The sequence below is a fragment of the Girardinichthys multiradiatus genome, chromosome 19 (assembly GCF_021462225.1).
Source record: "Girardinichthys multiradiatus isolate DD_20200921_A chromosome 19, DD_fGirMul_XY1, whole genome shotgun sequence".
Taxonomy (NCBI): domain Eukaryota; kingdom Metazoa; phylum Chordata; class Actinopteri; order Cyprinodontiformes; family Goodeidae; genus Girardinichthys; species Girardinichthys multiradiatus.
The window spans coordinates 4,644,581-4,716,669 of NC_061811.1; the positions used below are offsets into that span (position 1 = coordinate 4,644,581).

The window sequence follows — 72,089 nt, forward strand, 5'->3', positions numbered from 1 at the left end:
GTGTTGTCACAGTTTCCCCTCTTTCTCCGACTCTTCTTTGCTTCCCGCATGGTCAGATCTTTACAAGGATCTACTCTCCTACAGGGAACATACAGAACTGAGCATGAAGGAACCACTAAACACCAGTGTTATGTTTTGATAGACCTTCTGTTTTATAAATATAGCCCAAATATTATGTTTCAGAACCAGAAAAAACCTAAAAAAAACAAGCTATGAAACATTCAGTTCTCTCAAAAGATACTAAAAATGTAAAAAGAGTATCAATTTTGGTGAAAAAAGGTTTTTATTTGCAATTTCATAAAAAATTGGCATGTTAAAATTATTTATACTCTTTTAAATAATCAATGGGAAAATCTTTCCTGGCTACATCTGTTAAAACTTATTTCCACTGGTGTTCTCAGGATTTGTGTTTGCTGATGAGGTCCGAGTAGATTCCAATCAACCTGGACTCTGGATATTTCAGAAAAAAAACATAATGATAAAAATTTTAATTACATTAAACCTAAATCTGCCAAGGGTATGGATGAGTTTGAGCTTAGCTGTGTGTGTGTGACGGCAGGTCAGCTAATATTTTTGGCTTTCCATGTCTCTGATGACAGGATTTTGAGACCTTTTACTTATTTTTGGGTCTGCTCAATAAGATCATTGTCAGCAGTCCATAAACAGATGGCGATAGTTCATCAGTTTGTCAACAGCCTATTCACAGTGTTATTCACTGTTTTTGTGTCCTTGCAGCTGATTGATCAACTGTCCTAATGTCCTTTATGGAAAATCTTTTTTTAATAAGAGTTTTATGATCACATATTTGTTGTTAGTCTGTACAACCTGTTTGGTCACAAACATCTGCACTGAAAACAACTTTTAAAAAATTCACATCCCTACTAAATTTGAATCACTTAGCTCGGCTTATATGACAAGTAAAATACCATTAAATCAAGTCTATTAAAATCACAGTTTCTACAAATGTTATCTTTATAAGTCCAGATTCTGCATTAAGTATCCTGTTTTAAATCTGTCCAGTTCTAAATCTAGATTATTTAAAGCAAAGTTTGTAAACATCGTAAAAAACTGAAAATAGTGGGTTTGGTGCTTTGTGTGGCATTTTAACATTACCCAGATCAGAACCACAGGTCCAGTTAAACCTCAATTTAAAGTGGCCTACAGTCCAAAAAAAGTTGTGAAATGGCTTTTTATTTAATTAGGAATAACGAAGTATAAAATGTATGATAACAAAGATAGAGCATGCAATTTAAATTTAAGTCAACTCCAACTCCAACTCCAACTCCATTTACCAAACATTTCAGGTTGTTGAACTTTAATGGAAAAAAAAAAAGCTATTAAATGATGCATTTTTCTGCATTAAATTTCATTTTTCCATATTTATGTAGACATGGAAAACAATCCAGACTTCTCAAGACAGAGTGGGAACCCTACAAAATGTTTAATTAATAAATGCATAGTGTGCAACATTGTAGAATTCACGTATTAAACTTTAGTTTAATAAAACGTATTAAAATGTAGTACATTATCCATCACACCTCTGAGAAGGAAGTGTATTTTCCTCCATCCTGCATGTCAGTGGTTGTTAGGAGAAAGGAAACAGGCATACCTGGCAAATCCAAAGCTTCTGGCAGTGTCTGAAACTGTGTCTGTTTTCCACTCCCTGTTTTGAGCCGTAATACATTTGGCACTCTTACTAGCATGTCGCTGCAGCTTCAGCATAACAAATGTTGGATTTTCACTAAGGAATAGTATCATGGAGTTATGCCTACAGAGAGAGCAGCAGTTAGGAGGCAATATCACTCAAATTTAAGGATTAATGCCAGATTATGAATAGCTAACATATAAATATATCAATTTTATCTAAATCATGTACTGGTGTTTTTTTTAAGCATAAAAAACCTTTGGTATCTATTCTGCACTCTTGAAAGACAAGTTTCATTGTTTGAAGTGATATTCTGCCAAGTTCTAATCAGCAGTCAGTATGTTAGAGTCAACACATCTTAGAGTTTGTAGAAAGAGAAAAAAAAATCTTTTACAAGATTTAAACCAACACAACATTCTTCATAACTGTGAAGTGAAAAGGATTTATGATTTTCAAAAGGTTTTACCAATAGAAATCTGACAAGTGTACCTCCACTTTAGTCTTGCAGGACTTTACAGCAGACAGCACAAACCCAAAATGAAATGTGGTCTCATCCAAGCAGAGCACCTTCTTCCACGTTTGCTGTGTCCCACGCCACATGCAGACCTTCTTGAGAGTTTCTTTTAGTAGTGTTGTTTCATTATTTCTGCAGTGCAGATAGTCCTATCAACAGATTTTGCCCCTGAGCTGTGGATCTTCACAGCCCCTCCTCATGGGCCTCTTGGTTGCATCTCTCAATAATGTTCTCCTTGTCCAGCCTGTCAGTTTAGATGGACCTCCATGTCTTAAGAGGTCTGCTGCTGGTCATTCCTCTCTCCTTGTTTAGATGATGGATTGAACAGAGCTCTGTGAGATGTTCAAAGCTTGGGATATGGTTTATAACCTAACCCTGCTTTTAACTTTTCCAGAACATCCTCACTGACACCCTGCTGTGTTCCTTGGTCTTCATTATGCAGTTTGTTATATAATGTTATCTTACAAACCTCAGAGGTCTTCACGAAACAGCTGGATTTATACTGAGATTAAATTACAGATAGGCATTTACTTATTAAGTGATGTCTGATGGCAGTTAGCTGCACAGGATTTTCTTCAAAGGGGCTGAATAAAAAGCATGTCAGATTTTAATTTCTAAATGATTGCAGTAACCACACATCTGGCAAGAAAACTTTATTCTGAAAATCCATTGATGTTTGTGGTTGTAATGTGACCAAATGTGAAAAGGTTCCAGGGGAATGATTATTTTTGCAAGGCAATGTATCCCTGCTTCACAGTCTGTGGTCAGTGGCCAGGTAAGGTACCAGTCACTGTGACTACATCACAGAGCGTCATTTCAGGAAATTCAAACTATTCCTTTAAGATAATCTAACCTTAAATTTCTCCTGAAAGCTCTACTAAAAAGCATTCTCCCCAATTCAATATATTTATCATTTCTTTACTACGAAATCAATTTGTCAATAGTTCAATACATACATAACAAATGACATTGTGGGTATTACTGACAAGCTGGGATTAGGATGGATAATGCTACTTTAAAGATGTATCGATTAGCAGCGTTCTTTGTTGCAATGCATTGCAGAGGTGCACTCATTGAACACTGTGTGCCATGAACCATCAAGGTCTACACAGCTAACCCATCCTCCTTCTAACAATTGCACCATAAGAACCTTTCATCCTGCCCAGCACAAGCTCTTTAGGAGCCTGAAAAATATTTTTCTGAGTACCAAGATGAGAGCACAGGGCAATGCTGAAATGTCAGAGCATGTTAATTAACACAGGGAGCAATAACTGTGATCAAGGCTCCCTTGATAAAAAGAACCAATGTGCAACCCACTGTGCCTAGGCTCTGCTTCTCAGGATTGATTAGAAGAGAATCTCAGACTCTGTATGCATTTGAAGGGTGTCGGAATGAGGATATAAATTTGAGGTTGTGTAACTTTCACAAAGTCCCTTCCAAGGTGGGATTTATCTGCATTTGCTGCACATGATAGTCTTGTGTGTGTATGTTTCAAGGCCTAAATGAGGATTGAATTTGATGAACCAAAAAGCAGGTAAGCAGGTAAACCCAAAGTGAACAAAGGAACACAGCAGACAGGTCAGGGATAAATCTGTGGAGAAATTTAAAGCAGGGTTATGGTAAAACAAATATCCCAAGCTTTCAACCGGATGGCAAACTGCAAACCTACCAGGACTTGGCTGCACACCTAAATTGGAGAGGTCCACAGCTCAGGTGGGAAAAGCAGTTGACAAAACAACTATCAGTGATAAACTCCACAATTCTGGAAATTACAGAAGAGCAGCAGTTTGCCATGACTCACAAACGTGTGGAGGAATGTGTTCTGATCAGAAGAAATCAAAACCAAACTTTTTGATCTACATGCAAAATGCTTTGTGTGATGGAAAATTAGCAGTCTACATCACAGTGAATAGACCATCCCTATGGTGAAACATGGGGATGGGAGTATTGTCAATGACTCTTAACATACGCCATGTGCTAGAATGGTTGCGCCAAAGTTCAGACCTAAACACAAATGACAATCTGTGACAAGATTTGAAGATATGAACAGGCGCTCTCTATCCAATTTGACTGACATTGAGGTATTTGACCAAAGGAATGGGGAACGAATCTTAGCGTGCCAGCTAAGTGATGCTGAAAGCTGGTAGCGACTGTAGCCACCTTTAACTGAGAGGTCTGCTACACTTGGTGCTGGTTTATCACATAAAAAACATAAAATACAATACAAGTTTGTGGTTGTCATTTGACACATTGTTAAAAAGTTCAAGAGGACCAGATACTTTTACATAGCACTGTATGTCTGCTTGCTAATTGTAAAGCACATACAATAGTGCTGAGCTGCCGTTTTGTCTGTTCAAATTATAGAGACCAAATTAGTGGGTGAAGTAGAATGCTCTCCTACAAATATCCCGCACTGTGAAAAGTACATTCTTGTCAGAGGTGAGCTTGCTGTCGTGCTTTGGATCATTTTCCTGCTGCATAACTCAGTAGTGTTTATGAATCAATGACCTAATTTTCTGCTTTATGATTTTGTGATTTTTGAGAGGAGAAATCATGGTTCCACCAATCACAGTATGTTGCCGAGGTCCTGAATAAACACCATATTTAAATGTCAGCATGATGTTCTTTTACTGAAATGCTGAAAAAGCTTTATGCCAGATGTAAGAGGACACACAGCTTCAAAAAAGTTTGACTTTTTTCTCAAACATTTTGAGGATCATCAAGATGTTTTTTGTCAAATGTAAAATGGACCTTTGCGTTATTTTTGGTCAGCCATGGTGTTGGCCTTGGCCTTGTCCTATAAGCCCATTTCTTTCCCAGGCTCTCTTTCGTATTGTTAAAACCATGAACTCTGACCTTAACTGAGCCAAGTAAGGCCTGCCGAGCTTTAGATATTGTTCTGGGTTGTATCGTGACCTCCTGGATGAGTCAATGTGCTTTTGGTGTAATTTTCGTAGATCAGCCACGTCTAGGAAGGTTCACCACTGTTCCATGTTTTCTCCATTTGTCGATAATGGTGCTATACATGAGTCCCAAAGCCATAAAATTAGCTTTGTAGCTCTTTCCAGACAGAAAGTCTTGACTTTGTCTCTTATCATTTTTTAGATAGGGACCTAATGTGTTGTTTTTTGAGATTTTTTTTGCCTCCTTCATGTTGTCAGACAGGTTTCATTTAAGTGATTTCTTCATTTTGCTGGTCTGGCAGCAATCAGGCCAGGATGTCTTTACTAAAACTGAACTTGACTTTCTGGGTTAATCATTGTTAATTTGTGATTTAACAATGGATGGTGGATTACTTTTCACATATGGCCAGGATGTTCTTGTTAGGTTCTTTCCCTCAACAAGTTAAATCATCGTTTGAAAAAAGCTTTTTGTATTTATTGTGTCTAATATCAAAATTGTTAAATGAACTAAAATATGCAAGTGTGAGAAAAAAAGCGAAAACAAGACATTTGTAAGGTTCCCAAAATGTTCTTACAGTACTGTATGTCACAAGCATAGTATGAAAGTGGCACATAGTTTCCCTCATATAGTCCAACAATACACTGTGCTTTTCTGCGTTTCCCCCCTCTCAGCACACAGCAAACCATGGAAGCTGCTTTTGGCTGTGAAACTTATTAAAATAACAGCTCTGCATCTGTTTATGGTGCTCCAGGTTTAAATCCACTCTTCCGGCCCACGGATTGAAGGACTCCTTTGAAAATGAGGCCTCTGATGGCTTTGGGATTTTATCCTACAAGTGTTCTGTGTGTACTCAATTCCACATACACACTCATGGATTCAAACGTGCACAAACCTGCAAATATAGATGTCCCAACATGGTTCTCTCTCTCATTACTCAGCATAAGGCTTCCATGCTTGACCTGCTTTTTAACTTTCTGATCTGGTTAGCGGCAGATCATTTAGGGAGGAGAGGAGCAGGGAATGCACGCCTGCTTCTGCTAAAGGGCCTACAGGTAGTGTGCTGCAATCATTCACAGTCCAACTGAAGACAAAGTTGACACAGCTGCCTCTTAGAATTACCTCTACTGTTTCTGTAGAGAGAGATGGAAACAGACAGAGAGAGTAATAACGCAGGGGGGGAAAATCCTGTGCGGACAAGAGAGAAAAAATGTGCTAGAAAAAAAAGTAGTCCCCACTTCGCTGATTCTGAGCTCTCTAAGCACTTAAGTTCCAGAGTTCTGGATTGGAGTTGTCAAAGAGACTGCCAAGTTAGCATAGTGGCACCTTACCCAGGAGGAAAGAGTGAGAGTGGAGGATGTGAGGGGTGACAGCATTGCAGTCGGGTGAGGGGGCTCAGTGATAAATCCATTTACACCCTCCCCTGTTTTATTTGCTCCCATGGCCTCTGCTCGCGTCTCCCTATTCAGGCTTGTTTACCTGGCAAGCCGAGTGTGACTAAAGAAAATTCCCACAGCCTGGGGTGGATTTGGAGCTGAGGTGAAGAGGGAATGGGGGTAGGGGGGTGTTGGGGGAGTGTGGATGGGTGCAGGAGAAGGGAATAAAGGTAAGATGTGATGAGACAGAGGACAGGGTGGGGGCAGGTAGTGTTGTTGAGGGGAAGGCACAGCATCCCCCGCCCACCCCCCCACGGCTTAATTATCATGTGCAGCCTTGTGGAGATGAAATAACGGAGACTCTCACACACCCACACAGGGGGTCTTAGTGGACTCCTCCACCATGCAAACACACACACACACACACACACACACAAAAGTACAAATAGGAGGAGAGAGACAACATGGTCTGCTTTTAATCTTAGCTAATCGGTTAGGAAAATAAACAAGCTGGCATGGCAGACATCTATCTCTGGCTGGGGCTGAAGCTGCTAGATAAGGAGAAACAGACCTCTCAAACATGTGTTCCTCTCTTTAAAACACAGCCTGCTTCTTGTTGGCAGGCTTGGGCTATAATATAGCCCTTTGGAGGAAATGCTTCCAAGGTGAAAAGGTGAAATTATGGGGTGAATTTCTTCAAGACGCATCAATCATTCTTAACTCGGATCTATTTGTCAGGGTTGGAGCAACCAATCTTAAAAGGCTGTTTGAAAATCTCCAGCACTAAGAGCTCTGAAAGACATTACAGCATTTTCAGATTGTCTGCAACTGATCTGTGTAAGTTGCCACATCACTTTACATGAATGTTTAATTAAGAGAGAGAAGCCTGAAGAAAAGATGAGTCTTATGTTATTTTATTTTATTTTATTCAGTGACTGATCAAAAACAGTTCTCTAACTTCAAATAGCTCAAGTCTTTGGGGAGTGGAACATCCATCCTAACTATTCTGCATCAGTGCCATATGGAAACACATAAAGGCGCTATAAGTGCTTGGTCACTGGGAACAACTAAAGATGTGCAACAACAGTGTAATGAGGTGTTAGGGTTAATAGAATATTAGCACAGTGTCTGAGAGAAAATGGGCAATTAACCCTGTATGAATGTGAAGATTCAACTGCTTTACAAATTGTAAGTTAAACTCCAATTTAATAAATTGTGAGGACACGTGCATAAAACAGTCTATAGCTCAGTAATTATCAACAGAGGGTTCTTGGTCCATATCCCATATGAGAGTGCACCCCAGCCTTATTGCAAAAAGAATAAATATTAAAATCTTTAATTCTCTGCTTATAATCAGAGAAGTGAGCAGAGATAACTGAATGGGCTGCTGGACATGAGAAAGCGTTCTAAAGCTGCTAGGACACCTTTTCTTATCTTGACACATACTCCGATCAGGCATAACATTATAACCATCTGCCTAATAGTGTGGTGATCCTTCTTTTGTTGCCAAAATAGCTGGACCCAGCGATGCATGGACTATACTAGAAGCCTGAAGGAGTTCCCATATTTCCTGCTTCCAACACATGAACTCTGGGGAAAAAGTGTTCACTTGTTGCCTAGTGTGACCCATCCTCTACCAGGTGCCATGATAATGACATAGTCAGGATGATTTGCTTTAAATATCAGTAGTCATAATGTTGTGCTTGATCGGTGTACAATAAATGTATATTGTGATGAATAGTGTGGAATATACAGTGTTCTCCTTCTGTAACGACAGAGCAAGTTAATTTGTACCATGGTCACCGTCTTGTTTTTATATTGTTTTTTTTAACCCACTTGTTTATCCCCTGGCCATCTTGGGCTTAAAGGTCCAATGCTCCATACACTGTCTGAATGGCCACCAGAATATTAATTAGCTCAAATAATATTAAAAGCCAAGCCAGTTAAATGTCCATTACAATGAAATACTTACTCAGTACTTAAGTAGACTTTTGACCAAAACCTTTTTACTTAGTGAGTAATTTCTGGAGCAATAACTACTTTTTACGTCTGCTGAAAGTCTTTAAACACCTCTGGGTTTTATTCTTAGTCAGTTTAGAAATGTTTTGGCCTTACAATAAATGCATTGGCAAACATTTAGGAGAGATGTTGAATTTAAAAAAAAGATCTGAATTAGTATTTGTATCAATCAGTTACAGTAAAATAGAAACATCCTGGTTTATGAAAGGGAGTATCAATATAAGTAAATACAGGTTTTTCTTAAATGTTCATGTAATGTTCTACCTTCAATAGTTTACATTTTCCTGCCATTTAAAATTGGATCTAGATCAATAAAAAATTCTACTTTGCATGTAAGTATAGCATAAAATGGCAGCAGATACACACATACTCACACACACTCGGTGTGATCTGAGGCTAATTTGCAGGGATCACTGCCCTGACCCTGACCAGATAAGGTGCCAGTGGACAAAACTTCCTTCATTTCCTTCTGTTGTTGCAGTTTGGGAGAAGAGGCACCCACAGATCAGCTTAAGAACTGAAGGGCTAAAAGGTGAAAATCACGCTCGGCTGAACTTGGGGCGTGATCAAAAAGAATGCGACCCAGGTTTGGAGAAGCAGTGGAGCTTATCAGGCCAAATGTGAGGATTTGGAGGAGAGGATCTCAGGAACCTTGTAGCTTCAGGTATAACCAGGTTTCCCACAGAAGAAAGTAAAGTCAACTTTTTCTTTTTGTCATTGTTACTTAACCTCATCTGAAGCATTTCCTCCTGAAAGTGATATAAATCAAATTATCTGACTGCCAGTGGCAGTTTACACTGTTCAGTGTTGCAATGTCAGGAAATAAAAATTTAATTATGTCTGCCTGTGTGAGTGTGTTTTTAATGAGTTGTGTAGTGTAGATAGAATGTATGCATGTTTACATGTGAGTGTGTGCATGCCCCTCTGTAGTGTGTATTGTATCCCCGCTAATGCATCATTCATGATTTTAATTGCTAGTAATTAACTTGGGCCCAATTAGCAAGAGAGATAATCAATAATTGTTGTTCAACACCCAGGTGCAGTAGCTTTAGCGTGAGGAGAAGTGTTTGTGGACTGAAGATAACAGCCTGCTTACAGCAGAGCAATTTGTGGGTTAAAGTATTAAGTTTTACCTGCTTCTATATCCTTTTCATGTGTTTGATTACGAACAAAAAACTCCGGTCTTTTACTTACAAAACCCCTGCTTACTCCAAATTACTGCACAATTATCTCCTGAAATGTGTCATCTGTAGTCATTTTAATTTTAGTTGACTTAAATTATCCTAAAATGTATGATTTTAAAGGAAAATAATTTCTTTACACATACAGTCCCATACAAAATGTTTGCCCCATCCACATCTTATTTGTTTGTACTTTCTGTCCCACTTTGATGTTTGATGTTTCAGATCAAACAAACATTGATATTAGACAATGATGACCTCAGTAAATACAAAAAGCAGTTTTCAAATGACGATTTAATTTATTAATGGAAAAAAAGATATCCAAACCAACATGAACCTACAGGAAAAAGTTTTTGCTCCTCCTTGAAATTCACTGGCGACAGCCTGGCCTGAATACTGCCAGACCTGTGGAATCAAGAAATCTGTTGAGCCACAGTGAGAGCCATTATCCACATATGGAAAACACATGGAACAGTGGTGAACCTCTGCAGGAGTGGCCTGCCTACCACAAGTACTCCAGGAGCACATTAACGATTTATCCAGAAGGTCACTAGACAACCCAGAACAACATCTGAAGCTCTGCAGGCCTCACTTGGCTCAGTTAAGGTCAGTGTTTATGATTCCACAATAAGAAAAAGAGACTGGACAAAAATGGCCTCATGAGTTCCATCCCCATAACTGACCAAAACAACACAAAGGCCCATCTTACATCTTACAAGACAAACATAGTACTTTTTCAAATGTTTGGGTCCAGTTACATCAGATGTAAAACTAACACAGCATTTCAGAAAAATGTCATCATACAAACAGACAGATGTGGTGGTAATGTCAGGAACTGAACAATATGTCGTACCTGATGAAAGCATAAATGTTTCTCTCTAGAGAACTGCAGGACAGTGATCCACAAGAACATGTCCTTCTCTGAATTGAAAAATGAAAAAGTCTGGATTGAGATGCTGTGGCATGACCTCGAAAGGCCATTCATGCTATTCAATCTAAACAACGAAGGTAAATACATCGCAATCACCTTGTTACTGCTAAGTATTTCTGATGAATTATTCAAATATGTCAAAAAACTCTAAATTTACACTGAAGCAACAGCCTGTCAGAAACAGGAAGCTAAACATTTTAGTGCAAAAAAAAAGTTAATAATTTTTATTATATTGCATGTTTTTTTTTTATTTAGTTTTTGAAAATATTTTTTGCTGAGCTTTATTGACAGGATTCAGACAGGAAAGGAGCAAAGAGAGATGCGGGGAAAAGATGCAGCAAAGGACCTGATGTCTGGAGTGGAAACCCAGACGGCTGCATTGTGGACTAGCAGTCTCTTTAAATGGCGCTCCTGCTTTACAGCGACACTACAACCCGCCTCAAGTTTTACTTCATTTTATATTAGTTCACACAGCTGCTGACCAGGGTATAGGTGGGAGGTGCTGTCACATTTTTCACCGTAAACTAATTTCTTAAAATTATCAAGAAGTTTTCTCAATTTCACTTCACATCTGCCTTCTGTATAAATTACAATATATCATATCCAGTCCGGTAATTCATATGCCAGAAATTGGTCAAACTAAACCATGTCAGCCAGTAAATGATGCAGAAATAAGAAAAGAGGAAAATCCCTGGAGATGAATTAAAAGGGAAATAAAGAGGATCAAATTACAGGAAATTAAGAAGAGAATATGCTGAATATGCTTTACTCCAGGATGCACGAGGGAAGTTTAAATAAAGGAAAATCATTGATGTCTTTCCCTGTGTTAGGTCCAGTAACCACAATGTGCTCCAGAGCTTCACTTAGCTGTGATCAATATTGACATTGTCATTAATCATTTCTCCTGTAATGAAGCAGGGGAAGGCTGTCCTGTGAGAGACATTAGACCTGCGAGACCTACATGTTCCTTACATCCTCAGTCCACTAAGCACCCACAATAAAACTTGTTTGGTACTTTTCTCTCTTTTTGAATTTCAATCAACTCAAAGCAAGTAATTATAGCTTTGGCTTGATGACACATTCCGTTTTGTTATTTTCATCTTGTGTAAACACAAGTTGCAGGCAGAGAAGCAAAGCTGTCAAAAACAAGATGGTTGGTCTTGAATATTTTCAACCACAAAACAGAGCTTATGAGAATGTGTGTTAGCGAGAACCCTATTGCTCACTCTGACTGTGAAGGGGTCAGTAGGGTGTGCAACTCATTCCTCACTGGGCCTCACTAATAGCCATGCAAACACACATTTAGCAGTGACACAAAAATCCAAGGGCACGAAACCGTTCATCACTGAATCTTAAAAGCAAAAGCTTCATGCTTCCGCACACCAGCAGCAGAAAGCTTGAGCTGAAAGGACACAATGAGAGAAGTGGCTCAAAAGGCTGACAGATCTATTTGGAGCTAGTGCAATAGATACATTGGGTGCACGTCACAGAATGGAATTATGCACAAAATGAAGCCGCAGTGTGGGGTTTGGAGAAGGCCCTCCCTTGCTTGGTGTCTGAGTAAACACTGCTGTTGCTCGGCTGGAGCGGCCGCAGCTGTGGCAGCCCATGGCCACCGCTGCCACTGAAGTCTAAGTTTACTCTGATACGTGACAGGTTGATGACAGGCAGCCTGAGTACAGAACGCAGAGGGACCCTAAGACTGTATAACTGCTTACAGAGTTAAGTAGACTTAACTTTGTGACATTTGTGATTGAAAGAATATTTTGTTTATTAGAATATTTTATGTGATTTAACTAAGTTTGAAATTGATGCTTTACAAGTTAAATAGTATTTAAAGGACACTTTAGTACTTTTAAAAAGTTACTTTAGAAACCAAAAAATATCGTGGTGTAATTATATGTTTATATATCATAACTGAGAAGTTGTGCTGTAGAAAAAGTGTCTGACATATGTAATAATATTCTCTAAAGGGAAGAGCTAAATAAGATTTTTAATCAATGATTTAATCAGAAGCTTAAATGCAGCCCCAACACTAAATACCACAGGCATTTGAAGGGACCCGCCTTGATCATGTTTTGAAAATAAGAACGTTTTGTTGGGAAGCCTTGACTACTGGAATTAATCTCAGAGTAACTGAATTTACAACCTCCTGAAACTAAACATCCGTCATGTTCTGCTACACTTACTGAGAAAACTGGAAAAAATCCTAGAGTCCAATATCTGGAACCCGACTGAGCTTCTGCACCAAAACAGACCTGATTATATAAAGATACACACTGCATCTAACAAGAGCCAGGAGGATCCATCGTCCATGCTTTAACAGCAGACATCCTCAGATCAAAGGTCCAGTGGCAGAACCTGGAGGTATCAGAGGGATCTACATACAGTGCCTTGCAAGTATGAACATTTTCACATTTGGTCATCTTACTACAAACTTCAATGTATTTTCAAACAGTTTTGCAGGTCTTTTGCAGAATAACTCTACCAGCTTTGCACATTTCGAAGCTGAAATGTCCTCGTTCTTCTATTGCCAGATTTTAAAACAGCTCAGGCTCAGTCAGATTTGATGGAGAGAATTGATTTTCAAGTTTTGCCATTAAACCTCCATTGGATTTAGGCAGCAACTTTGTCTAGGCGACTATGATTCAGCTATGATTTGATCTCAAACACTCCAACGTAGCTCTGGCTGAATTTTAAGGTTGTTTTAATGCTTTTATTGTCTTTAGTCTCAAACAATTGTCTCTGACCATTTTCCCGCTGAACTCTGATCAGCTTCCCCCTCACTGCTGAAGATTAGCATCCCCACAGCATGGATGAGGTGCAGCATTATCAGGGTGTATTCAGAATGTAGTAGATCAGTATATGGTTTGAATAAAAACCAGATGCTCTAATAATATACATCTGTTTGTCCCAGAGAGGCAGTATCTACCCTCACTTTATCTAATCTTAACAGTGACTATGATTTCCTAACAATCCAGGATTTTTGCATTCTTGTGGTGCTGAAAAAAGGAGCTGATTTAAAAAAGTGACAACTACACAACAAGTCTCAGGGATCAAATGCTCTGTTTACTGCCTGCCTGTGTTGCCTCTGGGTAAGAAGAAAAACAACCCCCCTCCTTATTAACACAGCCCACTTGGTAGTGTGACTCTCTGACAGTTGCTCAGCCACTTCTGACAGATGTGACACTTCCTTGCATTTGATGTTTGTCGGGTTCGAGGACATGGTGAGTTTTTCAAGTATGTATTGTATGGTATAAAAGACGTAGGAGTAGCCTATGTGTCTTCTTCAGATTGTTCTCCTAGCTTTGTCAGTTATATTTCCAGAAGATTACAGGCAAGCAAAAATGACAGCAGCTTGATTTCATACAAATGCAGGAAATACATAATGCATAGCATTGTCTGAATGAACTCTTTCACATGCTAATGCAAACCTTTCTGCAGATGTCTCAAAGGTGTGTGCCAGAGAGTGCAGAGCAAAAGAGAAAAGGTGAAAATTAAAAATAACGAATAAGCAAAGAATGAAACCCCCTAACCCCCTTTTAAAAAGGAATTTAATGTGATAGATCAACTCAAAGTAGTCCATAACTGTATTGAGGTCCTTTTACTCTATGCTATTCTTAAATAACGTCCAGTGCAACCATTTGCCTTCAGCAGCGATTAGTAAACAGAGTCCACCTGTGTGTAATTTAACCTCTGTATAAATGCAGCCATTCTCTTTCTGACCTCAGATGTTAGAGAACATTAGAGAACAATCATGAAGTCCAAGGAACACAGCACACAGGTCCACAAGACAGTTTTGCTTAAAGCAAGGTTAGGTTATAAAACAATAACAAGGAGAATTTGGTTTCATTTGTCACATTTAGTTTTCTGTATTTATTTGATATTTTAGTTTAGTTTTACTTAGTGTGTGGTTATCCTGCATAGTTATTTTTCTGTGATTTGTTGCCATGTTGACTTATTCTATCTTTATTAGTCTATATCAGCGGCAGTTTATTCAGTTTGGACTGATGTCACTAATCACCTCCACGGCAATTAAGCCTCCAGTTTTCAGTCACTCTTTGTCAGATCCTTGCACTGTTCTGTCATGTCAGTATTGTGACCCAAACTGACAGATCAGGCAAGGACAGCATTTATCAGAGTAACAGCAAAGGTAACTCTAAAGGAGCTGAGGTGATCCACAGCTGTAGTGGGAGAAACTGTTGACAGGACAGCAACATTTGTCGTGTACTCCACATATATGACCTTTATCACCTTGAATACACCATCCCCACAATTACAGATGTTTGTGCCACCACCATGCTGTTTTAGATAAGCAGGGACAAGAAAGCTGGTCAGAGTTGTTGGCAAGACTGATGGAGCTAAATACAGGAAAATGCTTGAAGAAAATCAGCTAGAGGATGCAAAAACAGGGTGATAAAGCGGCAATGACCCTAAGCATACAGCTAGAGCTACAAAGGAGTGGTTTCAATCATGGGTGTCCAAACCTTTTGGAAAGTGGGCCAAAATCTGCAAATTAAATTTAAAAAATGAAAATAAAATGTATGAAAAATCTAAACTCATTGTGAGGTTATGTAGAGCAAGTGGTAAGAAATGTGGTAAGCAGACAGCATCAGCAGACCATTTTGGGGGTTTTTTGGTCCATTTTATTAACATTTTATTAAGTTCCCTGATTTTACTAATTTTATAGAGAACTGAAACACATCAGAATCTCATCAGACTACACCATTAGAAAAGAAGTTATATCAAACAATAAAGTCTAAAAAACAAACAAACAAACAGGAATAACAATATTAATCTAATTTATAATTTATCTACAAACATCAATGGTTTACAAAATACAACAATCTATGCCAGGCAGCTCAAAAGATTCATTTAAAAAAAACACAAAAAAAAAAACCTTCATTTGGTTCTACTCAGTGATGCAATCAACGACATCATAGCCTATACAAACAGGAAGTGTTGGGCCGGCCCCTCCCATAAAACCTGTCCTGGATGTAGGATCACACAACGGGATAAAAACTGTGCTGAGGTTGTACAAAATTTACAGAGATCATTTACCAGAAATGCACATTTAACTGCAGGAAAATTCAAAAATCACTAATGGTTCAATAGGGGTTACTTTAAACATCCTTAAATGTAAACTGTTACATAATGCTACCACAAATAAACCCAAAATGTGCAGCAAAGTTACAACAACAATGTTAAAATAAAGGACTTTGAATAACCATAAAACAAGATGCAGTGAACTATGAATATACTTATCACACTTTATCACACTTATTTTATTGTAATGTTTTATTTTACTTTACCTGTTGAATATAAAAAAGGACGTTGAATACAGAACACGTTATAAAACTAACAAAGCAGTAAGATTTTAGTTTTGGGTTAAAGGGTTTTTTAATCATTTTAGAACTGAAACATTAAAAAAGTTTATGTACATCTAGAAAGGCAGCAATGTCCAAAACATTTGGATCTATTGTTTTTATTTTTGTCAAAAAATGTTTTATTCTAGTTTCAGGAGCAAGAATGGCATTTGGGTCTCTCTTTATCTGACAACGCTGTTGTATTTAGCCATGTTTACCGAACAGAGTGCACCAGACTCTGCTTTTGAGTGAAATTCCTTAGATGTTTGTGATGGAATTTACTTTGAAGTTAAATGTAAGGCAGCAAATGAGGGTTAAAAACAAATATAAGTACCTTGGAATATTTATATTATATTATTTGGAATATTAAACATTTTCCATTTAAACTTTTGCAAAAGGTCTTATGTCAGTGGAAGTCCCATCCTAAAAAAGTGTTTTGCCCCTTTTCCGCTGGCTCGTTTTAGCCGGCGTGGCTCTGCACCACTCTGTTTTGCTCTACTCGGTACGGTAACTGTTGCGTTTCCACTGACCCGCCGATGGCTGAAGCTATGGTGGCGGAAGCCCCGCCTCCGGTCATGAGTGTAGTGCGCTGTGCTGCTATTAACGTTACTGTGTTACATTGTCACATTAAAGTAATCTGCAAGAAATGATAAAAAATGTATAGAAAATATAAACATAAATAAACTCGTCGTCTTCCGCTTTATACGGGACCGGGTCGCTGCATCAGCAGACTAAGCAGGGACACCCAGACGTCCCTCTCCCTAGATACCTCCTCCAGCTCCTCCGGGGGGAGCCCAAGGCGTTCCCAGGCCAGCCGAGAGACATAGTCCTTCCAGTATGTCCTGGGCCGTCCCCTGGGCCTCCTCCCAGTGGGACGTGCCTGGAACACCTCCCGAGGAAGGCGTCCAGGAGGCATCTGGTATAGATGCCTGAGCCACCTCAACTGGCTCCTCTCGATGTGGAGGAGCAGCGGCTCTACTCCGAACCCCTCCCAGATGGCCAAGCTCCTCACCCTATCTCTAAGGGAGTGCCAGGCCACCCTACGGAGGAATCTCATTTCAGCCGCTTGTATCCGGGATCTCGTTCTTTCGGTCATGACCCAAGGTTCATGGCCATAGGTGAGGGTAGGAACGTAGACCGACCGGTAAATTAAGAGCTTCGCTTTTCGGCTAAGATCTCTCTTCACTACAACGGAGCAACACAGAGCCCCCATTACTGTGGCAGCCGCACCGCTTCATCTGTCGATCTCCCGCTCGATTCAAGCCACCCTTTTCCGGTTGAGAACCATGGCCTCGGACTTGGAGGTGCTGATCCTCATCCCAGCCGCTTCACACTTGGCTGCGAACCGCCAGAGCGCATGCTGTAGGTCCTGGCTAGAGGGCCACGTCATCTGCAAAAAGAAGAGAGAAAATCCACTGGTCCCCAAACCAGACCCCTTCCGGCCCTTGGCTGCGCATAGAAATCCTGTCCATAAAAGTTAAGAACAGGACCGGTGACAAAGGGCAGCCCTGCCGGAGTCCAACATGCATCGGGAACAGGTCCAACTTAGTGCCGGCAATGCGGACCAAACTCCTGCTCCACTCGTACAGGGACCGGATGGCCCCTAATAAAGGGCCCCCGATTCCATACTCCTGGAGCACCCCCCACAGGGCATCCCAAGGGATACAGTCGAATGCCACCTCCAGGTCCACAAAACACATGTGGACCGGTTGGGTAAACTCCGTGAACCCTTGAGTACCCTGTAGAGGGTATAGAGCTGGTCCAGTGTTCCACGGCCGGGACGAAAACCACACTGCTCCTCCTGAAGCCGAGGTATCGGCCAGACTCTCCTCTCCAACACCCTGGCGTAGGCCTTACTAGGGAGGCTGAGGAGTGTGATCCCCTGTAGTTGGAACACACCCTCCGGTCCCCCTTCTTAGGAAGGGGGACCACCACCCCAGTCTGCCAGTCCAGAGGTACTGTCCCCGACAAAGCCCAGCCAGAACCTATAAAATAAGGCTCAGGGGTTCTGATGTGAGGGGCGTGTGGCTGAAACAGAGAGGAGAGATGCTGCTGTCTGGACTTGTAAAGCTCTAAAGTCTGTATAAAGTTAAAATTTTGGGCTTTGAAAAAGTTGTTTCTCATCCATGGCAATAACGAGGACAAGGACTTAAAAGTGCAAAACCGCGGACTTATGACCTTTGAAGTTAGTTTTAGGTTGGATATTGCATATTCGGACTCATCCTCCCGTGTGGTTCGATGCAGGCAGTCTGTTTACGGGCAGCTGCTCTCTGCCTGCTACCTCCTCCTGCAGATGCTGGTTCGCTGAAGGACCTTAAATAAATTTCCGAACCAAACACGTTGTTTCATGGTAGTATTGTTTTGTGAGTTTTAGGGGAAATGTACAGCTGAACAGTTGATTTTATGTATGATCAGCTGATTTAGGATGTTTTTAAATACAGCGCTCTTCCTGCATGTAATTCAGAAAGCTGATTTGTCCTTTCTCTTTTCTGTCAGCATTCAGGTATGGTTTACATGTATGACCTGCTTCAGCCACAGTGGTTCTAAATATTATTGTAGTTGTTCTTGAGTTTTATTAACTTTTCCCTGCGCTGTCTCAAAGAAAACCTTTTCAATTCTCCTCCTCCCACGGCTAATCAGTGAACAGCAGTCTGTTCACGTCACATATAGTCCCTACTCAGCCCCGGTCGTACCAGCTCAGAAGCAGGGACCAAAAAAGTAGGTACCGGTACAGAAATAATTGTAATGGAGACGCTCGGCAAAGCGAGCCGAGTGGAGTCGAGTAGGGCCAAATCAAGCCAGTGGAAAAGGGGCATGTCCACGACTTGCTCCTGTACCATTCTTGAATTGTGGGACTGGATGGCACAAAATCATTCCGAGGGGAACAAACGTCCGTGCCTCTGACACTCCTGGTTTAGATCAAATCAAATTTATGTGTTAAATACGGCTAGTATCATACCTAAATTCAAAAGGAAATCTGTTGTAAAACTTGGCAAGTGATGTTCACAGACACTCCCCATATACTCTGAATAAGATTGAGCTTTTCTGCATAGAAATATGAGCAACAAATTTAGTTTTTAAAAGTGCAAAGTATTAAAACACAGCGGCTGAATGCATATTAAAGCCACACTTTTCAGATATCTGTTTATAAAAAATATTTGAGAAGCATGTATCATTTACACAGCTTGCTGACTTTCAATTTGAAAAAAATCCAACACATTGAAGATTGTGACAAATTGTGGAAATGTTTTGGGAATGCTTCTGTAAGGCAATGTCACTAACCTCTAAGATACTAAAATATACAAGAGGTGCCTACTTTAAGGCGGTTCCTACTTGGCCTCATAACTCAAAGGCAGCTCCTCCATGATCACAGGAACTTTCCAGAAAAATCCAAGTTATTTATGGCCATGCAATGCAAAATCCAGACAGAAGTCCCTTAAGAAATGTATGGCAGAGTCATCAGGATCTGTGATTAACATGTCTGAAAGTATAATCACTGTTAAAGGAAGTGCTCTCACCAGCAGTAAAGATCAGCACTAAATCCTGGACCAGTTAATTGTATGGTGGTACTGTAAAGGCCTACAGGCACTAAATGCTTTAGTGAGATAAATGAAATGCTCATTTTGCGTTTTACACAAAGTTTCCGCATAATTATGGCTCCTTGTTTAGTGCATCCAAAGCACTGTCCGCTAATGAGTTCAGACAGTAATACTGATTTTATCGGTAAATACCTGCAACACCCAGCATATCAAAGAAAGCTGCACAAAGACAGCATAGCTTTTTTTAGGAAACTTAAAGATATCACCCAGTATATTCCCAAGATGACTAAAGCCTATATGATTATACAGATGTAGACATTGTTTGATGGCAGTGAATTGTATTCATCTGTGGTAGAAGATGGTATTCATCTGGTAAATTGTGGGTTTTTGTTTTCATCCTCTCCAACTTATTCAGGGCTTGAACTGAATTATTGTGTCCACTCTCAGCAGAACTATTCAGTCTCCTGCTTGAGAGTGCAAGTAACACAAAGCAGGCTTCCTCAGTCAGGCTCTGTGTTTATCACATCTTCCAGAGCGGACCTGCAGATCTGAGGGCAACCATTGTTTTATAGATTTTATGCATTTAACTTGCTGCCCAGTGACACACAAAACAAATGTCTTGCCAGAAGTGCTTCTCAGAGATGTCTGACACCACTATAGCTCTCAAGTTTCTTTAGTGTTGGTGCGCATTGGTTGTTCTTCTGACTGTTGACTCCAGCACTTTGCTATGTCTAAATAAACAGTGGTTAAGCTAAAGTTGCCGCTCTCATCTATCTTGTCACTGATTCCAACTCTTATCTGATGTTAAGCACACAGCCTGGCCTGTGTAACTAATTCCCACCATTTACATACATTCCTTTTTGTTAAATAAATGCACAAAAGCCCTGAAATGTTGATCTCCCTAAATCATCTTGGCTAAATTCACAGAAATACATTCAACATTTTTGGTGTAAATCACATGAGAGAAAAGTGGCTGTCATCTTTATTAATTGATAGAATTAAATTCGACATATTTTTAGTAAAATAACTAAGACATGGTTTGTATTTCATTTATTATGCTTAGCTTTGCTGTCTGGCTTTGGCCATAGATTCATTTGGACTGGGAATTATATAAGATCAACTTTAAATGGTTCATAGATTGTTTGCAAGATGCACACACAAAACAAAACCTGACTCATTATATCTTTAACCTTATTGTTGGGTTTTACCTGTTTGGACATCTGTTGGGTATTTAACAATACATGGGGTTGAAAGTTGTTACGTAGTTTGGCCAGATGTTTTGTTGTCCAGTGTAATGATCAGGAAACACTAGTTCTGTCTTTTCACACACATTTAACTGCTTTCAACAATTATTTTATCGCACACCTAATGCCTCATGAATCTTCTGCAGTGCATCAGATTTCTTTCCTGAATGTGCGTTTACGCTGGCCAAAGTATCTTTTTCATTTGAATAATCCTATTTTGCAAAAGTTCAAATTAAGAAAAACTTTCTAAAATAATCAATATTTATCAGTTGCTGTGAGTAAAGTTGCTGGTGTTAACAATCTATATTTTTACCCTTGAAATGGACACTATATATGAAGGGATGAAGGGGTGAGCTGACATGTAGCAGGAAAAAACAGTGCAGTAGTTGTGTTCTCTGCTTTCACCTAAAATATAACAGTTTGGGTTGTTGCGCTGCATCATTATGAATGATCCAGTTGCTGATTTTTTCATTCTGTTCCATTCTGCTCCTGCTTTTCTGGACTGTTACAGTGTGTTAACATTCCTCATTGCTATTCGCAGCAGCAGGTTTGTCATCGCGTCCCTTTTGTCCCCTTTCTGTTAATTTGCGCAGGGCGCCTCTGAGTGTGTAATTGCGCATGCAGAAGCTGAGTTTAAAGTTGTTCTGCGAGCAGATGCTTTATGTTTGTGGTCCGGACGGACCCAGTGAGGCAAAGACTACATTTTGCTTCGCCTTTAAACAAAATATTGGATAACAGGCTATTGCGCAGGAGAGCAGAGCTGTGTCCAAAGTAGTGTGCGCCCTCCACCATTGTTGCGCACATGGGGCAGCTGGTCTAGGCTGACAACAACACAGGAGCCGCACAGCTTGTTAACTGTGTTGCTCAACATAACTCGCAACAAATTGGCCAATCAATATTATTAGTGTTTGAAGAGATCAAGGTTTATCATTAACAGCTACAAAATTTAAACCTAAATGTAACATAATGCAACATAAAAAATTGTTTGTTGTAGGAGTTGGCTATCTGTATGTTGTAGCTTTACTAATTTTAAAACATAACGTCATAACTGTCCTGCACAAAGAATTTAAATCAAACATTTATGTACATACAAATTTGTTATTTTCCAATGATTTTGCTGAATTCAATTTGTTTGTTTTAACGATATAGAACGCATTTGATTGTTTAAATTGTTCTTTGGTGACACGCAATCATTTTTCACTGTATAAACGCTCCCCTGGTATATGTTCACATTCAAAGAACATAATCCAACTGATCCAGCTCCGATTACTCTGCAATGACACAATGTTACTGTCAATAATGCAATGAGTTATGTTTAGTGACCAGGTTAAACCATACTCTGTCTTTTCACCTGCTAATCAGAATCAGAAAGAACTTTATTGCCAAGTAAGGTTTCATACGTATGAGGAATTTGCTTTGATGGTAAGACATAGACACACATACAGCTGACATAAATAAATTTGGAAATATGAAGAATTGATTTTAGCATTTAGTTTGCAAATGAAAGATTTAATCTTCCTTGTCTTTATTTCTTTCCTATTAATTATATAATCAACATCATAGCACAATGGGTCCTTTACATGAACAGACAATGAACAGTCTGTGCGCACTTGACCAGTTAATTTGTACTTTGCCATGGTTAGATTTGTGCGCGTTCAGCGGCAGATGATCTTACTCACAGCGATGGTGTGCTGGAATGATCCAGACGTTAAAAAAAAGTGTTGCAAAGAGTTTTATCATAGGAGGTTGTTTGTGATTGGCTCCAAATCAGAACTTATATAATCCTACATAGAATGCTCTATTCTCATCTATTTTTATATTATTTTTATTTATGATAATCCAAATCTGTTGACAAATGTACAGGATTCTCTCTCTCCACCATCTGTCATTCTATCTATGCCTCCTTCTTGCCACAATGACAGCATACATTTTTGTGTCCAAGTTAGTACCTGCATTTCAAACATGCTGAACCCAAAAACAGCACCACCACCGTTTCAGGGTTGATAAATCACGTTGCAGGCGGTAAGGGATTACAAAAGGACTACATTTGCACACATTTGCAAGTTTTATTAAAAGATTCTAAGGTTGTTGTCTTGTATCTGATCAGCTTTAACAAATTTTGGGGGGTTAAAACTCAGCCCAGTTTCTGGGTCAAACTGATAACTCATTCCTGTCATATTAAATAAAACCAGGCCCAAGCCAATCCATAGTTTGATCCATAGCTAGGTTATCAAAATAAACCACACTGGGTTGTTTTCAACACAGCTGTTTTTAGAGTGCGCTGGTAAATGCACTGAAGACAAATATTTCTATTGGAAATTCTCAAATCATTCAGCAAATCATTTATTTTGGCTCAAAGTGGGAAAGCAGAGAAAGGCAAAATGACTGCGGGCAAAAATTGGAGAGCATAATGCCTGATCTCAGAGGAATCCTCCACTAGCCACAACTAGAGGTTTTAACACACATTTCAGTGACCTTTTAAGAGCGTTATGGGCGCCTGGTCCACACCGGCCCTTGCCTCTGATAAGATAGCCTATCCTTTTAAAGGGGAATTGATTGAAAGAATTGATCCTCTCTGGGATGCAGAAAACTGCTCTGATAATTACCTCACGTAAATCTTTGCAACCGCATATGAAATATGTGTATCTTCTGCTTCTTTCAGCCGATCTTCATCTGTTGCCTCAGGGCATACATAAGGCTTCTCTTTTAAATGTTAAAGAACTTTGGATGGTTGTGTTCCAGTAATAATCTTAATAATAAAATACAAAATTAGGCTGAAAATGTTAAAAGGAATAAAATTAGACAACAGATGTTTACATCTAAAACCCAACATTGAACATGGTTTTATTTTTGCTGCCATACATGTAAAAATAAAGAAAAGTTATCCTGTCTGAGAATATGACCAAATAAATTCCCAAACACACACAGAAAGATTTAGATACATTACTTATCTTTCTATGGATAAATCCATTAGGTCATCTAAGGGCATGTGCTATGACAGACTTTAAAAGCCACTGTAAAAACCACTACCTAGCAAGCTGACATCACATCCATCTCTGATTGAATATTACTTAAATGATCCCTCTCTCTCTTAGTTGCACAGACAGAGAGCACAGGGCAACCATAGAGCTATAAAAAGCAGCTGTGAGAGTGGGAGGGTGCGGGATTAGGGCCTGAGCCTTACTCAGATGGGGCATTTCCATGACAGTGAGCTGCACCACGGCTTAACAGCCCGCCCCTGTTTATGCTTTTTGGAGAAGAAGCCGGATTCCCTCCCATGACAGATGGCCTTTCAGCCACAAAGTGCAGTGTTTAGACTCAGCCTGCATTGGGGCAAGACGGCAAATCTCTGATGACACAGCATTCTGCAAACAACTCCCAATTGCACAGGGGAGGCCGCAGAGAACTGGGTGACCCACAGTGCATGTAACCAAATAACTAGAGAAGCTCATCAGCTTCTGCTAAATCTGCCAGTAAAGGGAAGGCAAAACAAGGGACACCAAAGATAATGACAGGGCTTAGAAACCAAAGAAGTGGTTGACTTGAGGATACATGACATGGCTCAGTTTAGTTTCAGCAGAGTCCAGTCTGGAGCATTTGCCAACTACAGACGGAATCCCCCAACTAAAACAATACAACCTGAAAAAAGGACAGATTTGGCTCAGCGTTTAATTAAGAGGATTGTTAAATTTGGTCAGTTGAAGTGTAAAGAGATTTCTTTATAGGCAGGCAGGGCAAAGCAGCAGATTTTGCATCAGAGGGTAAACAGTGAGTGAAAAGGACCAGCTGCTGGAGGGAATTAGCCCAGTCGCATCTGATCCAAGACAAACCTTGTGCTGCTTACTCTTAGAGAAAAATCATGCCTGACCCAGTCTGACCCCTGCATACAAAGCCAGAGAGGCCCTGGAGGCAGCGAATTAATTGCAACCCACTAAGCCTAATACACCATATCTTAAACAGAAACGAGCTGTTGGGTCAGACGTATTTCAGAACAGACTAGAAAGAATCCAAAACAGGAATTTTACTTAAAAACTATACTGTCATTAAAAACAAACACTGCTGTAGCAATATCCAGCTATGTTAAAATCACCCAGGAGGATTATTACTTGACATTTTTATCACATATAAAGAACAATCAGGAAGTTTCTGTATCATACTCAGGATGACGATTTACAACCTATTCAATTCAATTCAATTCAATTCAATTCAATTCAATTCAGTTTTATTTATATAGCACCAATTCACAACACATGTTGTCTCAAGGCACTTCATAACAGTCAGGTTCATACATTCCTATTAATCCTAACAATTGAACAGTGCAGTCGGAGTTAGCTTTTTATTCAAATTGGATAAAAGGTTTTTTTATCTAAGGAAACCCAGCTGATTGCATCCAGTCAGAGACTTGCAGCATTCCCTCCTCCTGGATGAGCATGTAGAGACAGTGGACAGTCACTGGCGTTGACTTTGCAGCAATCCCTCATACTGAGCATGCATGTAGCGACAGTGGAGAGGAAAAACTCCCTTTTAACAGGAAGAAACCTCCAGCAGAACCAGAACCAGGCTCAGTGTGAGCAGCCATCTGCCACGACCGACTGGAGGTTTGAGAGAACAGAGCAGAGACACAAAAAGAACACAGAAGCACTGATCCAGGAGTCCTTTCTATGGGAAGGAAAAGTAAATGTTAATGGATGTAGCTCCTTTAGTTGTTTCATCTAGAAAGAAAGAACAGAACCTCTGAGCCAGTTTTCAAGGTTAGAGTCTGAAAGAGAGCACATATAATTAGTTACAGTAAAAGCTCAGTCAATTTCCATGTCTAGGAGAGAGAAAGGGTAAAACACTAAAAGACAGGGCCATGTGGATCATCAGTAGAAGGTGAGCATTAAGTTGTTGCCAGCAGAAGCTCTGACGATTCCCCTCACCAGAAAGGTGTCACAGGCAGACACAGAGTCAGGCCAGGTGTAGCTTCTAGGAAGAGAAAAGAGAGAACAAGGTTAAAAGCTGAAATAACAGCAAATAATGCAAAATTGGAGAGTAGTGTGAGAATGTAGCGAAGAGGGTGAAAGTGGTCGTTATGTCCTCCAGCAGCCTAAGCCTATAGCAGCATAGCTACACAGATATTTTCAGTTCAGATTATTTAGTTAAACGGCGCTTATTTACAACAATGTCGTCTCAAGGCACCCCACAAAGGGTCCCACTGATGGTCATTGTTATACTAAAAACCACAATGATTGGGATACCTCCCTCTGTCAGACTGATTATAACCATTGGAAAAGAGAAGGGGTCATACAGGTAGCAGAAATGGAGGGTGTGTTTGGGTTGTTGCGCTGCATCATTACCTATGCCAATATTATCAATGAAAGGTGTAATAAATAAATTAAGAATTTCATTTGTTTTTAATGTACTCACTATTATCTTCTCTTTAATTAATAAAAAAGCAATCAAATGTAAAAGCTAACACAAAAAGATGAGTAAAGCTAACTGTGTTCTGCAATCACTGATACAAATAATTTTCCATATTCTTATTTTTTTTTTTCTCTATACATTTCCAAACATACTAGGGTTAGGGTCCGGTCCGAGGCCATGGTACTCGACCGGAAAAGGGTGGCTTGTCCTCTTCAGGTTGGAGGGGAGTTCCTGCCTCAAGTGGAAGAGTTTAAGTATCTCGGGGTCTTGTTCACGAGTGGGGGAAAAATGGAACAGGAGATGGACAGACGGATCGGTGCGGCTGCCACAGTAATGGGGGCGCTGTGCCGGTCCGTTGTGGTGAAGAGAGAGCTGAGCCGAAAAGCAAAGCTCTCGATTTACCAGTCGGTATACGTTCCTACCCTCACCTATGGCCATGAACTTTGGGACATGACCAAAAGAACGAGATCCCGGATACAAGCGGCTGAAATGAGCTTCCTCTGTAGGGTGGCCGGGCACTCCCTTAAAGATAGGGGGAGGAGCTCGGCCATCCGGGAGGGGCTCGGAGTAGAGCCGCTACTCCTCCACATCGAGAGGAGCCAATTGAGGTGGCTCGGGCATCTATACTGGATGCCTCCTGGACGCCTTCCTCAGGAGGTGTTCCAGGCACGTCCCACCGGGAGGAGGCCCGGGGGACGGCCCAGGACTCGCTGGAGGGACTCTCGGCTGGCCTGGGAACGCCTTGGGCTCCACCCGGAGAAGCTGGAGGAGATGTCTGGGGAGAGGGACGTCTGGGCGTCTCTGCTGAGTCTGCTGCCCCCACGACCCGGTCCCGAATAAGCGGAAGACGACGAGTACGAGACTATCCAATGAGCTAAACTCTGTACCTGGTATAAAATGCAAGGAGGAATCTCAGTTGATCAGAGTGGATTATCCTAACAGCTGTGCATGTTGCATTTAGTACAAAAAGTTGTCAAAATATCAAAGTGATTAGAAAATGTTCTATTCTCAAAAATGAGCTCAGTCTTATTCAAAGATTTCTAAACATCAGCATCAGCTGTTTTTATGCAGTTGTATTGTTGCATAATCTATCCATCCAGACATTGGCTATGCCTGCTTATACTACTTTATTAACTGAAAAAAAAAACCCGGCCAGATTTCCAGTCAGTTCTATAATTTTCGGGCTGCACGGTGGCGCATTTGGTAGCACTGTTGCCTTGCAGCAAGAAGGTCCTGGGTTCAATTCCCAGCCTGGGGCCTTTCTGCATGGAGTTTGCATGTCCTCCCTGTGCATGCGTGGGTTCTCATCAGGTACTCTGGCTTCCTCCCACAGTCCAAAGATATGCCTGTTAGGTTAATTGGTAACTCTAAATTGCCCTTAGGTGTATGAATGAGTGTGTTGTTTGTGTGCTGCCCTGCGACGGACTGGCGACCTGTCCAGGGTGTACCCCAACTCTCGCCCATAGACTGCTGGAGATAGGCACCAGCTCCCCCATGACCCACTATGGAATAAGCGGTAGAAAATGACTGACTGACTCTATAATTTACACTTTTTTAATTTTGATAAAATGAAATTATTTCAGAAATTTAAAAGGATTATTTGTTTACTGCTGAGTGAAGTAAAAAAGAAATCAGTTGTTTTTGTTTGTTTTTCTTGATTGAAGCATACTGAAACTGTGACTTTAAAAACCAAACACGTAGTTGAACTGGAATATTTGTGTACCATTACACCCTGAAACAACTGGAGTGGTGCACAGCATTACTCTAAAAAGACAAACATAACATGACACATGCATTTATTTTGACTAGATCTAAAGTCTGTGAGGCCATTTTAAGTTTTGCAGAAAAATTGTCAAATCCCAGATGCTCATGTAATCTATGCTGGGATTTTTTTTTTTAAACAGACAGACTCCGGAGGAAGCAACGATTAGGTTATACATACAGGCTTTAACACTCACTGACATGCAGGTGGAAGTACATGGTTAGCTAAATAGCTTAAGGGAAACAACCAGCTCTAAGCAATAGAGGAAAACTGCCCAGAGCTCCTCTCTTCTCTCCATCACCCACAGTCCAGGAAAATAGCTGAAAACACCATCCACTCACATCTACTTCTGTTGAAATTCATTTAGAGTGCAGGCGTTATTTACTATGTTTACCCTGCCTGCTCGCTTTTCAAGCCCACACTGTTGGAGCAACTTAAATTGGCCTCTCGCACCATATAGATTTCCCATCACGGTCCAGCATCTAAAGAAGACACAGGGAGGAGAGAAGCAAAAGTGGAATAGCATCTCGTTCCCTGGTCTGATCGCTCACCCCATTGTCCTCCTCAAATGAAATACATTCTCAGATTAATAGGCCCAATAACACATAGTGATGGCTCATTGTAGTGTGGAAAAGAGTACCTCATTATTCCAGTTACTCAGCTCCTAGTATTTGCTCTCTATCAGGGAGAATTATTACGCCAAATTAATTGTAAAGCAACAAATTAAGCAGGCACCGACATCACCAGAACTCAAAACCCAAGCAGGGAGAGTAGAAGCCAGGCAGATTTAAAGCAACAAGTCAGAGTGTTCTGTAAAATCAATCAAGCGCCTTTCAGAAATAGCTTGTCTCCTGCAGAAAGCGTTGTTGCCAGTTTCTTTTCCTATTTTATTGTCAATCCTTATTTAATCAAGACAAAATCTACCCTCTTAAAAACCAGCTTCCAAGTACACATTTCTTTGCTGACATCATGTGAGGTATAACGCAACTGATCATTGTTCTTTTGAGTTCATTCAGATGTATTTTTATTGTTTCCAATTCCACATTCAAAGGCATCTATTAGCATTTGTCCAGTAATCCAGGAAGGTTTTTTGTGAAGTGCTTATCGAGGCTTGTGTTGATGATACATGTGGTGATGTTCAGAGCCTTGTAAACCGGTTGTATCACGTGATTAAGGAGCTGCATCGCTGGTTTTCATGTGATTCAAATATAATGGACAGAAAAACGCTGCTGATCCTCTCATCACAATTTGTTGTCTTGTAATTGTATTGCGTGTGCGTTAGCAGTCTATTTGTTTGAGCTGGAACGAGCAAGAAAGAGGAGAATATTGGAACGGCCAGAAAAATGTTTATTCCTGCTTGTATAAACTTGCTGTTGCTTTTCTGGCTACCTCCGCTTCATCTGTGCCCTGTGAAAGGGTATTTCCTAAAGCAGGTGAAATCATCTAAAAGAGAAAGTGCCTGAAGCTCTCCACAGTGGAAAAATGTTATTCCTAGTCACATTAGCATGGTTAGAAAGTAGCACAAGCACATTCACATCTCAATATTTTCCCCTAGTTGTTTCCACTTTCCTTTTTGATACAGTCATTGTATCATAACGACAGCATAAGACAAAATTCAGACTATATGACATCACAGACATCATTGATTTATTTTTTCAATTTACAGCTTCATACACAAAATTCATGTCATTATAATCACTCTGCCTTTTTTATATTTATTGTCCACTTGATGGCCCAATAGAGCGAATTAAGCATCATAACACTTCAGCTCATGAGTGGACCAATTGGATGGAAAGCTTCAGTGCTTCACGAAGCTTCAATCTCGCCATCACTAGTGTTTACTTGTATTCTGTATGGTTGCAGTGAAATGCCGATGCCATGTTTGAGGACATTGTATGGATTTCAACAGACATTGGCAACAATTATTTGTTTTCCATTAAGTTTATTTTCAAATCCAAAAATCTTTTCCTGTGGAACCTCTGCACCACTTCCACAGAAAATGTTTGCAATGCAGACAAGGCCCATAATCAGCATAGTCCTTCCGCTTTGCCCCACCATGCATGGGGCAGCAGTACAGCCCTTACCATCACCATCATTCCAGTCAACACCAGAGGGATGAAAGAAATCACATCACTCTGCATTTAGAAGGAGAAGTTGTTCTGGTCAGCTAATGTAGTATGAGTTTAGACAGCATGCAGTGCCCTTGAACTGGAAAATATTGTTATATATTATATTATATTATATTATATTATATTATATTATATTAACATGACTCTTACAGTTTTCATTTGAAAAGTCCTTTCTTTACTAGACATAAAAATGTTTTGATTAGAGTTGGTAAGTTTTCAGTCCATTTATAAACGTATAAATAAAAAAGTTCTATTGTATTTTACTCCAAATATTTCTACTTTTCTCAGGGTTTAAACATGTGCCAATAAAACATCACATGAAACATCCAAATGTGAAACATCTGCATGCTCATGTACGATTTTATGGTTTCCAAAACAATTATGTCTGCAATGTTAAACTGAGGACCTGACATGTTGACATGATGAAACAGCTGACAATATGATAAACATGTCCAAGAAGGACTTCAACTGAGGTTTAAATCAACTCATTATGGGCATTTCAGAGATTTATTTAGAAAAGCAAGAAAAGGCTGGTATTATAAAAATTTTACATATTTTACTTTATATTCACATATTTAAAAAGAACTGGTAAAAATCAAATCAAACTCCATTTGTTTCTGTATTAAAGTAATACAAGCAGAGTATTACATTTAAACATTTTACAAGTGGTAAAATAAAACAAAAATTACATCAAACAGATTAATAAGAATAAGAATAAGGAAATAATATTCATTACTTTTCTTCCCTTGTCTTTTTTCAGGCATACTAAAATCAAAGTCAATCAAAACCTTTATTCATAAATCGCTTTAACATAAGGCTCTCAAGATGAAATCCTAACTACATAATTGACTTTATTAGTTTTAGACTGCATCTGGCATCAAAGTAGACTATATTGATGGAGTAGGAATCTGTGTTTGTTTGACCTTGAATCAACAGAAAGTTCTAAAGACTCTAACTTTCCATTTAGCGTCACCGTCCACAGCAGTGTCAGTGGCTTGATGGTCACTGATGTTATAATCTTATTGGCAATATTGCATTTGAAGGCTTGTTTTTCTATAGTTAGTTCATGACTATTAGATTATTTAATTTGCCACTGTGCATGGACTGTACTGGACACCATTTAATTACATTTTACACACATTCTGCTTGTCTTGCTGTTTTTGTGTGGCCACTGCTCTTACTATTCTTGTTTACTTCACAATAAAAGAAAACAAAAGAAGGTACATTTTCGGTCAAACAGGCTGAATGGTTCCTGTAACTCCAATGCAACTTGAATGCCTGAGCAACAGTGTGAATAAATCCATGCCAACCTATTAGCTAAATCCTGGTGCCTTTTGTGATGTCATCTACTCAAACACATCCAGGAGGATAAGCTGTTTTTCTTCTGTGTCTTTGTATCTTTACAACCCATACATCATTACCCAACTGTATTTTTGTTGTCTTTGAATTTGGGAATAAAAAAAGAATACACCACAATATCTTTAACAAAGTTGTTCTAAACATCTTTCTGAAAATCGTGGACAAAGACAATAATCTAATGGTCTAGGCAGGATCAAAAACAAGAATGTCATGTTTAGGGACATCTGATGTCAAAGGATCAATGGCCCCTGACAAGGAATTTTAAAACATACTATCTGTCTGACTGCTGGTGGCAATAAACTGAAGATTAACCTTTACATCCCTGCTATTTCTGAGAAGTACCCTGAAGGGCATGCTTTGCTGTTTGCTAATCAAAAAAAAAACTTGCTTTTTCAATACCATAAGAACAGGGAATGGCTTAGTGTCTTTGCAGTAGGGCCTTGAAGTTATTGACTTCTTTCCCCTTCCAATATGAGCATCATAAATGTAAAAGATGAAGACGCTACAGCCAAGCATTATATATCACTTGCACAGCTCCAGATATGCGTACAAGACACAGCTGGTTTATTAAAAATAAACACCATATATTATTTCTATGCTGCAGCACAGATGTAATAATTCCTGTTGCTGTGAATAGAAGTACAGAATTGTAATCACATGACAAGAGAGCAACCAGGGTGTTGTTTGGGATAGCCTGCTCCGCTTGCTGCATAACTGGGTTCTTTGTGAGCCACACAGACACAAGAGCTCCTTTTCTTCTCCACAAGCATGATCCTCTTTCACCCTGATACCTTTCAGCCGGGAGCCAAGGTTTTGAATAGCTGTGACCTCTGTGGCCTCCTCTGGCCTCCAACCCTCCAGCTGTTCATCCTTCCAGTCCAGCACATTGTCCACAACCTCTGGTTTGCAGAAGCAAGAAGACCAGCACCCCTCTGGGTGTAAGAATTGACCCCCGCAGGGCAAAGCTGCAACACAGCAGGCATAATGCTGGAGTTCCCACATGAGCGTTGGAGCATGACAAGAAGGAGAGAATAGAAAGGCAGGCAAAGTTAACTAATGCATGCATGGGTGAGGTTTTGGAGGAATGGAAGGGAAATATAAATGAAGAGTCAGGGTGGGAGATGGACGTCCGTCACACAGTGTTGGAAATCTGAGAAGAGATAAATGAGGGAGAATTGAAAAGAGAGAAGAAAGGTAGTTTAGGTGAAGCTACGACATGGTAATAAGATGATGTTGGACAGATACAGACATACATCAAGGTGGGACAGAAGAGCTTGCTTCCCCTTCTGCATGGCTGGCTCCAATGACAGGACAGAATTCCCTCAGCTCCCACCGCTAACTGGATGATAGCTGCAATCTCTCCATTTTTCAAACCCTCCTCACTTTCCTCTCTATATCTGTCCTGCAATCATTCATTTCCATGTTTTTTTTTTCTCCATGCTTTTTTCCCTGATGTCATAAGACAGCATTGTAGCCATCCAAACCAACGTTAGCCTATATAGTTTTGTTTGTTTACCTGTGATAAATCACTGCTCCAGGCCTTTTTCTCATTAGAGTAGCCAGAGAAAGACAATGGCAACTTGAGAATGGTTTAAAAATGTCTATAATTTGATGATGGGGTGTGTGTTTGTGTGTGGGAGGGCATGAGGAGGGGTATATGCACTTGTGCAGGGAGAACGGATGGAAATCGCCTCTGTACAGGATGAAAGCCTCTGAGGACTTCCATTGACTATGAAATGTGATGATCCCCCTTCACCCTCAGACACCGGGAGAGTTCAGCTCAACATGGCCCTGGGCACTAAACCTTGGATTCTGCTGTGTGAAGACTTCAGAGTGTGTGCTCGTAATCAGGCGTGCTTCTCTCTCTTTCTCTTTGTCATATAAAATACCTGCCTCATTCTTCATTTCTTTAAATTGAACCCACAAATTTTTAAACTTGCATTCTGTCTGTCACAAACTCCATAAGAGGATGGATGACTCATGGATGTTCTGAGGGTTTATTTACATATATTTTACTGTAGCTCATAACTGACTGATTCAGACTATGCATGTATTTGAATAGGAATATTTGTGTGAATTTTGCTTTGCATGTTGCCATAAAGTCTGAAGGAAGTGTTTATGCAAGTGTGTGTTTCTGTATCACAACACAAGCGCCTGGTTGGTTGGTGAGCTGTTGGCACGGTTCTGGTACCCTACTGGGACCAACCCTGCCCGAGCAGCCTGGTGGAGGGGACAAGCTGTGGCATGTATACACACACTATGTGCATATCCAGGAACACACATAGAGCAGCTGCTCCTTCTGCAGCTGCTGCAGTCACCCAACCCACAGCTCCCTGTTCCACAGGATGGTGGGTGGAGAAGGCAAGATTGGTTAAAGAAAAAAAACAAAAAACTGAAACCAAAATGGAGGGCAAAGAAAGAGAGATGGAAAAGTGGGAAGAGTGTTAGAAATAAGGGAAGGAAAGAAAGCTGAAAAAATAAACATAGGATATGAGGAAAAGATGAGCAAGAGGGTAATGGAAATCAGTTGCTTGAGAGGTTCAAGTGGAAGAAGATATTTAAGATCCACACAGACTTAAAGCAACACACACACAACAACAAGCAGTACCACACAGATTAGCAGATAAAAATAATCATCTCCACTGTAATCCCACTATGCTTTACACTTGTTCTTAAATACAGTTTTTATCAATAAAAACTCCAAACGTTGCGGTAAAAATATTTTGTAAAACGTCTTTGTAAAGATTTTACTGACCTGAATTAATGTTTTTATGCTACACAGATTTGCTATTGAATGACATTCAGATTGAAAGAGAGACTATTGGCTGATGTGGTTTTCTCTCTTTGTCGTGACCTGCTCTACATGCTGTTCTCAGAAACCTGTTTATGTAGGGGAAAGTAGCATAGAGAGCAGCTGACACACTAGCCATTAAATGTTCAAAGGAAATCACTGAGTTCAGAAAGCAGATCAACTTTTTCTGAAAGCTCTGTATAAACAAGGTTTACTGGAACCACATTTAAATGTTTAATCAGCCAAATCAATGGTCGTATCAAAACAGAGAGGAAACTTGCTAGTGCTAACCTGGCACTTTACCCTGCTTTTTTATTAGTACTTTCTCTGCTCAACCCAGGCTGGGTTGGGTCGGCTCTACATGGTTTGGTTCATTTTCCATTACAATTAAGTATCATCATCGTGGGCAGAATCAACAGCAAGGCAACTCCAAAGTTTGAAATGTAGCATGATGTGACTTTTAGTGACACAAACACACCAACTGCCTTGACTGCTGCTCAGTCTATGACTGTTGTCAAACTCTGATTGAAGAGAGCCAGGAAAGGCTGTGGGGGGCCAAGACAAAGCACTCTGCATAAGTACAGAAGAGAGAGAGAAGCCATGGAGCAGTATGAGCTAAGGACGTGTGAGGGTTAGCTAGCACTACCTAATGCTACCTTGCTGAAGTGGTCAAATACACAATAAGCCCAGCACACAATTATTTAATGGATGAAGACTTTGGTTATTAAAATGTGCTGTGACTAGTGATGCAGTGTCGCGCTATTAGCACAACGCGGCATGGTTGGAACCACATCCCTTTAGGTACTTAAAGTAGTAACGGTTTCACATAACCCCAAGCTGCTGGCTTTCGGCTTGCCAGCAACCCAGGACCCAGAGACCCACCAGACCAGCCTAGACCACAGGCACCATGCAGGCACCGGCAAGTGCTACGAACCCCCACTGTCCACCCAAGCCTAACCCATATCCCTCAAATGCCTCCCAACCTCAGACCTTATCCTGCCCCACTCATGCCCTCACAGTCAGAGATATTTTCTCAGATTGTGGAACAAGTTAATGATTTTGAATGTTAAAATATTTCCACTTTTGATCCTCTGCTACCAAAGATTTTGGTTTAAATGAGATTTCACAGTTTTAAAATTGATGAAGAGGAGCCTGCCATGGGGTAGGGGGCCGCATCAAACTGTCAAATTACCAAAGTAATTAGTAAATTAACAGCAGGGACCCTGAGGGCCTTTCACTACAGTCTGATATGGACCTCCTTCAGAACAAGCAGACCTTGAAGGCTGTCCCAAGCAGACCAATAAACTAGCTAATCAACCCACTCTATCATCTGTGCCTCACATTTCTTTTTCAACACATCTCAAATGCATAACATTTGTGCATTTAAAATGAATGCAGTATGTGCTGTAGGGCTTTGGACTGTTTGAGTTCTTAATTCACAATCACACAAGAGAGGGCATGTCTTTACTATCTGAGGCATTATTGTTTATCCCACAAAGCTGCACCTAACAGTAAACATGCATTCTGCAGTGAGCAGTAGTTCATGCATGTATGCCATAAAACATAGGTCTTGGAAATTAAATTCCTAAATTTGCAGCCAGGCGACGAAGAAGAAGAGAGGGAGTTGAAAAGTGTCTGCCCCACATTGCTTCTTAGCCACTGGCAGTTGCACAGCAGAGGAGAAATGTGCTTACATCATCACATGCTGTCCCGGCATCCTGCAGAGGGCACTGCTAACAGATGAAATGCAGAGCAAAGGAGGCAACCAACCGACCCAGGAGGAGCTCGGAGAGGCACTCCCACGCAGCTTGGATATCTGACATTCTTGGCAGCCTCTCAGAGAGGTCAGTAGTAAAATATTCGAGCAGAGCTAACCTTCAAGAAGGACCGTGTTCTAGCAAGCTGAGACCAGAGGCTTAATTTATCACTAATTAAAGTCTACATGGGGTACAAGGATAAATCTTTCTCAGTGAGTCTCAGACTCAAGTGTCCTAACTAACAGTCCTCGGATTTGGACAAGATATGTTCCATGTAAGGCAGTGGGTGATGTGAAGGCAAGAGGAGCACTTTGTTGAATATTTTGTTTCTTTTAAGTGATATAGAAGAGAAGTCAGAGCCATTCTGCACAAGTTATCGCAATGTGACCCAGATATGTGTATTTATTTGTCACAAATGGTAAGCATAAGCAGCAGATATTTCTTCAACTCAAGTTCTCAGAGGCAGAAGTTTGACTGTTACAGCTGTATTTCTGCAAAAGATGGAATGCAGAATGTAGCAATTAAAATGCAGTTATTTCCAAAAAAGCTTAAACCTTGAGGTTTAGACCTTGAGATTTGTATTTGATCCCAACAACAAGTTTTAAGAATAAAAAGTAAAAGAAGTGGTTGTAAATACTTTTAGTGGTCATCATGAATGGTAATGTAAAGAGTAGTTTGACAAAACCAAAATTACAGTTGTCAACATAAAATGGTGAAGAGACTGGATTTTATCATCTTCACTTCATGGTCAGGAAAAAGGCTCAGATAATGTCAAGAAATCTCTTTATTCAAGTGAGCAGACTAAAGGAAACAGAAGAAAATAGATGGGCCCTCAAACAGCACTGTTACTGTTGGCATATCTTTGTTATGGTCTTCATTGATTGATACATGGACATTTTCATGAAAGCGTTAATGCAATGTCTATGATTAACTTTTTTCTAAATATCACAGCGATAAAGCACAACTTAAGATATAAGGTCAAAGACAAGCTCATGTAATCCATGTGATGAGAAGAAAAATATTTAACTGGCAATTTTATTCCAAACTTTTAACTTGCTTACAGGAATTTTAGGGACTGTTGCATTTCTCTGACAGAAATTATGTTGTAGAGAAATACAAACACAGATCATTTAAGGGCACATCTGTAAAGATGCATACAAAGTTTAAAAATGTAAGATTCAGCTGAACCCACAGTTTTTTGTATATAATTTATGTGTCTGGACTGAGATAACCATTGAAAAGTGTGTCTGGTGAACCAATCCTGTTTGGCAAAGCCAGTCTTGCGGAAGGTGAAAATGCTGAAGTAACATAACAGAAACAGTGGTAAACAGGTCAAAATTATTACAGAATGTTGGATTTACCACAAGCTTCAATGTTGGTCCATTCCTGTGTGTTGAAGTGCTTAGAAACTAATAATAATCTCCTTAAGGCCAATGACTTACAGATGCTGGTATTCTTTGTTTTTATTGCCTACCTACGGGGTTGTACAGTTATTTGGAACAAATAAAAAATCACAATTAAAAGCCTGAACTCCATTTTAGGAAACGGAGTTTCCAGTTTCAATTGATTTGTTTTAAAGTAGGACCATATACATTAATAAAGATATAAACCAGTTAAATGTAAATGTAGCCAAGTTGTCCAGCAGGTTAGTTTTCATCTGCGGTCCCTGTGTCTGATGCAAACAGGCATCCAGCAGGTATATAAAATATTAATATCTACAAAATAATTAAATGTAAAACATTTATACTCTCCCAGATTTTTTTCGTTTTTGCTTTTTTGTCACATTCAAATGTTTCAGATCATCAACCAAATTAGTTTTACTATCAGACAAAGATAGCCTGAGGAAATACAAAATGCAGTTTCCCATTATTAATGGAAAAATCTTACAAAACCAGCCGCCTCCTATGTGAACAAGTAAATCCCCTATTAACTCATCCTTAGCAGCAACAACTGCCATCAAGTGTTTTGTGATAAATGGCAATCAGTTTTTCACATTGCTGTGAGGGTTTTCAACCATGAACGACCTGTTTAGGTTTATGCAACAGCAACACTACTTCAAAACCTTCATTTTGTTTGGTTTTAAACAGTTCAATAGTGGACTTGTTGGAGTGCTTTACCTTTTTATGCTGCTGCTAATTCAAATTGTACTTGAGCTTAAACTCACAAACTGATGATCGGACATTCATCCTCACAGCAGCCCCAGACAATCACACTACCATCACCATGTTTGGCTGTAGGTATGATGCTCTTTTTCTGAAATGATGTATTAGTTTTACACCAGTGTAACAGGACCCAAACCTTTTGTCCTGCCAGTCCACAGAGTATTTTCCGAAGGTTTTATGGAATCAACAAGATATTTTTTGCCACATTTAAGACGGTCCTTTGTGTAGTTCTTCAGAAGAGATCTACAAGGGGGCAAATACTGTTTCACATCATTGTGTGGTTATTTATATTGAAAATATAGTCTATGCCTGCTGTACATAAAAGAAAATTCTGATGTAGAAAGTTCTGATTGTCAAAACATTCTTATTTTTAACATTGTGTTAGGAGGTAAGATAATATGAGGACTGCCTGACAGAATATTTGTGATTAGTTCCAACAAGAAACTACCAGACACCTATGACAGCCTCACAACTGCTAGTTAGTTACAATAATTTTAAAGGGAACATGTGTTCAGTCATTTAATGGAAGTCTTTTTCAGGGTTCAGTCTTACCCTTTTTAGGCAAAACAATGACAAATTAAGTTCTGCATGTATTACAGTATCGATGCCCTGTGGTAAAAGAGTCCTTTACTTACTGTAAACATCCGATGAATTTGATGAATGGCGCTGAACAAAAGACCACTAAAAGCAAGTTTCAACACAACATTTGCAAACTAACACATACAAAACTGTCATCTAAGCTGTTCTGGCAATTTTAAACAGTTTTTTTCATCATTTTGCTTCAGACCAATAAAGACAAGAACAAACAGACTGAAAAACACCTTCTACTCAAAGGTTTGTTGCCCTGAACACCGCAAGTTCATCCAAAACCTAAACAATTACCATTTTCATTTTCTTAGTGCAATATCAATACATACACGTGTAATATTCTAGCATCTTGACACATATACAAGTGACATATATATATATATACATATATATATATATATATATATATATATATATGTGTGTGTGTGTGTGTGTATGTAGGTGTGTGTGTATATATACACAGCTCAAAAAAATAAAGGGAACACTTCAACAACACAATATAACTCCAAGTTAATCAAACTTCTGTGAAACTCAAACTGTCCACTTAGGAAGCAACAATGATTGACAATCAATTTCACAGCTGTTGTGCAAATGGAAAAGACAACAGGGGGAAATCTTTGGCGATTAGCAAGACACACTCAATAAAGGAGTGGTTCTGCAGGTGGGGACCACAGACCACTTCTCAGTACCTATGCTTTCTGGCTGATGTTTTGGTCACTTTTGAATGTTGGTGGTGCTTTCACACTCGTGGTAGCATGAGACGGACTCTACAACCCACACAAGTGGCTCAGGTAGTGCAGCTCATCCAGGATGGCAGTGGCTGGAGTGTTCCCCAAACCTGAATCCGATTGAGCACATCTGGGACATCATGTCTCGCTCCATCCACCAACGTCACATTGCACCACAGACTGTCCAGGAGTTGGCGGATGCTTTAGTCCAGGTCTGGGAGGAGATCCCTCAGGAGACCATCCACCGTCTCATCAGGAGCATGTCCAGGTGTTGTAGGGAGGTCATACAGGCACGTGGAGGCCACACACAATACTAAGCCTCATTTTAACTTGTTTTAAGGACATTACATCAAAGTTGGATCAGGCCACCATTGGTTAATAAATTTGATTTCCATTGATGATTTTTGTGTGATTTTGTTGTCAGCACATTCAACTTTGTACAGAACAGAATATTCAATCAGAATATTTAATTCATTCATATCTGGGAGGTGTTGTTTGAGTGTTCCCTTTATTTTTTTGAGCAGTGTATATGTATTTATGTGTTTGTGTATACAACTTAAATTTCATTGTACTATTTTGTACAAAGACAATAAAGGCATTCTGATTATTATTTTAGTTTATATTAGTTTTTTCTTTTTATGTGATCATTGCATTTTTGTCACATTTTATGCAGCTCCCTGTTTTCTTGGGACTAATGCTTTTTTTAGTAAGATGGGAATCTTACCAAAGGTGCAGTGGAAATATCATGCAGCGTCTTTTTTTGATGCATCTCACACAGCTCAACAAGCTTAACCAGCAATTTTCTGGGTGTATTACCAGGATCACATAGCAAATGCCCTGGCCAAAGAGAAATGCTGTAAACACAATTGAGCAGCATTCTTCTCGTGGTTCCAATTAATCACAGTTGCAACAGCATCTTTGCATCTAAGGCCAGAGAGTGCAGACGAGTGTGCCTTTATGGCTTCCAGAGGCGTGAGTAGCCAGCTGTAGCGCTGTTTGGGATGCTGATTGGAAGTGAGTGTTGAGCGCTCAGGACAATTATGGAATCATTACTGCCGCCACACCGCAGGCATAATATGAACACTGAGCCATTTGTCAAGCAGCCACAGCTTTCTAATCAAGCTCACATGTGTTTGCATGTTACTTTTAGCGTGAATGAGAATACACGCACATGTGCCTGAGCGTGATGGCCTTGGCATGTTGGCAGAGGAAGTGGAATGTTACTCACTATGTGTGTGCACGATTGTTAGACGCAGGGGATGATTCAAGAGCCATGCCCAGTGTTTTCTGCCTGTTTATTTGCCTGCATTTGTGATGGCATCCAAAGCACAGCGCATAGATGAGTGTGTGTTTGTGTGTGCATGTGGATTATTTGAGAGCAAGGAATGCCCTGCCTGTGTGTAACTGTCTAAACATGTCCCTGTCAGCTGTCTATTTGGCCCCTTCATGGAAAAATAACTGAACATGAGTTACGGTATTTGTTTTCACCACACCCAAAAGTATCATCTCATATTGGTGCTGAGGGGTGGGCAACAGGATGGCCCTCTGTGACCTCTTTCTAACTGGTATATCTACTGGTAAAAGGCTCATCAGAGATGATTATAGGATGATGAGAGTTAGGATGATTGAAGAATAGACCACAGTTTTATATGTTATATGGCTTGTTTTTCTTTATCAACAGGAAGTGCCAGCAGTGGTTCCTCCGGAAATTCCTTTAATGTTTTTAGTGCTGGTAAGATTGGTGTCACTAATAATCTTTGGGTGGCACACCAGAATCAAACATCATAAAATAATTTCTGTAGTTTTTCTTTTAAGTATGTTGCTCAGGTGCCAGAATTGACATAATCATTCACATTTAATATCAGTCAGATGATCCAAACAAGAAAAGAGAACCTAAATAGATAGAAACAATGCAATTACGTTAAATTAGAAGTGAAGTTTGAGCATTTTTACCATCTCTATAATTTATGACAAAAGTGGCTGGGGTCAGTCTGATAGAGAATGTGTGGATGGAGCTAAATATTAGGGCGATGGCAAGGAGGCATTCCAACTTTTAGACTTAGAGCTCATCGCCCAGGATAAATCTTCAAAATACCAACATGCAAAAAGTTCTAATTTCCAATGAGAAACTTCTTGGTAGAATGAAAACAGTTTTAAAACTAAATCTCCCTGAGGTATGAAAAATGACTGACTTTAGCTGTACATGGTTAAGAAACGGTTTGTTTATGGGTACAAAATGGCTGTTTGAGGGGAAGAAATGGGGATATAAACAGGTGATTGTGTCCAGACAGAGGTGTGAACACACTCAAAATGTTTTGAGAGTTTTGCACAGACCACCAATGAAGGTGGTCTGGAACACTTTTATCTGCATTACTGTGGTGGTCTATACATGATAGGACCACCCACTGATCCGACATGACCTCCCTCAGGCAGCAGAGTTACCTGTAGGTCTCTTGGTTAAAAAGGAGAGAAAATCAGCACTGCTGTCAGCTTCTCTAAAACAATCACTTGAAAGATAGGACTGTTTTTGTCCAAGGTTTTAATAAACTCATTGCTGATGTTAGAATGATTAATCAGTAGATATCTAGACCCACTATGTATGTGTGAGTTTTCTCTGCAGTATTAGTTTATTTTCACCCTTTTTTGAGTTGCTGGTATCTCTAGTCACTGCATTGTGCAGCGGCTCATGTAAATCACAGAAAGTAATGCAATCCCTGCAAGTCAACATAGCCATACGTAAGTAAATAAAGGTCTTTTGAGCTACTGGGGTTTTACCAAACTGCAGTTTTAAGGATTAAAATCATTAGTGACTGAGCACAAATGGTGAGTTTCCTACTTTTTTTATCCTGCTTTACTTCACTTATAACGTGTCTGGTAAATCATGATGAGGAATTTCCTCATCAGAGGAAATAACTCTAAATATGTGACTGGTTTAATCTCAACCATGATAATGTCGCTATAGTTTAAGTAATGAATGTATTTGTGATGTTACAGAAACATTATAAAAGCTGTCGAGGGTCCTAGTGATATTACTCCGTCACTATTTCAAACCTTTGTAGTTTTGGTTGTCTGGCATAGATCAGGACCATACTTTTTCTACTTGTTTAATGACTCCAATTCATGTTTCATTCACTAGTAGGAGTCAAATTAGTTGTAATACTGTATGAGGGGAGCTGTGGAAAATATGAATCAGAATTTATTAGTTCTCCAAAACTCTGACAACACTAGGTTCAGACCAGGAAGCAGGGTCGTAGTTTAATACTCCTCTCTGCAGCTTCTGTATTTCTACCCACCCATTACCCTGTTAAGACAGCGTCTCGCCCACGGCCAAAATTGAATAGGTTAAAAAATAATCTAAAAGGAGGAAATCAGGAAAGTCTCATAAAAATAAACACAACTCAGACCGAAAAGAAAAATAAAACAATTAAATGTGGCCTACTGAACATAAGATCTCTCTCTTTAAAGACTTTGCTAGTTAGCGACCTGATTTGTGACAATCAGATTGATGTATTTTGCCTCACAGAAATCTGGCTGCAGCAAGAGGATTATGTTACTATAAATGAGTCAACTCCTACTAATTATTAAAATTTTCACATTCCTCGAAATACTGGGCAAGGAGGAGGAGTAGCAACCATCTTTCAGTCCGATTTATTGATTAGTCCCTGACCAATCAATAGCTAGAACTCTTTTGAATATTTAATCCTTAGTTTTCCTCATCCAAATTGCAAAGCACTAAAACCACTTTGGTTTGTTGTTTTGTACCGTCCACCAGGCCCTTACTCTCAATTTTTTGATCAGTTTTCAGACCTTTTATCTGATTTAGTGTTAAGTACAGATAAGGTTATTATAGCGGGGGATTTTAACATTCATGTTGACACTGAAAGTGATAGCCTAAATATAGCATTTAATGCTATCTTAGACTCAATTGGCTTTGCTCAAAAAATTAACAAACCTACCCACCTTTGTCTTCATTCTCTGGACCTTGTGCTGACATATGGCATTGAGTGTAAAGATATAATATGTTCTCATAACCCTGTCCTGTCTGACCATTTCTTAATAACGTTTCAGTTTAATTTAACCGAGTACTCCACACCTGAAAGAAAATTTCATTACAGTAGATCATTATCAGGCGATGCTGTAACAACCTTTAAAGAATCTGCTCCACTTTTAATTTCCTCATTTTCACTGAAAAGCACAGTGGAGGGCAATAATTCTGTTTCTGTCCCTTCTCAAATTGATTCTTTTGTTCATAGTGTTTCTTCATCATTGGGTGATGCATTAGACAATGCAGCCCCCTTGAAAAAGAAGGTAATCATTCATAGGAGGCTAGCTCCTTGGTTTAATTCAGAGCTGCATACGTTAAAGCACAATGTTAAAAAATTGGAGAGAAAATGGCGCTCTACACACCTAGAGGATTCCTACTTAATCTGGAAAAATAGCCTACTTTTGTGTAAAAAGATACTTCGCCAAGCCAGAACAGCTTATTTCTCATCATTAATAGAAGAGAACGAGAATAATCCTAGGTTCCTCTTTAGTACAGTTGTTAAACTTACACATAGTCATAGCTCGGTTGAGCCATCCATTCCCTTAGCTCTTAGCAGTCATGACTTTATGGGATTCTTCTTAAATAAAATTGATTCTATTAAAAATAAAATCTTTGACATACTCCCGAAGATGATTACTTTATCCTCAGCAAGTGAGACAACATTGGAAGTAACTGTAGAACCTGATCTGTGTTTGGACTGTTTTTATCCTGTGGAGCTTCCTGAGTTATCAGAAATATTAGCTTCATCTAAACCTTCAACTTGTATGTTAGACCCAATCCCAACCAAATTATTTAAGGAAGTGTTCCCTCTGATTACAAGCCCCATTTCAGTCAGGCTTCAGAGCTCATCATAGCACTGAAACAGCTCTACTGAAAGTAACTAATTATATTCTTATGGCCTCAGATAATGGACTTGTGTCTGTACTGGTTCAGTTTGATCTCAGTGCTGCATTTGATACAGTCAACCATAATATTCTCTTAAAAAGGCTGGAATATGCTGTAGGGATCAGGGGAACAGCGCTAGGCTGGTTTAAATCTTATCTGTCTGACAGATTCCAGTTTGTTCATGTAAATGATAAATCATCTTTAACTCCAGGGTTAATTGTTGAGCACCACAGGGTTCAGTACTTGGGCCAATTCTCTTTACTATATACAGGGGTTGGACAATAAAACTGAAACACCTGGTTTTAGACCACAATAATTTATTAGTATGGTGTAGGGCCTTCTTTTGCGGCCAATACAGCGTCAATTAATCTTGGGAATGACATATACAAGTCCTGCACAGTGGTCAGAGGGATTTTAAGCCATTCTTCTTGCAGGATAGTGGCCAGGTCACTACATGATGCTGGTGGAGGAAAACGTTTCTTGATTCACTCCTCCAAAACACCCCAAAGTGGCTAAATAATATTTAGATCTGGTGACTGTGCAGGCCATGGGAGATGTTCAACTTCACTTTCATGTTCATCAAACCAATCTTTCACCAGTCTTGCTGTGTGTATTGGTGCATTGTCATCCTGATACACGGCACCGCCTTCAGGATACAATGTTTGAACCACTGGATGCACATGGTCCTCAAGAATGGTTTGGTAGTCCTTGGCAATGACGCACCCATCTAGCACAAGCATTGGGCCAAAGGAATGCCATGATATGGCAGCCCAAACCATCACTGATCCACCCCCATGCTTCACTCTGTGCATGCAACAGTCTGGGTGGTACGCTTCTTTGGGGCTTCTTCACACCGTAACTCTCTCGGATGTGGGGAAAACAGTAAAGGTAGACTGATCAGAGAACAATACATGTTTCACATTGTCCACAGCCCAAGATTTGCGCTCCTTGCACCATTGAAACTGACGTTTGTCATTGGCATGAGTGACCAAAGGCTTGGCTATGGCAGCCCGGCTGTGTATATTGACCCTGTGGAGCTCCCGACGGACAGTTCTGGTGAAAACAGGAGAGTTAAGGTGCACATTTAATTCTGCCGTGATTTGGGCAGCCGTGGTTTTATGTTTTTTAGATACAATCCGGGTTAGCACACGAACATCCCTTTCAGAAAGCTTCCTCTTGCGTCCACAGTTAATCCTGCTGGATGTGGTTCGTCCTTCTTGGTGGTATACTGACATTACCCTGGATACCGTGGCTCTTGATACATCACAAAGACTTGCTGTCTTGGTCACAGATACGCCAGCAAGACGTGCACCAACAATTTTTACTGGTGCAATGTGCAATCAATGAAGACTGGCTACCAGGCTGGTCCAATTTAGCCATGAAACCTCGTACTCGTACTCGTCGTCTTCCGCTTTATCCGGGACCGGGTCGCGGGGGCAGCAGACTCAACAGAGATGCCCAGACGTCCCTCTCTCCAGACACCTCCTCCAGTTCCTCCAGGGGGAGCCCAAGGCGTTCCCGGGCCAGCCGAGAGACATAGTCCCTCCAGCGTGTCCTGGGCCGTCCCCTGGGCCTCCTCCCAGTGGGACGTGCCTGGAACACCTCCCAAGGAAGGCGTCCAGGAGGCATCCGGTATAGATGCCCGAGCCACCTCAACTGGCTCCTCTCGATGTGGAGGAGCAGCGGCTCTACTCCGAGCCCCTCCCGGATGGCCGAGCTCCTCACCCTATCTCTAAGGGAGTGCCCGGCCACCCTACGGAGGAAGCTCATTTCAGCCGCTTGTATCCGGGATCTCGTTCTTTCGGTCATGACCCAAAGTTCATGGCCATAAGTGAGGTTAGGAACGTAGACCGACCAGTAAATTGAGAGCTTTGCTTTTCGGCTCAGCTCTCTCTTCACCACAATGGACCGGCACAGCGCCCCCATTACTGTGGCAGCCGCACCAATCCGTCTGTCGATCTCCCGCTCCATTCTTCTCACTCGTGAACAAGACCCCGAGATACTTAAACTCCTCCACTTGAGGCAGGAACTCCCCTCCAACCTGAAGAGGACAAGCCACCCTTTTCCGGTCGAGTACCATGGCCTCGGACTTGGAGGAGCTGATCCTCATCCCAGCCGCTTCACACTCGGCTGCGAACCGCCACAGTGCATGCTGTAGGTTTTGGCTAGAGGGGGCCAGCAGGACCACGTCATCTGCAAAAAGAAGAGACGAAATCCACTGGTCCCCAAACCCGACCCCCTCCGGCCCTTGGCTGCGTCTAGAAATCCTGTCCATAAATGTTATGAACAGGACCGGTGACAAAGGGCAGCCCTGCCGGAGTCCAACATGCACTGGGAACAGGTCTGACTTAGTGCCAGCAATGCGGACCAAACTCCTGCTCCGCTCATACAGGGACCGGATGGCCCCTAGTAAAGGGCCCCCGATTCCATACTCCTGGAGCACCCCCCACAGGGCATCCCAAGGGATACAGTCGAATGCCTTCTCCAGGTCCACAAAACACATGTGAACCGATTGGGCAAACTCCCATGAACCCTCGAGCACCCTGTAGAGGGTGTAGAGCTGGTCCAGTGTTCCACGGCGGTGACGAAAACCACACTGCTCCTCCTGAAGCCGAGGTTCGACTATCGGTCGGACTCTCCTCTCCAATACCCTGGCGTAGGCCTTACCAGAGAGGCTGAGGAGTGTGATCCCCCTGTAGTTGGAACACACCCTCCGGTTGGAACACCACCCCAGTCTGCCAGTCCAGAGGCACTGTCCCCGACCGCCACGCAATGTTGAAGAGACGTGTCAACCATGACCTACAACATCCAGAGACTTGAGGTACTCAGGGCGGATCTCATCCACCCCCGAAGCCTTGCCACTGCGGAGCTTTTTAACCACCTCGGTGACTTCAGCCTGGGTGATGAAAGAGTCCGACCCCGAGTCCCCAGCCTCTGTTTCCACCACGGAATGCGTGATGGCAGGATTGAGGAGATCCTCAAAGTACTCCTTCCACCGCCCGATAATGTCCGTCAGACGCCTCAGGAGTCCCACAAGCCAACCACAGCCGATAGGACTCATTCACTCCTTCTTCAGCTTCAGGAGTGAAACTTCCACGCCATGAAACCTCCCACACTAAAATGACAGGTGTTTCAGTTTCATTGTCCAACCACTGCATATGCTTCCAATAGGTCAAATTATCAGGCAGCATGGGATAAATTTTCACTGTTATGCTGATGATACTCAGCTTTACTTATCCATAAATCCTGATAAACCCAACCAGTTAGATAGACTACAAGCATGTCTTGAAGATATAAAAACTTGGATGACTTTAAATTTTTTGCTTCTAAATTCAGACAAGACAGAAGTTGTCATCTTTGGACCGAAGTCTTTAAAAAATAAACTGCTTAGTCAATCACTTAACCTGGATGGCAAAAAATTGACCTCCGGTAATAAAGTAAAAAACCTTGGTGTTACTTTTGACCAGAACATGTCATTTAAAACCTATATTAAACAGCTCTCTAGGATTTCCTTCTTTCACCTCCGGAACATTGCCAAAGTTAGAAATATCCTATCCAGGAGTGACGCTGAAAAACTAGTCCATGCATTTGTTACTTCAAGGCTGGACTATTGTAATTCTTTACTATCAGGATTTCCACAAAATACAGTTAAAAGCCTTCAGCTGATTCAAAATGCTGCAGCAAGAGTTCTGATGAAAATTAAAAAGAGAGATCATATTTCTCCTATTTTAGCTTCCCTTCAGTGGCTCCCTGTTAAATCCAGAATAGAATTTAAAATTCTCCTTCTCAAATATAAAGCCCTTAATGATCTAGCTCCATCATACATCAGAGATCTGATTGTTCCATATGTTCCTAACAGGGCACTTCGTTCTCAGACTGCAAACTGCAGGTTTACTGGTGGTTCCTAGAGTCTCTAGAAGTAGAATGGGAGGCAGATCCTTTAGTTATCAGGCTCCTCTCCTGTGAAACCAGCTCCCGGTTTTGGTCCGTGAGGCAGACACCCTGTCTACTTTTAAGGCTAGGCTTAAAACTTTCCTTTTTGATAAAGCTTATAGTTAGATTTGCTTAGGTTATCAGGGAGGGAGCCTTCCTCCCTCCCTGATAACCTAAGCTACCTGTATGACCCCCTCTCTTATCCGATGGTTATAATCAGTCTGACAGAGGGAGGTATCCCAATCCTTGTGGTTTTTAGTATAACAATGACCATCAGTGGGACCCTTTGTGGAGTGACTTGAGACGACATTGTTGTAAATAAGCGCCGTTTAACTAAATAATCTGAACTGAAACTATCTGTGTAGTTATGCTGCTATAGCCTTAGGCTGCTGGAGGACATAATGACCACTTTCACCCTCTTCGCTACATTCTCACACTACTCTCCAATTTTGCATTATTTGCTGTTATTTCAGCTTTTAACTTTATGTTCTCTCTATTTTCTCTTCCTAGAAGCTACACCTGGCCTGGCTCTGTGTCTACCTGTTTCACCTTTCTGGAAAGGGGCATTGTCCAAGCTTCTGCTGGCAACAACTTAATGCTCACCCTCTACCGATGATCCACATGGCCCTGTCTTTTAGTGTTTAAACCTTTCTCTCTCCTAGACATGGTGATTGACTGAGCTTTCACTGTGACTAACTCTATGTGCTCTCTTTCAGACTCTAACCTTGAAAACTGGCTCAGAGTTTATCTGTTCTTTCTTTGTAGGTGAAACGACTAAAGGAGCTACATCCATTAACATTTACTTTTCCTTCCCATAGAAAGTACTCCTGGATCAGTGCTTCTTTGTTGTCTTTGTGTCTCTGCTCTGTTCTTTCTAACTCCCAGACGGTCGTGGCAGATGGCTGCTCACACTGCGCCTGGTTCTGCTGGAGGTTTCTTCCTGTTAAACTGTTGTTTTTCCTCTCCACTGTCGCTACATGCATGCTCAGTATGAGGGATTGCTGCAAAGTCAACGCCAGTGACTGTCCACTTTCTCTACATGCTCATCCGGGAGGGGTGAATGCTGCAAGTCACTGACTGGATGTAATCTGCTGGGTTTCCTTAGACAGAAAAACTTTTTATCCAATTTGAATAAATAACTAACTTTGACTGCACTGTTCAATGATTAGGATTAATTGGAATGTATGTACCTGACTATAGTGAAGTGCCTTGAGACAACATGTGTTGTGAATTGGCGCTATATAAATAAACTGAATTTAATTGAATTGAACCAAAAACTATGCAAATCAAATGAATGAAATTGTTTTCAGACACAATGAACAATCACAATAGACAAGTTTTGGTATTGTAAGATGTTTTATCTAATCAATTCATAAAAAATACTTAACGACGACTAAAATTACAATCATACACTATGATTTTAGTACATGGTAGGACAAAACAAAATTGAAATGTCCCCAAAATGGGGGTTGATGAAGGGCTGAATTCACCCGGGGCCACCTTTGGATTGACCTGATAATGTCCTGTTTATTGACAGCCCAATCTCTGCATTGCTACGATTTATTCGTATGCAAATCAGGTACCTAAGATCTGATCACTCAGAATGGGTTTTATACCAGGTGTGAATAGCTGTGCTCAGCCTAAATTTATTTGTATTTGAATCAGCCAGAACCCCTGATAATATTAGGTCTGAACAGGGCCACTGTCTCTGTTCTTACTTCCTGAGTTCTTCCACTCAGTCCAAACTATGCAAAAAAGACATATTGCCTGCACCTGTGTAATCCTTGTTTGACATCGCTAACCAAGATCCTTGCAGACAAAAACAAGCCATTACTGTATGTCAGCAGAGATCAAAGATATATCCCCACTGAACCCAGCACTTGGGACTGTAGAATCTGACAGCCATCTTCACTGATAAGACAGAAAAAGCATGAAGCATTCATAGAACAGAAGAAAAAGTTTCTTCTTAGTGTCAGCTCTGATAAATATATGTAAGATCCACTTCATGTGGTGCGTTCAGAACTATGAAGTGCTAAAAACAAGAAAGGCAAAGGTGAAAAGTATTAACAGAAAAAAAGATGGGAGGAGTAAAGGATAGATAGAAGTGGAAAAAAATGAATGTTCCCCAGTGAGAAAAGCTGGCAAGGAGTTCACAGTGGGTAAACATCTTCATTGCAAAGCCTGTGGAGCGATTGATGCCCTGGACAAATCAACATGTTTCACAGTTTGCCTGCATAAAACACAGTACTATCAGCTTCAAAAACTCTGATCTTCCCTGGAGCATATGGGCAGGGTTTTGCTCCTATGGGTTTACAGAATTGGTCTGCGAATCGATCAGAAAAACATCATTTCAAAGGGTTCAAAAACTATGAGATCTTTCTTTCTCTCAGACTTTAAGAAAACAGACTTTCACATAGACAGCCCTGCAGACACTTGTGGCTATGAGGTCCCCAACGGGCTTAGATGGTCTCTCGTATCTTTACTGTAACTCGTACAAATCTGGCAAAAAAAGGCAGTGCATCAGTCTAGTTCCTTCCAAAAAAAGGCAAAGACTAAAGAAAGGTGGGAGTAAACAGAATGTAAATGAAGCAGGACTGGAGTGATTGGAGAATAGATGAAAAAGAGAGAAAAAGGTTTCTGACTCTGAATATGTACGATAGATAACATGTGTGCATTGGTCCCACAGACCAAACTTGAACAAGCACACTTCTGCAAAGATGAAACATGTGTTTTAGCTATAAGAGCCATTAAAATCCAATTACATAGTGCAACAACAGGGATCATAAGTCTTTCAAAAAGTCTTTGAAGAATTTATCATGTAAATTTACCATGAATGATTCATTTACATGTATATAAAGATGCACAATGTTTGACATTTAATTGTTCAGATGTAATCCCTCTTTTGTAATTTCATGTTCAATGCAAACATTTTGACAATAACATGGAAATGCTTTACTTGAAGGGGATAAAGCAAATTAACTTTTTCCAAACCATGGATGCCTTGCATCTACACGAAGAAACCAAAGAGGTTATTTGTTGCATGAACGTTAGGTAAACTGGAGATGTCAGTAGTTTAGGCATTACAAACAGTGCTGTATTTCTTACAGTGGAGACAAATGGTGCTCTGATCTGCAGGGAAGGAATGCCAACTCTCACCCCAGCTGCAAACTGAGGCCAAAAGCCTGAGCTGACCGGGGGATCAAAGGTCAGCAAAGATGTGACTCGATCCCACACAATCAAAAGATACGAGGTCCTAGCCTTTGGCAAGTATGCTTCTAATGGGGCACACATTCATAGGTAAGGGAAAAGCTCCAAGAGACATAAAGCTGCATGAGAATAGAACATATAATTCTCAGAAGCAAAATAAATACATGAATAAAGGATCAGCCAAAAAGACAGAATCAACAGGACCTTCAATATTTTTTCCTATTTTAATTGACATTTAAAATGGCAGAGCCAGACATCATAACCACCTCCCTCACCAATCTTTATGGTGGTGGGACAAGACGGGAAGATTAGCATCCCCCAGGCTGGAGATTTCTCCAATTAAAATCTTGTGTTTAGTTAAAGAAATGATAGCATACAAGGAAAGTAAAGACAGGAAGATGTGAAAAAGTGTTCTGTATATTGTAAGACATCCTTACTTATTATAAGATATCCTTAATTTAACAGTTATAACACTTTTCTGACACTATTTGTACAGAAATAAAAACAAAATGCAAAAGTCCTAAAGTTTAATAATTAAAATTCCTCAATATAAATGGAGCATTTTCTGGGTTTTCCCATTAATCAGTATTTGCTGTATTCTTTCCTAGGAGGCATTGCAGGAGGCAAATCACTCCTCTGATGCCAAATGCAGCCAGCTAACTAAACAGATAATGAGCATTGTTTGGTAAGGAACGTGGACTGCAAACCAGTTTAACTGCAACCTCTGGACAAAGAGGCCTGTAAATAATCCAATTACTTCCCTAATGTGTTATATATTATATTATATTCCCATTCCATCAGGCGGATACAAAACACATTTTGTTCTAGTTGAACATTAAGAAAGTAGAGAGATATAAATTAATGGGACCGGGCCAATCACAGGAATATTCTTTGCAGTAAAAATCAAACAAACGAACTGAACTGTAAATGTGAATTGCCATAGTGTTGAGACTTGCAGCTGTAAATGCCTTTAACTGTTAAAGGCAGCTCCACAATGAACAACAGACGTGTAAACACAAAAGCCATTGCATTGGTCCATTTTAACACTTAATAAAACACTGACATATTTATTCCATGCATTAGTCCTTACATGTTCTTCAAACAGGTAAGGGCTAAACATGTTGAAATGATTTACTTGTTTGGTCATTTTTCCTACTTAGCTTTGGCTTTTTACTGTTCTAGAATGCCGCATTGTTTGGCAGCTCCTCAACTTGATGGTTTTTATCTCACAACAGGGAATGAACCTAGAATTAACTGTTGCCCATAGCTGCTTTCCTAAAAAAACAAATACACACCACTGTAAACCAATGCTATAAGCCGCCAATGAAACAGCAGGCTAAATATCCCACTTCTGCAGGGGCAATTTGCTAAAGCTTGTAATTCACTTGAGAAGGAACTTATAAACAACCTTTTTTTCATCTTTTAATGTGGAAGTATTCAAACTTGATCAGAACTAAAAAAAGGTTTTTTTGGAGTGAAATGCAGAGTTAAGGTCAAAAGGTTAAGTGTCAGGTATATGTGAGTCAAGGGGTGTACACAGCCCTGCTTCTTATTTCTGTCTGCCTTAATGGAATCTATAGGGGGCTTGTGTTAAACACAGCAGGGTGCGTTTAGGAGCGGGAGAATGAATGCCTGGAGCTCTACTTTAGGCATCATATAATGACTAACAAGCCCAGCCCTCCCTTCTTCTTGATACCCAACATGCCACCTCCATCATTCCTGCTTCAGTTCTGTGGTTTGGACTAAAACCCTTCATTCAACTTGCATATATGACACACTTGTCTTTCCCCTCCACTCTTTCTCTTCTCCAGCTCCCTTATTACGATAAGAGACAGGCCCTTTTCAGGCGGCTGGCCGAACTCCTGCTGTTTTATGGGAAGTATTGTGATCTCAGAAGCTCTCTCAGGGGGATCAGCATTTAGAAGGGCCTGATAGCTCTGCTGATTTCACAACCTCTCTCAGGTTTTCATCAAAACTTCTTTGCCTACTCACCACGTGAAGCTCTGGCAGAAATGTGATTCATACATGAAGGTCAAGACATTGATTGGAAAATGGATAGTTGAGAGAGAGCTTGTATCTCTTGTGAACTCAACTTCATGAGAGCAATGAAACTCTTAATCACCAGCAACTCTTATTTCAAACAGTTCGGCCAATTTTAAAAAGCCATTTCCATCCAGCACACATAGTTATGATTATTTTAGTAAGCAGAATAAATCATAAATGTGTGCTTGGTGAGGTTCAGTCATTTTAAAGGAGAATTATATGATCTAAAGGTTGATTTCATTTCATTTAGCAGCTAAGGAACTACAGATCTCTCTTCACAGAAGTTTAGTATTGTCACAGATAATCAGTGTAACATTAAACGTCCTTCAGAATGTCAAACTTTTTAAAGTGCCATCAAAGAGTTTAAATAAATATATATTAAATATTAATGCATAATGAAAACCACAGTTTATAAGACTCTGTGTCTGCTGCTGAGACTTTTTTTCTTTTCTTTAAAACTTATTGAAGGCAGCCTTTTCTGAGCCACTGACTGATGGTTTCATTGTATTTTCTAACTTTCTTTAAGAGAATGAAGATTTTTTTCATAATTGAGGGATTAGTATCACTTATCACACACAGAATGCCTGAAAACTTCAGTTTCTATCCCCTATTGTTTATTACCATACTAAAATGATAAATGTCACTCTAGCCGTTAACCAAGACATAAAATAATGCAAAATCATTAAAGGCTGTCCATTAATTGAGATAAAATCACATACTATTCATTTTTAAAATGAGTGTTTAATTCAATTCAATTCAAAAATACTTTATTAATCCCAAAGGGAAATTAAATGTTGTTGTAGCTCATATTATGTAGGTTTCTTCAAAGAGCCGTTGTAGCTGTGGCTGTGGGCAGGAAGGGTTTTCTGTAGCGTCCGTCTTACAGCAGATCTGAAGAAGCCTCTGATTGAAGACATTCTGTTGCTGTAGGACAGTCTCATGAAGAGGATGCTCAGGGTTCTCCATAATGTTCTTCATTTTATGAAGAATCCGTCTTTCCACAATGATCTCCAGAGGTTCCAGAGGAGTCCCCAGAACAGAACCAGCCTTTTTATCAACTTGTTGAGCTTTTTTAAGTTCCTGGCTCTGATGCTGCTTCCCCAGCAGATGATGGCAGAAGAGATCACACGCTCCACAACAGACTTATAGAAGATCTGCAGCATCTTGCTGCAAACACCAAAGGACCTAAGCTTCCTCAAGAAGTACAGTCTGCTCTGTCCCTTCTTGTAGATGGCTTCACAGTTGCATCTCCACTCTAGTCTGTTGTCCAGGTGAACACCGAGGTATTTATACTATTTATTTATAATATAAATAAGGTATTTATAACAGAGTGAGCTTAATAAGGCGCCCAGGTTTAAAAGTTTGTTTCTCAGTGTAAGGTGTCAAATTGGTTGTTAGAATAGTTAGCATATCTACAGTTGTGTTCCTATAAAATAGGAGGTTGTTAAACAGACTTTAACATCTGATTTGTTAATCTGCACAGCAAGCACAACCAAAGTGAGTCAACTTTAAGCATTTCAATCACCTGGCAGTGTTAGTTTCAGCCACTGACTGATAGGTAAAGCTGAAGGAAATCAGTGTGTAACCAATGAGATATTAGGGGTGAGTTAATATACCAAAGTGACAGTTTTACAGTGCACTGCAACTCAGGAGCTATAATAAAAGTAAAAACATACTTGATGAACCCAATTGTATTTGACTTTGACATATGATGAAGTACTTTGTACTATGCTGGATTGGCTTAGGTCTCACTTGGCAAAATGGGATTACTTTGTGACAATTGGTAAATATAAATCTGAGTGAACAAAGATCAATGGCATTGCTCAAGGTTCAATTCTCGAGCCACTTTTATCAAACTTTTCCCTACTCCCCCTAGCTCAGATTATGGAGTTCTAAAACAACACAAACCAAACCTATGCTCATGAAGATTTGCATGATTTTTCAAGATGGCGCCAACGATGGCAGCCTCGGAGCTTTGCTCTCTCTTTGTTTTTCGAGCCACAGTTCTATTGTGTCGGGCCACAATCCTGTGGTCTCATTCAGTAGAGAGGAACTTCTCAACATCAGAGAGTCCTCTCTTGGGTTTTTTTCACCATCATTCATCGATCCAAGGTTCATTGAGCTCCTGGCAAGCGGAGCTGCGGCTCTATATGGGATTCTGCGCTGAAAACGGCGGAGGGGAAAGCGTGCTGGCGCGCTGGTAAAGCTCCGCAAAAGAGGACTTCGCACACCACTGCCTTCAATCCACCTGGCAAATGTCTGCTCTCTAAACAACAAGATGGACGAGCTGCTTCTTCTCACTGGTAAAAACACGGACCTCCGCGGATCAGCGGTTCTCTGCTTTACCGAGACATGGCTGAGTGAAAACATCCCGGACCGCACACTGCTGTTGCCGGACTTCCAGCTGCTCAGAGCGGATCGCAGCGAGGAGCTATCGGGGAAGAAGCGAGGTGGCGGAATCTGCTTTTATATAAATGAAAGTTGGTGCAGAGATGTAAAAGTTCTGGGAAAAACATGTAGTCCTGATCTGGAGTCATTTTCCATTATCTGCAAACCGTTTTATTCACCGAGAGAGTTTTCCTCGTTTATAATAATCGGCTCATATTTTCCACCGCATGGCTGCACTTCTGCCGCGGAAAAACATCTTGCTGAGCTGATTACAGACCTGGAGAAAAAATACACGGACTCTTTCATCATAATACTGGGAGATTTTAACAGCGCAAGCCTCTCAAATGAACTCCCCAAATACAGACAGCATATTAAATGTCCCACCAGAGACAAAAACACACTGGACCATTGTTACCCAACTTTAAAGGACCCATATCATGCTGTTACCAGGGCTGCTCTGGGTTTTTCGGATCATTATCTAATCCACCTCATCCCAACCTACAGACAGAGACTAAGAGCTTCCAAACCCAAGGTCCACACTGTTAAGAAGTGGACTGAGGAATCAAAGCAGATGCTACAGGCCTGCTTTGAATGCACAGACTGGACTGTTTTTGAAACCTCAGCCACTGACTTAAACCAACTAACTGATGTGGTGACATCATACATCAGTTTCTGTGAGGACATGTGTGTGCAGACCAAGACCTTCTGCACCTTTGGGAACAATAAGCCATGGTTTACTCCACACCTCAGGAATCTGCGCAGGGAAAAGGAAGAAGCTCACAGCAGTGGAGATTGGGCGTGGTACAGGCAGGCCAGGAACAGACTAACAAAAGAGATCAAAGCAGCTAAGAGAAGCTACAGTGAGAAGCTTAAGAACAGACTTTCTACTGGTGACACTTCAGCTGTATGGACCGGTCTGAGCCCCTCCACCCATCCTGAACAGAGACGTCTCCTGGCCAACCGTCTGAATGGCTTCTACTGCAGACATGACAAGAAGCCATTCACACCTCAAATCATCCCCTCTACATCCCATTCAGGAACAAATTCCTCCCATAAAGCAACCAACCCCCCACCATCAGATCCTCTGCCTGCACTAAAGATCTCCAAGGAAGAGGTAAACAGGCTCTTTCAGCGCATGAAAACAAAGAAAGCTGGAGGACCTGATAACGTCTCCCCATCATGTCTGAAAGCCTGCGCACATCAACTTGCTCTGATCTTCACAAGGATCTTCAACAAGTCACTGGAGAAATGTGAGGTCCCCTCCTGCCTCAAACGATCCACCATCATCCCGGTTCCCAAGAAACCCACCATCGTAGGATTAAATGACTACAGGCCTGTAGCCCTGACGTCTGTGGTCATGAAATCCTTTGAGCGGCCGGCTGGTGTTGAAGCACCTGAAAGACATCACGGGCCCCCTGCTGGACCCCCTGCAATTTGCTTACCAAGCAAACAGGTCGGCAGATGATGCTGTTAACTTAGCTCTACACTTCATCCTGCAACACCTCGACCGTCCAGGGACGTACGCCAGGATCCTGTTTGTAGACTTCAGCCTTCAACACCATCATACCAGACATCCTCCACCAGAAGCTCACACAGCTCAACGTCCCAGCCTCCACCTGTCAGTGGATCAACAGCTTCTTGACAGACCGACAGCAGCAGGTGAGACTGGGGAGCCTCTTCTCCCGATCCAGATCAATAAGTACTGGTGCCCCCCAGGGGTGTGTTCTATCCACACTCCTCTTCTCTCTGTACACAAATGACTGCACCTCATCGGACCCATCCATGAAACTCCTTAAGTTTGCAGACGACACCACTGTCATTGGACTGATCCAGGACGGTGATGAGTCTGCATACAGACAGCAGGTGGATCGGCTGGTACACTGGTGCGGTCAGAACTACCTTGAACTGAACCCACTCAAGACTGTGGAAATGGTGGTGGACTTTCAGAGAACACCACCCCCATACACCCCCCTCACCATCCTCAACAACACTGTATCGGCCGTGGACCACTTCAGGTTCTTAGGAACCACCATCTCTGAGGACCTGAGATGGTCTTCACACATAGACACTGTTCGAAAGAAGGTCCATCAGAGACTGTACTTCCTGAGGCAACTCAAGAAGTTCAACCTTCCACAGGAGCTGTTGGTCATCTTCTCATCTTCTACACTGCCATCATTCAGTCTGTCCTGTCTTCATCCATCTCAGTGTGGTTTGGCTCATCCACAAAACAGGACAGGTCCAGACTGCAACGAATAATCAGGACTGCAGAGAGAATAATCAGAGCTGACCTTCCCTCCATCCAGGACTTATACAGGTCTAGGGTCAGGAAAAGAACTGCCAAAATCTCTGCAGACCCCACACACCCTGCACATAAACTGTTTAGAGTTTTACCTTCAGGCCGCCGCTACAGAGCACTGTTCACTAAAACCAGCCGCCACAGAGACAGTTTCTTCCCCCAGGCTGTTTCTCTGATGAACATTCAATAGAGTACAGAACAACAGCATACAGATGTTGCAAATGCACCTTTTCTATTAGATATGTGTATATTGTACATTGTAAATATGTAAATTTGTATATTCTGTAATGCAGAATATTGCATTGTACATTGTACATTGTATATTGTACAATGTAAATTGTAAATTTGTATATTCTGTAGTGCAAAAACAGAACAAAAGAGCAAAGTGTACCGGAGTCAAATTCCTTCTTTGTATGCACGAACTTGGCAATAAAGCTGATTGTGATTCTGATTCTGATGATTGGGTGGGTCAAATTGTCCCCAAACTTAATGCAGAAAAGATAGAAATCAGTCTTCTTTTCCCCAAAAATGCAATGTTAAAAATCATCCCTCAGTTTCATTCGGTGATGCTAAAGACCATATGTCAGAAACCTTGTTGTCTTTAAGGACTCATATCTGTACTCGTCTTCTGCTTATCCAGGGTTGCAGGGGCAGCAGTCTCAGCAAAGACGTTCAGACTTCCCTCTCCCCAGACACCTCCTCCAGGTCCTCTGGTGGAAGTCCGAGGCATTTCCAGGCCACCCGAGAGACATAGTCCCTCCAGCATGTCCTGGGCCGTCCCCTGGGCCTCCTCCTGGCGGGACCTGGAACACCTCTTGAGGGAGGCTTTCAGGAGGCATCCGGAATAGATGCCCGAGCCACTTCAGCTGACTCCTCTGAAGGTGGAGGAGCAGCGGCTCTACTCCAAGCTCCTCCCGGATGTCATCAAGGACTCAGATCTAAATGTTAACATCCACATCTGACATCCACTTTTATTACTAAATCAATCTTCAATTTTTTTTAAAACATTGCCAAAATAAAGTTTTTCCTATCAAAGCACAACACAGGAAAAAGCGATGCATGCTTTTATTTTCATTAGGTCTGACTATCATTACAATAGTAACTACAGGTCCTTCTCAAAATATTAGCATATTGTGATAAAGTTAATTATTTTCCATAATGTCATGATGAAAATTTAACATTCATATATTTTAGATTCATTGCACACTAACTGAAATATTTCAGGTCTTTTATTGTCTTAATACGGATGATTGTGGCATACAGCTCATGAAAACCCAAAATTCCTATCTCACAAAATTAGCATATCATTAAAAGGGTCTCTAAACGAGCTATGAACCTAATCATCTGAATCAACGAGTTAACTCTAAACCCCTGCAAAAGATTCCTGAGGCCTTTAAAACTCCCAGCCTGGTTCATCACTCAAAACCCCAATCATGGGTAAGACTGCCGACCTGACTGCTGTCCAGAAGGCCACTATTGACACCCTCAAGCAAGAGTGTAAGACACAGAAAGAAATTTCTGAACGAATAGGCTGTTCCCAGAGTGCTGTATAAAGGCACCTCAGTGGGAAGTCTGTGGGAAGGAAAAAGTGTGGCAGAAAACGCTGCACAACGAGAAGAGGTGACCGGACCCTGAGGAAGATTGTGGAGAAGGGCCGATTCCAGACCTTGGGGGACCCGCGGAAGGAGTGGACTGAGTCTGGAGTAGAAACATCGAGAGCCAACATGCACAGGCGTGTGCAGGAAATGGGCTACAGGTGCCGCATTCCCCAGGTCAAGCCACTTTTGAACCAGAAACAGCGGCAGAAGCGCCTGACCTGGGCTACAGAGAAGCAGCACTGGACTGTTGCTCAGTGGTCCAAAGTACTTTTTTCGGATGAAAGCAAATTCTGCATGTCATTTGGAAATCAAGGTGCCAGAGTCTGGAGGAAGACTGGGGAGAAGGAAATGCCAAAATGCCAGAAGTCCAGTGTCACGTACCTACAGTCAGTGATGGTCTGGGGTGCCGTGTCAGCTGCTGGTGTTGGTCCACTGTGTTTTATCAAGGGCAGGGTCAATGCATCTAGCTATCAGGAGATTTTGGAGCACTTCATGCTTCCATCTGCTGAAAAGCTTTATGGAGATGAAGATTTCATTTTTCAGCACGACCTGGCACCTGCTCACAGTGCCAATACCACTGGTAAATGGTTTACTGACCATGGTATCACTGTGCTCAATTGGCCTGCCAACTCTCCTGACCTGAACCCCATAGAGAATCTGTGGGATATTGTGAAGAGAACGTTGAGAGACTCAAGACCCAACACTCTGGATGAGCTAAAGGCCGCTATCGAAGCATCCTGGGCCTCCATAAGACCTCAGCAGTGCCACAAGCTGATTGCCTCCATGCCACGCTGCATTGAAGCAGTCATTTCTGCAAAAGGATTCCCGACCAAGTATTGCGTGCATAACTGTACATGATTATTTGAAGGTTGACGTTTTTTGTATTAAAAACACTTTTCTTTTATTGGTCGGATGAAATATGCTAATTTTGTGAGATAGGAATTTTGGGTTTTCATGAGCTGTATGCCAAAATATTCCGTATTAAGACAATAAAAGACCTGAAATATTTCAGTTAGTGTGCAATGAATCTAAAATATATGAATGTTAAATTTTCATCATGACATTATGGAAAATAATTAACTTTATCACAATATGCTAATATTTTGAGAAGGACCTGTATACAGGTGTCTGTAAAACAATCTATCAGGCAGCTGTACCTCATCCAGAAAGCTTTCACTAGAGTCCTGACAAGCACCAGGAAAATGGATCCTATCATCGTAGTCCTTAAATCACTGTACTGGCTCCCTGTTTGGAAAAGAAGAGACTTTCAAATATTACAACCCAGAGTTGCTGGTCAGGTAATAACCATGTAGATGCCACAGGTCATCAGAGACCTTTTCACTTTGTTTTCCCAAGACCAGAACTAAACAAGGGATGACAGCATTTAGCTTTTATGCTTCTTAGCTATTGTTGGGACCCACAGCCATGGATTTCAACATTAAACTCCGCTACAAACTCTTCTGGAACTTTTCAAAATAAATTGCATTAACCTACTTCCAGCACAACTTAGGAATCGGGGGTAACAGCAGACTTCCCATGATGCCTCTGTTTAAATAAGAGCACCCCCTCTCCAACAAGCCGATCTCTTTCCACACAGCTTCTAGTGGGACCGGTCAGGGCTGATGTCTCTTTGCTGGCAAACAGACATAAACTCTTCAACTGGATCCAAGGAAGCCATACGATCATCGATCATATGCAAAGATAAGTACGAATGAAATACTGTCTGTGTATCCGGTATTTTCATTCATGAACGGGGAAAGGTGTAAGAGTTGCTTACTTTTTCCTCTGAGGCCTGTGAAGCAAATTGTCCCAGAGAAGTTCCCTACAGAGACGCGCGGTCTCTATGAAGCCGAGCGGAGCGGTCTCCCAGTCTGGAAGGAAGACAACAGAGACCCCATCACCTAGGGTTGCCAACTCCTTGATAAATAAATAAGGGACACCTCCTGGTAGGGCTATCCAACCCCACTGTCTGCACCTCTACTGGCCTGGTGATTATTTTCACCCTTTTTCTTTGTGTGAAATTACTTTGGAAACATTGGACTCGAACCCAAGTTTAATTCGATGCATGTTTTGACTGATACAAATATCCATGGAAAAACAATTATACAGCAATTTATAAAATAATTTATTCTTTTTGCAAAATAAGATTACTAGACAAAAACAAATATCCTTCTAAAATAAATAAACCACTATTGAAAAGACCTCCATCCTGCTTAACTTAAAACAATATAAAAAGGCATAACAGTATAATGTAAAACATTTTCGTAATAGTGCATTTAGTGCAAACAAAAAGTCTGTAGAAAAGTTGTAAACATAAACACTTGTGCCTTAAAGGCCATGACTGTACAGGTGTAGTGAAAAAAATATTGAACTAAAAACTGCAGTGCTGAATTATGCAGAAACAACCTATTTTTTCCATTTATACTTCATTTGAGCTCTTGCTGCTGCAAGGAGTTGTTTGCTTTTCAGAACTACCGAGTAAAACTCTGAGCAGGACATTTCATTAATTAGACTGACAATTAGCTCACTTCTCATTAATTCAGTAGAACATTTGTTCCTCACATCAGTCCACTTGTTTTTCATGATGGAGAAAATATTTTCCACAAACCCACTAGAAGAAGGGATGCTGAGGACAAAGGGTACAATAGCCTGGATGTTGGGGATGTCAGCAGCCGAAGAACTTGCATCCACCTCTCTGCTGTTCCACTGGACTGACACTTCGTCTTTTCCCGAGAGACTGTAGTGAGGCACTCTAGTAGGCAGTTAACCTATCTATCTATCTATCTATCTATCTATCTATCTATCTATCTATCTATCTATCTATCTATCTATCTATCTATCTATCTATCTATCTATCTATCTATCTATCTATCTATCTATCTATCTATCTATCTATCTATCTATCTATCTATCTATCTATCTATCTATCTGCTGAACAAGAACGGGCCTTTTTGGTCACATAAGCGGCGAGGAGACGCTGGGGAAACTGTATCTGATGGGAAAAGGCGAATCGGCGTAACACCTGTATCTATCCTTAGCAACGGTACCTGCTGGCCAATGAGATGAGCCGAAATATTCTGTCAGCTCATTGGTCACAGAGCAGGATATGGCTGGTAATGAATTTACCGTAGTGTTAAATATAAAGCACCCCATCATTTATTGATTCTATTGACATTTTAGTGAAGATTTTTGATCCACCTAATAATACGGGACTACGTGCGTCCCGTTTCAGCTCAATACGGGACGTGTACTTTTTATTCTAAATACGGGACGATTCTGTTTTTCAAGGGACGGTTGGCAACTCTACCATCACCGTGCAGTGGCGTTGGCGGACACAACGAGCCATTCTTCATCCACAGCTGGAGGTTAGCGGGAAGCTAACCCTTTTATTCACAGAACGAACGCACCTTCTGATCGTGAGAAGCTGAGGAGGTTATCGGGAAGCTAACCCTTTGTTCACTCTGGATACCTTCTTCAAACTTCATCGCCCCTTTTACAACATTTCCTCACCATGGTCAGAGGTTAGGTTTGGGCAGATTAACAGTTAGGATGAAATGATCTAAACGTTTTTCATTTTATGAAGTTTTGTTTGTGTGAAACTCGGCTATTTTAGTGCTAGCAGGCTATCTGCAGCACACATGCCCAGTTTGTGTTCTTTGTATGTTTTTAAAGTTAAGACAAACTTTATTTAAAGGGTGATTTCAAACAGAACGTTGATCATAACGTGCCGTCCACGCTTATGCATTTTAACCCTTATATTAACCTATAACATATATTAAAGGTATGTGTTTGTTTCTGGTGCTAAGCTATCCGCTTCTTTGTTAGCTTAACTGCTAACAGCTAAGGACATGTGCTTGCTGCTAAATTACATTTACCCAAAAAGGTTTAGTTTTCAATCCAGTAAATGATGTGTCCCTAACATCAGTTTACTAAATTTGATAACTAAGTAAACACCATTAAGCACCATTTCTCCAGAAAGATTTGGCTCTCCAAAATATTCCCTTAATAATTTTTCTTCAAATATTATTTCAATAAATAAAGGCAGCTAATGAGACACTGTTGAGAAATGGTCATCCAGAAGGTTGGTTTTATTCAGCAGATCATTATTTAAAACATTATTTCATTAAAATAATATTTTATCTGATCTTGCATTGTGAATGGTTGTCTAATCGTTTGCTGATTACTGTCTAAGTTAGTTCCAAGACTAACTTAACTTCATTTCCAGATTCTTCAAGATAATTCTTGGTTCTCAAACATAAACATTGCATGGTAATGTTGCATCACTCTTTTGGTCATAATTTCCAATCATCTTTAATCAACTTGTTTATATTGTACATAGCCCATTAGTCTTCATTATTCTTTAATTCTGCTTGGTAGTTTAGTTGGATTGTTTTAGAATAGTAAAGAGTTTGTTGATTGAAATATGTTTGACTTTGAGTTGACTTATTTTTTTCCATATATGTGCAGAGTTTATATTGTTCAATAATGTCAGAGCTCATCTCACACCTTTCTATTTTTTCCTAATACCATTGCCTTACTGGGCTGGTATTCACAGGACAACCCTTAACAGATCAAAATATTATTTGATAAAATATTAATATTAAATATTAAATAATATTCACAGATTCATAATTCTAACAGCTATGGAGCCAACTTCCTGAAAACCTGAAGTTTGCAGAAACTGTTGGTTCATTTAAGTCAGGACAAAAAGTACTTTTTACCGCAGGTTTCTCATAATGTCAAAAAGTACCTTATCAGTACATTTTTAATTATCAGTGGTGGTGGCATACAAACAAATTTGCCTTTAATAATTTGTTCAGAGAAAAATACAATTACTAGTTTAAGATAGTCTTGACTGCAATCTTATTTTTTTTATTTTAGAGATGTTTGACTATGTGACTGAGTGCAACCACACTGACTTACTGTGTTGTGTTTGAATATCCTTCTGGATCACAGTAGAATGCACAAGTTATTGTAAACTGATAGGGAGGGCTTATATGGGGAAATCCCACTGGCACGGCAAGCATTTACTGGTAAACCAAAACACAATGGCAATAATCATTGTGTCATTAAGAGTGATTTTCCCCCACTCAACCTAATGTGATGACAGAGATAAAACCATGTTGGTCTAACTGTACATGGGAGAATGAGAGAGGCTATTACCCAGACTAATGATGGAAGCACTGACATGAACTGACTTAAAAAGGTATGTTCTAATGCCAACACTGGTTGCAGCAGTGTGATTAGCCTTCCTCTAACACATGTGATCTTCTAATAGGAATAGGATGGCTCAGGAATGCTGCTGTTAAATGTTCCACTGAGATCTTTAATGCTCTTAAAAGTAGAATTTTTGAAGATTTATGAGCAAAACCGCCAACTGAGGAACACTTGACAACACTGAGGTTTTACCCTTGCCTAATTTTCTTGTAGGCTAATTTTATGGGGTCATATATATCATCATGGAATTCAATCACAATGAGCTCCTACAACGGGAAAAAAAGAGGTCTTGGACACCACTTTCACAAAGATAGCTTTTAACACAGCAATCAGTGGTTTGCAACATGAAGGGGTGCTGTGCAGGTCATGCATTCATTTTAGAAATAAGAGGAAAGTTGTCACACGTACCAGAGAGAAAAGCCTGGTAATGTAATTACCACACTGGCAGATAACCCAGCTATCTACGCAGACATTGAGACTTCTGCTGCAACATACACAGGCTTGCATAACTGTCTCCAGCCTTTTGAGGGCTTTGTTAAACATGTTTGCTGAGGTTTTGACAAGTTTCTGTCAAAGGCACACACTGCCCACAGACTCCTTGCTTTGTTTTGTTTGTTGCCTTGTTTTATAAGCTAAATAGCTTCCAGTAATATTCACTTTCCACAGTGGTATGAATTTGGTTTTAGAGCCATATTTAGCTGCGGTTGCAGCTGCAAGTTTTTCAGGATATGTTTCTAGCAGCTTCGCACATCTAGAGATGGAAATGTCCTTTTTTTTTTTTTTGGAAAATAGCTATAACTCATCCGAATTGAATGGACAGCATCTGGTAACAGTAATTTTCTACATCTTGTCACAAATTCTCAATTGGATTTAGGTCAGGACTTTGATTAGGCCATTCTACCACTATAATATCCTGTGATCTAAACCATTACATAGTAGCTCAGGCTGTATGTTTAGGTTCCCTGTCCTGCTGGAAGGTGAAACTCCTCTAAGATTCCAAGATCCTCCTGCATTTAGTTCCATCCATCTTCCTAACAACTTTGAACTCAAGAAGCCTTTGGATGAGGGATGAAACGTCTTGGAGAAAAAAGAGGAAAAGTCCAACTGCCTCACCTAAGATTAAGATCGTCATTGTCTGCATGACTGAGAATCTACACAAACACAATTTTGAGAAGCTTCCAGGTCTGAAAAAAGCCATCCCAACACCATGATGTAGCCACCATCATGTTTCACCATGACAATGGTGCTCACTGGGGATATGCAGTTCTAGTTTTCCACCACACATATTGTTAGGCATGTAGGCCAAAAACATAAAATTGTTGTCTAATCTAACCAGAGCACCTTCTTCCAAATGTTTATTGTGTCCCCTATATGGCCATAAGGCATATTTTCAGCAAAGGCTTTTTCTTGGCACTTTCTATAAAGGCCAGATTTAGAGAGTGCTAACTAATAGTCGTCCTGTCAACAGATTGTTATATCTAAACAGTGAATCTTCCTTGGTCTTCAAAATGCTGTTCGTTCTCTAATTCTCTCTAATAAACCTCTAAGACCTTCACAAATCAGCTGCACTGATACTAGTGGTGACTTGTGAAGGTTTTCCCTGGGTTTTATGTAGTGGTATCATAGCAAAGAGGGCATATAACTTGTAACATGACAAAACATGAAAAAGTACAAGGAATGTGAATATTTTACAGAGACAGTGTACATTGAAAACTTCCAGTTCAACATGTCTTTGTTGTGCTGCATGTCATAGTATAGCATAATAAAACCAGAATGAGCCACTGCTACCCCACGGAGCAGCAGTCGCTTAATGTTTCATAAACGTCATTTGGAAGTAATTCAGTAAGCCCCCTCATGAAAAAGAGATGAAATACAGATTGCCACTAGGTATATTAACACCTGTCACATCAAGCCAATATCATATTGCATTGTTGTAGTTATGGAGCTTTCTATTATTTTGTCAATTCCCAAAACGTCACCTTGCCCTCTCAGTCTGTAATTACCTCGTCAAATAAAGTATAAAAAAAACCTTAAATTGGATTTGTGGAAGCGGAGGAAGTGAAACAGAATAAAAAATGTTAAAAAAGGAGAAACCTATCATCACATCAAACATGTGAGACGTCTGACGTTTAGAAGTCTGGGGAGCAAAGCCTTCAGGGCATACAATCAATATTAGATTTTCCATTGCCACCTTCATAGCTATTGTAAATGGCTTGTGTCAAAAATAATAACAGGTTGTATCAGGAACCTTGGGTTTGCAATTTTGCTTTTTGTGCTTGGAGGTCCCTTTTTTGCTCTGCACCACTTGGTGTTAATGGTGCCGCAGTGGCAGAAAGTGTTGGAACCGCACCTCCCTTTTCTTATTTTTTTCCCATTCTTGACCTCTTTACACATGACAGTTGCATGAAATGTGTAGAGAATATGCACATGCAAAAGAAAGTGCCTACTACTAAAGATAATTAGTCCTTTGTGCAGGTTTCAGCTCTCAGCCAGTAGAATAGTGTTATTAGCAGGGCATGAGAGATTAAATCAAGTCTCACTACTGTTGTCATAGTACTCAAAGCAGCACTAAGCAAGATGAGATGCTGTAATATGCACACTAGAGAGACAAACTCCTCTTCACTGGAATCAGAGCTACTTTAAGATCTGCTCAAAGAGGGGTACTTGACTAAATCCCGCTTTTTTTAAAAGACTTGATTTTATCCAGCTATTTTCTTGTGTGTGGATTATTCAATTTTCTGTGCACATGGAAACAAGGATGTCTAGAACATCTGCTGAATTCTCCAGAATCCTGAATAAGGAGACCTAAAAACAAATATAGCCTCTTTAGATGTTTTCCTTCTGCAACTTGCAGATGTATGTGTGTGGAAGCTTTTCAAATGTTTTTTTTAAACAAGCTGTGTTTCTAGATGTTTTAATGTTTGATGCTTTTAAATGCAAAATAAAACTGTCCAACTGAGTTAAAAACCACAAGCTTCAATGTTTTTTTAGGGATTTCAAGTGATAAACCATATGATTACAAATAGAAATTGTGATGTGCATTTATTTTCATTCCTCCTTGAATTAGAAGTGTGTAGAACCATCTTTCACTGCAGCTACAGTTGCAAGTCTTTTGGTGTATGTCTCTACCCGCTTTGCTCATCGAGAATCTGAAAATTTTCTATTCTTTGCATAAGAGCTCAACTTCAGTCAGACTGAACTGTGGGAACATCAATTTTTAATTATTTCCATATTTTCAACTGATTTTAGGTCTGGACCTTGACCAGATCATTCCACCACATGAATGTGCTTTGATTCAAACCATCCAACAGTAGCTCTGGTTGTATGTTTAGGGTTGTCATTCCGGTGGAAGCTGAACCTCAACTTTATATACAGTGTTGTGCTGCCTCTGACAGGTTTTCTTCTAGGGTTACTCTCTATTTAGCCAGCTGACCAGCTTTGCTATCTTTGCTAAATAAATAATTTCAATAGCATGATGTTGCCACCACCATATTTCACTGTGCAGATGGTGTGTTCAGGTTGTTGTTTTCTCAACACATAGCAGTTAGCATGTAGACCATAAAGGAAAACCTTGGTCTCATCTGAACACAGCACTTTCTTCCAAATGTTTGCTGTATCCCCCACTTTGCTTGTGGAAAACTCTCAATTGAGTTTTCTATGCTTTTCCTTTTGCCACTTTTCCATAAAGGAAAGATTTTGCGAAATTAATCGTTGTGCCGTTAACTAATATTTCCACCTGTCCAGTGGGTCTTTGCAGCTCCAGAGTTATTATGGTCCTCTTGGGTAGTTATCTTATTATTGGTGTCCTTGCCTGTCAGTTTAGGTGAACAATCATGTTCTTGTTTTAGGCTGGACCCAAATGCAGGGAAGAGGAGGGTTAGTTTAGGTGTCTTGGTAGGCATACATTTGTGCAATACTCTATTGGTTGATGGATTGAATAGAGCTCTGTGAGATGTTAAAAGCTTGGAATATTGTTTTAGAACCTAAATCTTCTTCTGACTTCTGCACGACTTTCTCCCTGACCTGCCTGCTGTGTTCCTTGGTCTTCATGACACTGTTTGTTCACTAATGTTCTCTAAAGAAGGTCTGAGGCCTTCACAGAACAGTCTCATTTAAACTCACACTAAATTACAACCAAGCAAACTCAACATACTAATTATTTGGCTACTAATGGCAACTGGTTGCACTGGATTTAATTTGGGAGGATGGGAGTAAACAGGACTGATTTTTCTGATATGTTTTTAGAAAAAATGAAAGCCATGTATCACTTTCCTTCTACTTTACAGTTATGAGCTACTTTGTTTTGCTCTATCTGATAAAATTACAATAAAATACATTGAAGTTTGTTTTGTAAGGTAACAAGAGGTAAAAAAGGTCACAGGATAGAAATAAGTTTACAAGCCACACTCTTTTCGGTAAATTGACCTACATAGCTGTTCAAAAGCCACATATGTCAGTAGAAGTCAAAGATACTGTGACTAATCATCACATCAGGAGAGAACAACATAGTGGCTTGACTTTCTTCTATCTTTAGCTTTCAAGAGACACACTTTCATACTCACGCCTCTGTCTGAATGAGATTTTAGAACTGCTTTTTCCTTATCTGAAGAGGAATCAGGAGGAAGTCACAGAGTCCGTGTTTATCCCAGCTAATTGTGTTTGTGTGTGCGTGTGTCTGTGTTGCAAAGAAGGAGGCGGCTTGAGAGGGTGCCAGCTGCGGTAGGATTCAGCAGAGCACGTCAGGACAAGAGAGGCAGACACACAGGCAAGACTAACAGACACAACATTAGCATCGCACAGAAACAAAGAATAAAAGTGCTTACCCAACAGTGCCAGCAAAAAAAATTTATTGAAACACAGAGGGCATAGGTGATATTTAATCCTGCTGTCAGATGAGGGGCAACGAGCATGTGTCAAAAATGCTCACACTGTGTGTGTGTGTGTGTGTGTGTGTGTGTGTGTGTGTGTGTGTGTGTGTGTGTGTGTGTGTCTACAGCATGTTTGGGAGCTGTAGACGTCTTAAAAGGCATCGAGAAAATTCTAATGTATCTTCAAAAATCATCCCATTTTAACATGCAGATCTTAAGTCAAAATGAATGATACAATTTCCGCTTTCTCATTTTGGTTTCTTTTTAGTACCTGCTCCAAAGGGAGGTGCTCCCTGCCATTTCAGAATATGAGATATGGCTTCAAAGATAGGCTTAAGGAGATGACCTTCCCAAAAGGAAAGTTGCCCCCTGATTTGCAAGCCACAGCCACAAATAGTGTTGTCTAAGGAAGCGAGAGTGGGTGGTCTCCTGCTCCGTTTATGCACCTCTCTCTCCACAAACAGCCTAAATTTACATCTTTTTAATGGCTGCTGTGTCCACTGGCTATTGTAAATCAAGAGAGGAGTTTTAACCTCAAGGACTCAGTGGGGGTTAACGCCGAGGGCAATAGCTGCTGATGTTTAGCCTGTAAAACACCCTTGAGAGCAAAATGCTTCAGAATTCTAGGTCATTCATTGTGTTTTGAGTCATCTCAGTCTCAGCCTTTAAAATAGAATGAAGGCATACAAATAATGTTGCCTTCCATCCATTTTCTACACCTGTTTAATCCTTGTCTGCTCACAGGGGGCTAATGCTTACCTCGAGCAGTCAGTGGGTGACAAGCGGGGTTACATTCTGGACAGGTACCCAGTCCATCACAGGACTGGCACCCATGCATGCACACACCCACACTTGGTTATCCTAACATGCTTAGTTTTTTTGTCTGTGGGAGGAACCCTGAGACAACCCACCAGACAAAACCCACGCCTACACAGGCACAACATGCAAACTCCACTCAAAAAGACCCTGTCTATGATTTAAACCCAGGACCTTGTTATGAGGCAACAAGGCAAGCCATTATGAAAAAAAATGTAGATACCTTAGTAACAAGTATTTTTTTATTTATTATCAGTTTTGCATAAATGTTATCCGTTCTAATACAAAACTATTCTTTTAATGCTTTCCAGTCTGGATTTTGGTCACACCATGGCACCGGAACTATGTTGGTTTTACAGGATCTCAGTTCTGCATTTGACTCAATTGTTGTCAACAGGTTTATTGAGAGATTGTGTGTTGTTGGACCACTTGTTTGCTGAATATTGGACCATTTGCACGTTGCTGGACGCCACTATGCCTTTCCAACGTCATTGGCCATTTTGTACCACAGGATAGTCTGTCCTACAAAACCCAGCAGCCACTGCGGCTGATATGACGGGGCCGTCACAGGTCTGATGTCACAGGAGGTAATATAGGAAGGCAAACATTTGAAATAAGCTTTTTCACGTTGGATACCGGACCAACATCTGAAGCATCTCTCTCTGGAGAAGAAGAGGTCCCACGTGGATTCTTCATTTATTCTCCTTCGTTGGCCAACGAAAAATTCATGAAAGAGGTTTCTGGAATAAGAAGGCCAGAAATTTCACTTTGCCGATCGTTTAACATGTGACCAAAAAAACCACAGAGTTTCAACTCAACGCAACTTTCCCTCCCTGTTTTGTACCAGTCGACTAGTGATGGTCCATCATAACTTCTCTACCTTTCTGCCACGGAGGTCACCAAGGAAGAAAAGAGACTGCTTCGCTGAGTATCTGTGGACACGTAGAACTCTTCACCTCCCCCCCTCTCTCCCTCTGCTCAGAGGAGACAACAACAAGTAAAATCCACCTTTTATTTTTATTTCTTTATTAGGAATAGTTTGGGCAGGATAGAGGAGTTTTAGTGCGATGTAGAATCGTCACTTAGAGTCTAATGTGTTCTGAATTGTATGTGCATACCACTGTCTTTTGAAACGTGATAACTGTTGTTGTCTGAGGCCGCCAAATCTCGCAAGATAGTGCTTTTACTGTGCGAACAACTGAGAGCAGGTGCACCATGTGTCTTGACTGCTATAATAACCTTATGGTGAAAATCAACCATTTTCTTTGTCTTAAACTTCATGTTTTACTGGATTGCCGCCAAAAGGGTTAATGATCCTTTGTGTGGGCTGAGTTTTACAACCTTGCTGGGGGAAGGTTTATGACTGCCCGTGTCCCTACACTTTGGGAGGGCGCACCC

General features: G+C 40.6%; 1 long non-coding RNA gene across 1 annotated transcript; it reads left to right on the plus strand.

Moving 5' to 3' along the window:
- The first annotated feature begins 13,731 nt into the window (after positions 1 to 13,731).
- LOC124884964 lies at positions 13,732 to 59,214 on the plus strand. Its single transcript, XR_007042555.1, has 3 exons — positions 13,732 to 13,794; positions 51,366 to 51,463; positions 58,833 to 59,214. It is a non-coding gene; the product is annotated as an uncharacterized LOC124884964 (long non-coding RNA).
- Positions 59,215 to 72,089: the final 12,875 nt, after the last annotated feature.